This window comes from Uloborus diversus, chromosome 4 (assembly GCF_026930045.1).
Source record: "Uloborus diversus isolate 005 chromosome 4, Udiv.v.3.1, whole genome shotgun sequence".
NCBI lineage: Eukaryota > Metazoa > Arthropoda > Arachnida > Araneae > Uloboridae > Uloborus > Uloborus diversus.
This window is the reverse complement of record NC_072734.1, coordinates 92,492,460-92,564,548: the sequence shown is the minus strand read 5'-3', so window position 1 is coordinate 92,564,548 and position 72,089 is coordinate 92,492,460. Positions and strand designations below refer to the sequence as shown.

At 34.0% G+C, this 72,089-nt stretch overlaps 1 protein-coding gene and 1 non-coding gene across 2 annotated transcripts; both read right to left on the bottom strand.

The window, feature by feature from the left end:
* Nucleotides 1-32,284: 32,284 nt before the first annotated feature.
* Trnae-cuc (transfer RNA glutamic acid (anticodon CUC)) lies at nucleotides 32,285-32,356 on the bottom strand. The gene has a single exon. It is a non-coding gene; the product is annotated as a tRNA-Glu (tRNA).
* Nucleotides 32,357-37,880: 5,524 nt separating this feature from the next.
* Nucleotides 37,881-60,939, bottom strand: LOC129221510 (uncharacterized). Its single transcript, XM_054856001.1, has 3 exons — nucleotides 60,840-60,939; nucleotides 41,839-41,869; nucleotides 37,881-38,223 (listed from the first exon to the last, which is right to left on the bottom strand). The coding sequence occupies exons 1-3, from the start codon at nucleotides 60,867-60,869 to the stop codon at nucleotides 37,919-37,921; spliced, it is 366 nt and encodes a 121-aa protein (XP_054711976.1). The 5' UTR covers nucleotides 60,870-60,939; the 3' UTR covers nucleotides 37,881-37,918.
* Nucleotides 60,940-72,089: the final 11,150 nt, after the last annotated feature.

The window sequence follows — 72,089 nt, the reverse complement described above, 5'->3', positions numbered from 1 at the left end:
AGCCCTTAGTGGGTATAAGAACGGATTTTATTTTTGCGTCAACAGCTAAAAAGGGGGTAGCGCAATCACCCGTTCTTTTTTTTTCCATTTTGAGTGCCCTATCTCAAGAAGTAATGCTACGTTCTGGTTGAAATTTGGAATATATGTGAATCCATATGTAAACAGGCTTTGGTTCGATTTTGGCGCCGATCGCGCCAAGAGGTGCTGATTTATTTTTATTATCATTATTTTTTAGCGAATAAAAATAGCTTTATTAATGCAACAATAAGAAAGATAAATCGTAATAGATTATCGTCTGCGTATTTCTCGTGATTTTAATTGTATGGAAATGATAGGAAATATTATCTCAATGCATAGACTAATAATAAGAGTAGACCGAGCTTTCTCATTCTTGCTGATGAAGAAAATTGGTTCATAGATGTATCATGTGACTAGTGGAAGGGCTTGGCGAAGACTTTGGCAGCATGGTTGCTAGATGGCAGCATTATCTACAGTTTGGCTCTCGACATGTATTTTACGACAATGTGTTTTCATTAAAAAAAACTTCCAGGTGCAGAGATTGAATTGTTTTTCTTTTAGTTATGCATTATTTTGACATTAGTAATAGTTTTTGATCAGTTTTCGGTAACTTGTATTTCATTTGGAGCTGTCAGCGTTGGCGTGAACGAAATGGCGTAAACGTTTTGCGTTAACGCAAAAATGTACTAATCGGTATCTTAAATTGAAACTGTAAGTAAAAATCTTACCGTTTGCTGATTCTTCTTGGTCGCTTGCATCTTTTATTGCTTAGAGAGTTATTGAAATTGACTAAAGGAAATGCACAATACTATCTAAACGAAAAACTCACTATATTAACAAAATATTTACAACTTAGAATAACAAATTTACAAATCGGACTCCATAAACGATCATTCTTCCGTGTTCCATAAATTCTATTTATTTTATTTCGCGCTGGCGTTGATCGTCTGCTACGATTAACGCCCGCTGTTGCTAGGATATCCACCAGTCACATGGTTTGGTTCATGAGCAGCAAAAGGGTTGCCATAGCTCGGTCTACTCTTATTATTAGTCTATGTCTCAATGATTTAAAATTTTTAACTGTTGCCATCTTATGTTTGTTAACAAATAAAATATTTGTAATTAATTCAAGCAAGGCTTTTAAAATAACTTTCAATTTTCGCTGTTTGCTTTGCTTTTGCAATAATTCAGACATTGGGATAGTCGTCAAGTTTTTGCATGTGTAATTTTGTTTTTGTTGGGAATATTGCTTCCTCGTCAAGCATGGGGAGGGATCAGAAAAAAAAAGAAAAATATAGAAGAAAGTTTCGTGATGGCCACAACATACTAGTTTTACTTTCTTCTATATCTAATACATAGAAGAAAGTATTGGATTCGTGCAAATTTTCGAATTTCGAATTTTGACGGATTCGAACGTTTTAAGGTGTGCTGAGTCCATTTCGACCATTTTTGGAAAATTTCTGTCTGTGTGTGTGTGTGTGTGTGTGTGTATGTATGTGTGTGTGTGTGTATGTATGTATGTGTGTGTGTGTGTATGTATGTGTGTCACGTCTGTGTGTGACCAGTTTTTTGTGGCCGCTCTACAACAAAAACTACCGCATGAAATCGAACGAAATTTAGTACACATATGTGCCCCTATGTGAACTTGTGCCCATTAGTTTTTGGCGCGAATTCCTCCAAGGGGGGTGGAGCAATGGGACGTTTTTCGAGTTACGCGTACTTGCTATTCCTCAGGAAGTTACTGGCGGAATCAAACAAAATTTGGTCCATATGTTGGTATTAATAGGAACAGGTGCTTATTCAATTTTGGTGTCAATAACTCAAACGGGGGTTGAGCTATAGAACGTTTTTTGTCGTCAATTGTGACTGCTGTATCTCAAGAAATAATGAACGGAATGAAAGAAAAATTTATCGGCAAGTAGCCCTTAGTGGGTATAAGAACTGATTTTATTTTTGTGTCAACAGCTAAAAAGGGGGTAGCGCAATCGCCCGTTCTTTTTTTCCATTGTGAGTGCCCTATCTCAAGAAGTAATGCTACGTTCTGGTTGAAATTTGGAATATATGTGAATCCATATGTAAACAGGCTTTGGTTCAATTTTGACGCCGATCGCTCCAAGAGGTGTTGATTTTTTTTTTTTTTTGCGAATAAAAATAGTTTTATTAATGCAACAATAAGAAAGATAAATCGTAATAGATTGTCGTCTGCGTATTTCTCGTGATTTAAATTGTATTAAAATGATCGGAAATATTATCTCAATGATTTAAAATTTTTAACTGTTGCCATCTTATGTTTGTTAATAAATAAAATATTTGTAATTAATTCAAGTAAGGCTTTTAAAGTAACTTTCAATTTTCGCTCTTTGTTTTGTTTTTACAATAATTCAGACATTGGGATGGTCGTCAAGTTTTTGCATGTGTAATTTTGTTTTTGTTAGGAATATTGCTTCCTCGTCAAGCATGGGGAGGGATCAGAAAAAGGAAAAATATAGAAGAAAGTTTCGTGATGGCCACATTATACTAGTTACTTTCTTCTATATCTAATATATAGAAGAAAGTATTGGATTCGTGCAAATTTTCGAATTTCGAATTTTGACGGATTCGAACGTTTTGAGGTGTGCTGAGTCCATTTCGACCATTTTTGGAAAATGTCTGTCTGTCTGTGTGTGTCTGTGTATGTGTGTGTGTATGTATGTATGTGTGTGTGTATGTATGTGTGTCACGTCTGTGTGTGACCAGTTTTTTGTGGCCGCTCTACAACAAAAACTACCGCATGAAATCGAACGAAATTTAGTACACATATGTGCCCCTATGTGAACTTGTGCCCATTAGTTTTTGGCGCGAATACCTCCAAGGGGGGTGGAGCAATGGGACGTTTTTCGAGTTACGCGTGCTTGCTATTCCTCAGGAAGTTACTGGCGGAATCAAACAAAATTTGGTCCATATGTTGGTATTAACAGGAACAGGTGCTGATTCAATTTTGGTGTCAATAACTCAAACGGGGGTTGAGCTATAGAACGTTTTTTTGTTGTCAATTGTGACAGCTGTATCTCAAGAAATAATGAACGGAATGAAAGAAAAATTTATCGGCAAGTAGCCCTTAGTGGGTATAAGAACGGATTTTATTTTTGCGTCAACAGCTAAAAAGGGGGTAGCGCAATCACCCGTTCTTTTTTTTCCATTTTGAGTGCCCTATCTCAAGAAGTAATGCTACGTTCTGGTTGAAATTTGGAATATATGTGAATCCATATGTAAACAGGCTTTGGTTCTATTTTGACGCCGATCGCTCCAAGAGGTGTTGATTTTTTTTTTTTTTTTTTTTGCGAATAAAAATATTTTTATTAATGCACCAATAAGAAAGATAAATCGTAATAGATTGTCGTCTGCGTATTTCTCGTGATTTTAACTGTATGGATATGATTAGAAATATTATCTCAATGATTTAAAATTTTTAACTGTTGCCATCTTATGTTTGTTAACAAATAAAATATTTGTAATTCATTCAAGCAAGGCTTTTAAAATAACTTTCAATTTTCGTTCTCTGCTTTGCTTTTGCAATAATTCAGACATTGGGATAGTCGTCAAGTTTTTGCATGTGTCATTTTGTTTTCGTTGGGAATATTGCTTCCTCGTCAAGCATGGGGAGGGATCAGAAAAAAAAAATATATATATAGAAGAAAGTTTCGTGATGGCCACAACATACTAGTTTATTTATGACTCGGTTAATTTATTCAGCTGATTATGTCACATAATAATGAAGAAGTGAAATTGATTCAGCAAAATATTTTAACGAGTTTTCGCATATTATTTTAATGGTTCGTTTTTTATTTGGCGAAATATTTTACTTTGTTTTGATTAAAAATCCACGAAAAAGACAAAATAACATACTGTTTCGATAAATAAATAAATTAGATCATCGAAAGCATTTAAAGTTTTTTTTACATATAGTTTATCACCTATATATTTATTAAAAGTTTCAATAACCCTCCCAGTAAATGAAACCACCCACGAAACGACATTAAAAGTTTCAGTAAAATATAAAAAAAAAACCCGCTAAACAAACTATATTTGAGAACAATAAAAGTTTCATTTTATTGAAACCAAAAAAACAAATACGAGGCAACAAAATAATAATAATAATCTCCAAGATTTAAAATGCATCGTGAAGTACATATATGTAATTTTTTGGCGTCACAAAATTTGACAGCATTATATTTCTTGACATTTAATATTCACATTAAAATCATGGGGGAATTATCTCCTCGCGGAACATGTGAAATTGGCGGAAACTTTTTCTATTGCTAAAATTGTTGCCGCCAATGTTTGTTCTTCTGATACTTTGATGGAATTTTTATTGTTTTTTAATTAATTGATATATTTATTTGGCGAATTATTTTACACTTTGACCTTTGACTGGATTACAGTAACGGGTTGCTTATTAATACTGTTTAGTTTTAATTTGGCGGATTACTAAATAGCTTAATTTAAATTTTCCAATAAATTATTTTTTTCCATTTTAATGTCACCTTTTATGCATGTATTCTTTTTTTTTTTAATTTCATCTTTGGCAAAGAATTTAAAAGTTTGTGGAACATGTTCATGTTCTTTTTTTTTTTTTTGAGCAATCCCGATTGCTTATTGCTTTCATTTGACTGTTTTTGGCGTCCTATCATTTTATTTTCCCACCGCCACCCTCCGCACCATCACCGTCGACCGGCTCCTCCCGATGCTGCTCCTACAGCAAAAGCCGTCTCCAGGTTGCATCCATGTCCTACACACACGCGCATACATACACAACTACACACACACGCACACATACACACACACAAACACACACATACACACACGCATACATACAGACACCTACACATACACACACAAACACATACACATACATACACACAACTACACACACATTCATGCCTGCACACAGACACAAACACATATGCCTACACACACATACAACCCCCCCCCACACACACATTCATACACACAACTACCCACACACTTATGCCAGCACACAGACACAAACACACATGCCTACACACACATACACATACCTCCTACACACAACCACACATACCCCCACACACAAACACACACGCCTACATACACACACTCGTGATTGCGAAAAACATAATTTGAATTCAAGATGTCAAAATTCAAATTAATTTTTTTTTTGGGGGGGGCATAATTTATTTATGTGGCGAAATTTCTCCGCGTTAAATTTCCTCACAATGCGTAAGCATTTGAATACCATTTACCTTTTTAACAGGTTTGTTTTTAATTTTTTAATTGTCATTATTATTTTTATTTATTTATTTTTTCAACAAGCAAAAGTTTTGTTCTAAAAAAATTAGAAGGATTTTTTATTAATATTTTTTTTTAATGCTGAAATGTAGGTTTATAAAAATCTTTAAATGAAAAGCTGAAATCTTTTCCTTTTATGAAATTTTTATTGGCATGTTTTTCCTGATGAATTCATTATTATTTAAATGTACTTTTAAATGATTTAAATGTTTTGATATTTGACATACAACGTACGCCTTAATGATATAAACTGTAATGTATAATGATCGATACTAACGATCAGTTTCATGACAAAATAATTGTATCTCTATGCATTTTTTTGTACCTTTTATTAGTTCTCATTGTGAAAAAAATAAAGACATCAAATTGAGCCATTCACCATTTTCAGAATATATCTTAAAAAATGACTAATTTTGAATAAAACTTTAAAGTAAGAAAACAAATTACTAAAAGCTTTTTGAATGTATCCATAAATATATTTATCAACTTGTAAAAATATCCGGCGTTGCCTGGGTCAGTAATAATTATGAGAAACAATTGCTACTTTCATTTGTTTTCTGGTTTTAACTGATAAATATATTTATCAATTGTGCTTGATGAAGCATATGTAATTAATTTTTGCATAATAAAACGAAAAAAATATTTTTTCTTGATACAAATTATTGAGCAAATTGAGATCATATAATAGACAGTATGGTTTCGTCCATAAGATGTAATGTTTAATTTTATGATGTTACGCATAATTTCATTCAGAACCAAATTTCCAATATTTGTTTTTTATTATTTGGAAGCAGAAATCACCCCCACCCCCAAAAAAAAGGGAAAAAAACAGTATCTCCAAAACATTTTATTAACATACGTTTTCAAACAGAAAACTTCATTTTACGCTCGTTTGAAATTGTTATGTAATGTATAAATAGCAATAAATGCGAACCCCTATTTATATTTATTGAAGGTTTGCAGTTACATTAGATAAATAATTTTGAAAATGCTTTATTGCGAATAATTTATCAGAAAAAAATTTTTCATACACGGAATTTACATTCGTTTACTAGATAAACATCTTCCTCAGCTTATATTTATGTGATTTTGTTTCATAACTTAATTTTTCTTGAAAACAAAGCTTCATATTTTTTTCACTTTTTACCTAAAATATCTTTTCAAACACTTTTCTCCGGGAAGAAAAAATCCGCTTTTAAATTAACTCAAATACTTTTGAACTCAATTTTGAATACCTATTCACTTTAAAAATAAACTTATCTAATGTTTATATAGTTAAAAGTTGCCACAAAATCCAACAGATGTCGATGGATTCTGACCGGGTTTTTTGTTTGATTGACTGATTTCTTACTACTGTTTTTATTGAAATGACTGAGCCTGATAAGACGCGTATCAAGTGAAGCCTTGGTTTAACATGCAGGGAAAAGGCTTATTTATTGTAGCAAGGCTGAACTCGATCCGGTCACTTAACTGTTTTACTGGTAAGACTGTGTCATTTCAGGGGAATGAAGAAACGAAAGAATGGTCAACAATGAGCGCTACCTACTGGAGTTTAGGGTTAATCCACTGGAGTTAGGGTGGCAATTTCAATTTTCAAAATATCACCAAACAGGCAATGGCTTCGCTCAAATGTAAAAGAGTAGAAGCAATTTTCACCCGTCATACCTTGCCGGACGACTTTCTAGTAAAATAATTATAATAATAAAATGATAAGCAGGTGTGTATGAGTTTCTGTGAATTTTTCACGAACTCATTTTTTACGAACCCGCAAAACAGTTAGAAAATATCGCGGTCCATTTGCGCTTGTTATAAGCTAGTTCGATTGTATGACAGCGGAAAAATAACTATGAGTGCACTAAACAATTGCTTTTTATTATGTTCCATCAATGACAAAGCGAATAATCAATACTAAACAGGGCAGCGGAGTCGGAGGGAAAATAATCTACTCCCTACTCCGACTCCGTTAATTTTAGGGCCTTTGACTCCGACTCCGCAAGCACTGACAGAGTTGCGGACATAGAGGGGAAACAATCGACTCAGTCTCTCTTGAAAATTTTAACCTTAGACTCCCGACTGCGACTCCTTTACCCCAAAATCAGTTCGACTCCGACTCTGTACTCCCGATTCGAACGACACACGTGTTTGATAAAGAAGGTAGTGGAAGAAATGGTGTGAAAAATCCTTTATATGTACTATTTTTTAATGTCTTGTAAACAATCCGACGTAGTTTTATTTAAAAAAAAAAAAAGACTTGCCTATTACCCATTTTATATAATTAAAATTATTATTATGAAATTATTGTTTTTTCCCGAACACAAAACCTTTGCCCCCTCCCCCCCCTGGAAATTTTTAAATGTCGGGCCTGTTCCCAAGCGTACATTTTTAATTAAATTCTGGTAATCGTTGTAAAATATACACTACATTACGAGCGAAAAGAATGGCAATTGTCAACGTAAATTCCTATACCCCCCTCCCTCTAATCCTCATCAGGGGGTCAAAAGGGGCAATGAATGACCCTCTCAAGTTTTGAGAAATGAATGTATTTACAGATTGCGGAGCGTGTTTCTTTCTTTTTTTTTCGATGTAATTTATTGAGCAGAAAAAATTCGCATGTAAATGAGCATGTAAAATTAGAAATGAGGATTGCCTGTCATATATCATCAATCTCAGAACTGTTGTATCCAAAAAGGAAACCCCAAGGGATTTTCAATAAAAAATTTGAAAATTATTTGCAAAGGCTTTCAAAAAAAAAAGCGTTTGAAAAACTATACTAAGAATTACGCATTAATATCTAAAAACTAGTATGTTGTGGCCATCACGAAACTTTCTTCTATATTTTTCTTTTTTTTTTCTGATCCCTCCCCATGCTTGACGAGGAAGCAATATTCCCAACAAAAACAAAATTACACATGCAAAAACTTGACTACCATCCCAATGTCTGAATTATTTTAAAAGCAAAGCAAAAGAGCGAAAACTGAAAGTTATTTTAAAAGCCTTGCTTGAATGAATTACAAATATTTTATTTGTTAACAAACATAAGATGGCAACAGTTAAAAATTTTAAATCATTGAGATAATATTTCCTACCATTTCCATACAATTAAAATCACGAGAAATACGCAGACGACAATCTATTACGATTTATCTTTCTTATTGTTGCATTAATAAAAATATTTTTATTCGCAAAAAAAAAAAAAAAAATCAACACCTCTTGGAGCGATTGGCGTCAAAATAGAACCAAAGCCTGTTTACATATGGATTCACATATATTCCAAATTTCAACCAGAACGTAGCATTACTTCTTGAGATAGGGCACTCAAAATGGAAAAAAAGAACGGGTGATTGCGCTACCCCCTTTTTAGCTGTTGACACAAAAATAAAATCAGTTTTTATACCCACTAAGGGCTACTTGCCGATAAATTTTTCTTTCATTCCGTTCATTATTTCTTGAGATACAGCAGTCACAATTGACGACAAAAAACGTTCTATAGCTCAACCCCCGTTTGAGTTATTGACACCAAAATTGAATCAGCACCTGTTCCTGTTAGTACCAACATATGGACCAAATTTTGTGTGATTCCGCCAGTAACTTCCTGAGGAATAGCAAGCACGCGTAACTCGAAAAACGTCCCATTGCTCCACCCCCCTTGGAGGAATTCGCGCCAAAAACTAATGGGCACAAGTTCACATAGGGGCACATATGTGTACCAAATTTCGTTCGATTTCATGCGGTAGTTTTTGTTGTAGAGCGGCCACAAAAAACTGGTCACACACAGACGTGACACACATACATACACACACACACACACACACACACACACATACATACACACACACAGACAGACAGACATTTTCCAAAAATAGTCGAAATGGACTCAGCACACCTCAAAACGTTCGAATCCGTCAAAATTCGAAATTCGAAAATTTGCACGAATCCAATACTTTCTTCTATATATTAGATATAGAAGAAAGTAAAAATCATATGTTTTCTGTGTTTAGTTTAAATTTTTTATTACGCGCAATTTTGGATATGATATTAAAATAACAATAAGAAATGCTCTTCACATTTGTAATACAATGTTTATTCAGCACTTTTTCTCTTCATTCTTTCTTCTTTTGAAATTAAAATTTTCGTCAAATGACGTACGCCCGATAATAAGTCGAGAAATCACGTATTCACAGATGCCAATTCGCCAACGCTCACAATCACGCCAAGTGGAAACAAAAACAGGGGTAGCCAGTGGCGCCCTCTTTGTTGCCATGAGCTTCAGCAATTGCCACGGCCTTTAAGTATTCAGTGGGGCCATGCGTGAAGAAAACCATATTGAGATGAAAGACCTGTTGCCATTTTTTTTCTCGATTATGAACAAGTAAAATTCTTGTTTTTGTTTTAAAGGCTTTTCCTGTAATCGGAGGATTTAAAATGTTTGCTTTTTGGTCATTTCTCCGCAATCTGCCGCAAAATTTTACTGATTTTTTTTTTTTTTTTATTCAAGCCTGAGTGTTGAACTCGCGTCACTCGACATAACTTTTATTTCCGAGGTGGACCGTGCAAAGTCGGGCGACGCAGCTAGTATTATCCGAATTTTTGACTATGGAGTCTTTTTGTCCCAGTTAGTCCGGATAAACGAGATTGCGCTGTACTTTAAGGCAACATAATACTTTATAATCAATATTAAATGCAGTTAAATATTCAGTCTTAATCATAATGTGTTGTTTGTTTCTTCAAATGTACTGTTTTTCTTGGCAGTATTTAATAATTGATATGTGTAATTAATTGGGGTTATTTCTCCATCGATTAAAGTCGTACAAAAATGAGTCGGGGCTATCGATGATTCTCATAAAGTTTCAAATCTTTTGATATCTGGTTCCAACCTCAAATCGCTACCGTTCTCATAGAGCTCGAGAGATATACATTGGCAGATGCCGTGGTATTTTACTACAGCAGACTAAGTTTTCATAATTGGGGTGTGGTAATGATAGATAGAAATATAGTGATACAATTACTGTGGTGAGAGAGAGAGAAGGGAGTTGCTAGATGACATATGAAATTTACCGCAATAATCGATAGACATTTTGCAAGAATTCACTTTTCTGTGCAAGAAATATTGAAATATTCTAAAAGTAATTAACAGTTCGTTGTTTAATACATTTTGCAAGCGATGTCAGAAGTTCACTTAAAGATTTTTTTCTTTCATTTTGCCCATGTGTGAAGCAAAAGAGCAGTTTTCCATATTTACTTTGAACTACAAGTGGTTTTTTACAGAAAATGATGAACAACATTTGAAGAAAAATACTATTCTAATAAAAGTTGTGTTTTCTTTATGGCTGTTATTTAAAAAATTATTTCCAGCCTATAAAGGCTCTTGTGCCATTAAAATCAATGGAACCAACCAATTTTCAATTTAAAGAAATGCAATTTCGTTTAACCATGGTACTGTGTCCCACGTTTCTCTACTATTCTTAGCCTTTAAAAGCAATAAGTAAGTTTACATAAAAGCATAAATAAATTAATAAATAAAGTAAGTAAAAAAACATGAACATGTAACAACTGTTTTTTAAAAAGGTTGAAACACCTTTTACCGCAGGTAACTCTACACAAACTCCAGTGCAGTGCAGGCAAACGGCCAACATCGTACAACAGGTCGTTTCCTCATTGCTGTTCCAGAACTGGGACTTCAGCGCTTTTAGATTTAATTGTTCTTTCCTCTTGGAATGTGTTGCCCCAAATGATCAAGATAATGTCGGTAACTAGCACTTTGACAAAATGAGATCGGAGGATACGAGAGTGAACTTGAAACAATGTTTATGCTTTCTTTCGGAGATTCTGCCAAAGTTTTAAAACTAATGACTCACACTTACATATGCAGAGTAAAAAAAAAACCCTTCAGACGAACTCGCTTATAACAAGCACAAAGGGACCGCGATATTTGCTCGTTACAACCGAGTGCTCGTAAAAAGCGAGTTCCAGAAAAATGTCATAAAAATTCATCCTAGTTGCATTTGTTCTTCTTTTTACTTCCTTCTATATCTAATATATAGAAGAAAGTACTGGATTCGTGCAAATTTTCGAATTTCGAATTTTGACGGATTCGAACGTTTTGAGGTGTGCTGAGTCCATTTCGACTATTTTTGGAAAATGTCTGTCTGTCTGTGTGTGTGTGTGTGTGTGTGTGTGTGTATGTGTGTCACGTCTGTGTGTGATCAGTTTTTTGTGGCCGCTCTACAGCAAAAACTACCTCATGAAATCGAACGAAATTTGGTACGCATATGTGCCCCTATGTGAACTTGTGTCCATTGGTTTTTGGCGCAAATTCCTCCAAGGGGGGTGCAGCAATGGGACGTTTTTTGAGTTACGCGTGATTGCTATTCCTCAGGAAGTAACTGGCGGAATCGAACAAAATTTGGTCCATATGTTGCCAGTAACAGGAACAGGTGCTGATTCAATTTTGGTGTCAATAACTCAAACGGGGGTTGAGCTATAGAACGTTTTTTGTCGTCAATTGTGACTGATGTATCTCAAGAAATAATGAACGGAATGAAAGAAAAATTTATCGGCAAGTAGCCCTTAGTGGGTATAAAAGCTGATTTTATTTTGGTGTCAACAGCTAAAAAGGGGGTAGCGCAATCGCCCGTTCTTTTTTTCCATTGTGAGTGCCCTATCTCAAAAAGTAATGCTACGTTCTGGTTGAAATTTGGAATATATGTAAATCCATATGTAAACAGGCTTTGGTTCAATTTTGGCGCCAATCGCGCCAAGAGGTGCTGATTTATTTTTATTATCATTATTTTTTAGCGAATAAAAATAGCTTTATTAATGCAACAATAAGAAAGATAAATCGTAATAGATTATCGTCTGCTTATTTCTCGTGATTTTAATTGTATGGAAATGATCGGAAATATTATCTCAATGATTTAAAATTTTTAACTGTTGCCATCTTATGTTTGCTAACAAATAAAATATTTGTAATTAATTCAAGCAAGGCTTTTAAAATAACTTTCAATTTTCGCTCTTTGCTTTGCTTTTGCAATAATTCAGACATTGGGATGGTCGTCAAGTTTTTGCATGTGTCATTTTGTGTTTGTTGGGAATATTGCTTCCCCGTCAAGCATGGGGAGGGATCAGAAAAAAAAAGAAAAAGAAAAATATAGAAGAAAGTTTCGTGATGGCCACAACATACTAGTTAATCACTGTTCTCACTCTACACTCTTCTTTTTAATCACTGTATACGGCTTACCTAATAAATAAGTTGGGTACTTTGGATCGTCTGAATGTCTCTTTTTTATGTCATTGTTTGTGATATGTACATATGTATATGTGTAATCACACATATACATATGTACATATATCTTTACTAATAATAAAGCTGAAAGTCTCTCTGTCCGGATCTCTGTCTGTCAAGATCTCTGTGACGCGCATAGAGCCTAGACTGTTCGGCCGATTTTCATGAAATTTAGCACAAAGTTAGTTTGTAGCATATGGATGTGCACCTTGAAGGGATTTTTCGAAAATTTGATGCGGTTCTTTTTCTATTCCAATTTTAAGAACAAAAATATCATAAGATGAACGAGTAAATTACGAAATTATCATAACGTGGAACCGTAACATGGGCACAAGCCAATTGGCGAGAAAATTCACCCCACATTATTTGTAAATATACAGGCGAACCAAAAGACCTTTAATTTTTCTATTACGGGCAAAGCCGTGCGGGTACCACTAGTATTTTATAAATGTTTCATAACTCCACAAATTAAAAATAGTGCTGTCATCGCTTGTTCTCAGGATTTATGATTTATCACTAACTATGGTTGACTTAGGAAGGTTAAAGGAAATTTACCAACAAAAAAGGATGTGTCGAGCTGGAAGTCAATAGAAATTTTACGAATCACACAAAATATTGCTCGCTTTAAGCGGGGTTTGCTAGTTAAAAGCGAGTTATGCTCCCATATACTTAACATTGTACCAACCAAGTATTTATGATTCTCTCGCTAAATCCGGGTTCTCTTTAAATCAGGACTCATTATAAAGGAGTTTGACTGTACTTTAGCAAGAGGACAAAATAAAAAAACAATCAAGAAAAACACACACACACACACACACTTCTTATTTAAAATTAATTAGTATATTACCAGTGTTGAAAACGAACCACATTATTTTCCCAATGATGTTCGGGGTGCCACGGAGAGGGTCTTATCCTGATTAACAAGGATGCCCGCTTGGCACAATATTTTTCTACAGCATTCCCTTGGTTTTTGGTTTACCGAAGTTAACTAGGACTTAAGTTATTGAGAGGCCCTAAGTCAAGCAGTTTTTGTACAATCTTGCTTATTTTGTTTACGCTGAAAATGCAGCAAAAAAAAAAAAAAAAAAAACGATTTATTCAGCGTTATTCAGCGTTTCTCAACATTTTTTCCAACCTCTTTTCTTGTACAAAAATATTTAGAACCAATTTAAAATACAACAAAAGTATTAAATGTTTTTATTATTTTGTCATGCATTTTTAAGTTCTAGATCCGAAGGTTCTGTCAGTGAATCGATTATTTTAAATCGATTCGATTCACTGCTTATGATTCAAGATTCTTCATCGTTTATTATTATTATTATTATTATTATTATTATTATTATTATTATTATTATTATTATTATTATTATTATTATTTTAAAGATATTTTCTAAGTTTTAGCTTTGAAAGAAACACAAAGAGGAAAATAAACGCAACTAAAACAATCATTCCAGACGTTTTAAAATGTCATTCAACACCAATGTGCCATGACAAACACCTCGTATATTTTTCAGATTGTCTCTTTACGAAATATTTTGCTGATTCCTAACAACCTTAAACTGGTTCAAACCAGAACTTCCATAGCGCCAAGAATTTTCTATTTTCTTATCAAGTGAAAAATCGAGTCACCTGTCTGCTTGCATCAGCAAAAGTATTTCTCTGGTTCAGTTCCTTATATCTTGACAAAACATTCTGCGGACTTTGTACTTTAATCGCATATTTACTCGGATTTAAAAATTATTTACCCAGTCTAATGTGCTATTCTTTCGAAAACAAGAAGCCACGTTTTTAGAATAGTCATTAGCGAATGGTATCAGCTTTAGATAAGTCAGCTTGATAACTACGATGTCATGACCTTACGAAGGTATGAATAATGAATGGCATAATGTGATTTTATGGAAGATAATTAGTCTTATCTATACTTTTCCAGTTTTTGTTTCTAATCCTCACTTACAGCAGCGATCAACGCATATAGAATTTGGTACCAGCAAAGTTGGGGAATAACTTTTCCGTAATTCAGCCTTGCAGCAAGGGGGGACAAGGATCAAACCACAGTAACCTAATGCACAACTCCGTAGCGACAGTCACTACTGACCGCCATTGAACGTGCGAAACTGGAAGCAATCGGGCAAAAGCCTGCTTGGGCAAAAGCGTAGCCTACACGGATGCAACTCGGTTAGCATCCTATCAGGCTGCGGAAAAAGTTGTCTGTGCGCATGCGCTAAGCCGCATCTATGCGCTTTTCGGGAGCTTGCCCGTCTACTAGACGGTCTCAGTTGCCCATGAAACCAGTCTCGTTGAATATCTAGTTAATACTACATTTATGGATCAATCGTCACAAGAGCCTTTGATTTTAACAGATAATATCAATCCTAGTGTGATAGTTTTATGTGCAGATAAAGACTTTTATGATTGTCCGACATCCCGCAGAAAGTAATTTCTGGTTGCGCTAGTGCCCTAACTAAGGTCATAGGCATACTAAAAATCTCAAAACTAAAAATGATTGTAATTGGGCCAAGCATTTTTTTTCTCCCGAGTGTTGATAGCTTATATATGATATCATTTTCTCTAATATAATTATTCATTCACATTAAAAAAATTTAAAAAATACTGACAAAAAAAAATTAAATAAATCAAAATTATTTTAATAATTTTGAAAACCAAACGGAAAAATAATTTTAGCAAAACATAATCGGAAAAATAATTTTAACACTAAAAAAAGTTGTTTCTAGATTTTTTTGAAATTTTTTGCTTCATGTTGCCATCAAGAATTTTAATATCAAGCGGATATGTCGAAGACTGCTAGTTTTATCCATACTGTTCACGATTCTTCTGAAGATTTGCTCTTTAAGTTTGAAAACACCACAAACTGCGCAGAAAAAATATTTTACTGACTGCTTTATTTATTTATAATGTATTTTTATTGGTACTTTTAGGTTGCCAATCTACGGTCAGCGGGCTACATGCAGCCTATGAAGTATCCGTGTGTGGTTCCCTGTTTCGTTCAATGTTACAAATCGAAAACCATGATGTCACAAATGTCATATTTTTGGACAGGAATTGAAGTGTTTGCAGCAACAAAGTGTCAACTTCATATTTTGACCGTTTGGTTTAACAAGAAGTTATCTCATGTTGATAGTTCTCAAGTTCTTTAGAATGAGTTAGCTGCTTCATTCGCTTGCGGCAATATGGAGTTAACTCCAGGAGAATTCCCAACAATCAAAAAATGGAGTTAATTCTTTGTTGCTGCAAACCCTTCACTTGCTTTCCAGAAGGCAGATGCAATTGATAAAATATGCACCAAATAATGATGTCAATAATTCTTGCTCTGTAATTTTTTACCCCTTTTTCATGTTTTCCCTTGCAAGTTGGAAAATTTTCAAATGTTTCGAAAAATTTTATATGCTCTGGCCCGCAAGAATCATTTTAATATAAGGGGCCGCCCTTGAGTAAAAAAAGAAAGAAGAAAAAGGATTGGACATGATGCTTTAAACGTTTTACCACGCCAAAAAAAAAAAAAAAAAAAGGTGACGTACGAAGCTTGCCATGTGGACCGATGCCATCCTTACTCTATAACTTAAGGGTCGACAACAGTTTTGCATCGCCACACTGATTGGATTTTAAAATCACTAATGTAGAGAATAATTTTGAGTTTTGAATAAAATATTTTACTAAAATAACCGTGTTGCTAAACAAATTTTCCGTTGCAAAAAATCATAACAAAATCACGATGATATGAGGCAGTGAGAACCAAAGGGATGTAAGTGGACTCTTTTAAGTGAAATGCATTTAAAGTTCAGATCCTGGGTGATCTTTCATTGAAATTTTTTCAAAAATTATGCTATATAACAGCACCCAGCACCCACCACAAAAATACTATCTCTTGCCCTGAAACAGAATTAGTTCTCCTACCATTTGAACTGATTTTCTCTAAATTTTTAATTTTGGCACTTTCATCCCTTTGCTTCTCACTACCTCATATACTTTTACAGCTGTTTATTTACTATAGCAACCGTAAAAGTAAACCTAGAGGTGGGAAGTAGTGCCATAGGCGGATTTAAGCCGAAAGTTTTGGGGTGCAACAATAACGGGGTTCTGGAGAGGGGTGGGTATTCCCGGAATAACAAGGCAGTGGCGAAATCAGAAAGTAATTTTAAGGCGGAGTGCACTTTTAAGTTTAAAAAACGCGATGTAAACCATATTTAGTAACATTAGGGGATTGACAATTCTTAACACTTCAAACTGCAGAAAGTCTTCAACGAAAGTCGATGTTGTTCGAAGCAATGGATGAATCCAGCTTCTGGTTTGGAAGGGCATTCACTCCCCAGAAAAAAATTGCAATAGTAGTTTTGAAAACGCAGTTTTACATTTCTTGGTTATATTTTAGGTGCAAGAAAGGTCGTGGGGCTCCAAGGCTATTTTTAGAAATTTAAGTCTTATAAATGTGGTTATGGTCCATCTTTTATAGTTTGGGACTTATGGACTGTCTCCAATCGATTTTTTTGAAAAACAGATAGAAATACGCCCCTCCTCCCAACTACCTCTTTAATTTTTCATAATTGAAGTTCCAAAAACGCTATGGTGGACAAGTTTTGATGCTGTTACCAGACGGGGTGTTCTGGAGCTCTCCCCTGGAAAATTTTCGAAATTGAAGTCCTAAAAATGAAGTTCTTCTTATGCAATACTCCACGGTATTAAAAAAAGAATTCTCCCACTAAATATCACGAAATAGTAGTTTTCAAAACCAAAATATTAACAATATTTTAATTATATTAGAGAAAGGGGGTCGGAGGCCGTTGTTCGAATATATTCCAAAATTAAATTCTTAAACCATATTTGGTAACGTTAGGGACACTGCAGTTTTTCAAAACTGAAGCTCCAAAAAGGCAATTTAAATGATTTTCAATGTTTTTTGGTGATTAGAGGATCTTTCTTGGAAATTTTGCGAAAGTGAAGCCCAATAAACAAAATTTGAGATGCTCTGTAATAACTTTGGCTGGAGAGAGGCTTCGGAGAAGAAAAACTTTGAGGACTATTAGAAAAAATGAAAACAAAATAGAAAAAAATGAAAACGAAATTAAAAAAAAAAAAACTTTCGAATTTTCAAAGTTAATTTGAATTCTGAAATTTTGTATTCAAATTATGTTTTTCGCAATCACGAGCTGCGACAGGAATCTACTCATTGAAGGCTATTGTTTCTAGAAACGGCTCCTGTCCTCACAAGCCTGCCCCTCCTCCTAGGCGAATACGTTTGTGTTTGTGTGTAAGGACGTGTATGCGGGTAGGCGTGTGTGTATGTGTGCATGTAGGACATGGACGCCACCGCCCAGGAGGAGGTATTCCGGCGGACAGTGCTGCTAGTGGAGGCTAGGACAGAGGAGCAGCTTCGTCCTCCGGACGGTGTTGCTGCAGAGGCCCCTGATCCATTTTGAAAAAGGAACCGGACATCAAGGACGGTCGAATGAAAACAATAAGCAATCGTGATTGCTCTATAAAAAAAGGGAGGAGATATGAAAGAAAGAGGATTGTGCGAGGAGGGGGGGAGGCACACAATTCGTTTTAAGATTTTTTCCCAAAATTCTTTTTTTTTCTCTTAAAATAGCTGCGTTTTCCCAAAATGAGATCTTTTCTTCCATTCAATAATAAAGAATATTTTTTTTTAAATATCAACTCAGCATTTTGTGGGGAGGGTCTCCAGTCTTGTGCCCCCTTCCCCTGGATGCAGCACGGCAGGCAGGGCCTGATTACTGAATAGGCCAACTAGGCCGTGGCTTAGGGCCCTCAAATGGCTAAAATTACTTCAGTCTATGACTGAAATTTTTTCAGCAAATGGCTAAAGTTATGAAGTTTAAATACAGGGGGGCCCCAAAATGTATTTGGCATAGGGACCCTCGATGTCTTAATCGGGCCCTGATTGCAGCAAAATGTATGGGAGTCCACCTTCAAAAATTTTTGAAAATTACCTTCAAGATGTTGGTTTTTAGTTGATTTTGGATTAGATTTTATTGATAAAGTTTGTTGCAAGTCATGGTTTTTTTTTTTTTTTTGAACTTTATTAGCTATTGTTTCAAAATAGAAGAATTGGTATTGATATACGAATTAATACCCAATTACAGAACAGGCAATTATTCTATACAATAACACAGCACTGAAGAATAAATTGTTTGAGAAATTTCTTCATTTGCATAAAATTATTTATTAGGTTGTTTTTTTTAAATGGATAAAATTACTTTAATTCTTAATACTAGAACACAGTTATGTTTGTCTTGCATTAGCGAAGTGTGGTGATACACTGGATTCAAGTAAATTTACTAGTATAGCAGCTATGATTTTTTCCCCCAACTGCGTTTCAGGATAAAATATACTAAATTATTTTTTTCAAAACCCAACCAAAAATTTTTGGGGGTGCGGTGCACCTCCTGGCACCCCCGTAAATCCGCCTATGAGTAGTGCGCTACAAATAGCGACGCTACTGTAGTAGCTACATTTTTTAGTAGTTTGTAGTGTGTAACGCACTACTTAAAAAAAAAGTAGAGTAGCGAGTAGTTCGGAACAAAAAAAGCAGTTTGTAGCGATTTCTAGAAACTACTTTTAAATAAAGTAAAAAAAAAAAAAAAAATTAATTTGAATTTTGACACCTGGAATTCAAATTATGCGTTTCAGGATAAAATATACTAAATTATTTTTTTCAAAACCCAACCAAAAATTTTTGGGGGTGCGGTGCACCTCCTGGCACCCCCGTAAATCCGCCTATGAGTAGTGCGCTACAAATAGCGACGCTACTGTAGTAGCTACATTTTTTAGTAGTTTGTAGTGTGTAACGCACTACTTAAAAAAAAAGTAGAGTAGCGAGTAGTTCGGAACAAAAAAAGCAGTTTGTAGCGATTTCTAGAAACTACTTTTAAATAAAGTAAAAAAAAAAAAAAAAAATTAATTTGAATTTTGACACCTGGAATTCAAATTATGCGTTTCAGGATAAAATATACTAAATTATTTTTTTCAAAACCCAACCAAAAATTTTTGGGGGTGCGATGCACCTCCTGGCACCCCCGTAAATCCGCCTATGAGTAGTGCGCTACAAATAGCGACGCTACTGTAGTAGCTACATTTTTTAGTAGTTTGTAGTGTGTAACGCACTACTTAAAAAAAAAGTAGAGTAGCGAGTAGTTCGGAACAAAAAAAGCAGTTTGTAGCGATTTCTAGAAACTACTTTTAAATAAAGTAAAAAAAAATAAAAAAAAATTAATTTGAATTTTGACACCTGGAATTCAAATTATGTTTTTCGCAATCACGAGTGTGTGTGTGTGTTTGTGACTGTGTTCAGGCATGAGTGTGTGGTATGTGTGTGTGTAGGTAGTTGTGTATGTATGCCCGTGTGGGTAGAATATGGATGCAACCTGGAGACGGTTTTCGCTAGAGGAGCAGCATCGGGAGGGGCCGGTCGACGGTGGTGATGCAGAGGGAGGCGGGGAAAAAATAAAATCGGCGTAACGTTAAGGCCAGTCAAATGAGAACAATAAGCAATATGATTGTTCAAAAAAAAAAAAAAAAAAAACGAAATTTCAAACGAATCTAACTGATGCAAGTCTAACGCAAATAAAACTTGCACCTTTCAGATCCGTAAGACTCTGAAAAATATTAGCTGACCCTTACATTCTATTTGTTGACGCCGTTAGTTTGTTTGGTACTAAAATTTTCACATTTTCCCAATATTTGATATAATTCGATAACATAGATCATACCCCCCCCCCCCAATATTCGATAATATAGATCATAGCTTACAAAGAAAAGAATTTGCAATAACTGCCAATATATTGCGTTTGTGTTTTCTGGCAACAGAGAAAGTCCCGTTCATGAACATTTTAGATGTCAATGAGATTATCGTGCCAAAATACCCACCTGGCATGAAAGCTACTGTAAATGAAAAAAAGTGGACGATATTGAACTGCCCTGACCGGCTAACAATAAATGTTACACTGTTATAGAACTGTATGACAGCGGAAATTTTTCCGTTTCATGCAAACTTTGCCCGTTAAGCAAAAAAGTTTTCGGTATGAACGTCATCCTCACGTAAAGTCGAATCTCAACTTACGCGAGGGATGCGTTCGCTCGATCGTTGCGGCACACTGAACCAAATTTTATGCGTAGATATGGACAATACTTTCCTCATTCACTAGCAAGGAAGTCAAAGCAAGGAAAAGAAAAATAAATAACAATTTGAATTTGACATCTTGAATTCAAATTATGTTTTTCGCAATCACGAGTGTGTGTATGTAGGCGTGTGTGTTTGTGTGTGGGGGGTATGTGTGTTGTGTGTAGGGGCATGTGTATGTGTGTGTAGGAATGTGTGTTTGTGTCTGTGTGCAGGCATAAGTGTGTGAGTAGTTGTGTGTATGAATGTGTGTGTATGTGAGGGGGGGGTATGTGTATGAGTGTGTAGGCATATGTGTTTGTGTCTTTGTGTAGGCATGAATGTGTGTGTAGTAGTTTGTATGTGTGTGTGTATGTGTGTTTGTGTGTGTGTGCATGTGTAGGTGTCTGTATGTATTTGTGTGTGTATGTGTAGGTGTCTGTATGTATTTGTGTGTGTATGTGTAGGTGTCTGTATGTATTTGTGTGTGTATGTGTAGGTGTCTGTATGTATTTGTGTGTGTATGTGTAGGTGTCTGTATGTATTTGTGTGTGTATGTGTAGGTGTCTGTATGTATTTGTGTGTGTATGTGTTTGTGTGTATATGTGGGTGCGTGCGTGTGTGTGTGTGTAGGTGTATGTGTGTGTATGTGTTTGTGTGTGTAGGTGTATGTGTGTGTATGTGTTTGTGTGTGTAGGTGTAAGTGTGTGTATGTGTTTGTGTGTATATGTGCGTGCGTGCGTGTGTATGTGTGTGTGTGTAGTTGTGTATGTATGCGCGTGTGTGTAGTTGTGTATGTATGCGCGTGCGTGTAGGACATGGATGCAACCTGGAGACGGCTTTCGCTATAGGAGCAGCATCGTGATGAGCCGGTCGACGGTGATGGTGCAGAGGGTGGCGGTGGGAAAATAAAATCAAAGGACATCAAAACAGTCAAGTGAGAACAATAGGCAATCGTGATTGCTCAAAAATACTAGCCTTTTCATATGGATACTAGCTGTACCCGACGCGCGTTGCTACGCCAACAAAAAAAAAAAAAAAAAAAAAAACCATCATTATACTGATTTTCATGACATCGGTTGAACGGGGCAGAAGTTGCTACTCTGCAGTGTCACCTGGTGGCGAGTGGCTTCAATGAGCATATTATGCATCTTCTCCGTGGAAAAATACATATATATATATAGCAATTTTCATAATAATCGGTTTAGGTATCAAGTGAAGCCGTGACTGTACTCAAATTTTGTACTCACGCAGTTTGCAAGATCAATCAATCGCTAAAAATATCAAATAGAAAAAGTTTTAAATCCCTCGTTGCATGAAAAGCCATAAAACAATAAAGAAAGAATTTATTTGTTCAAACTCAAGAAAAATGGCAACAGCTAACTTCTTATCAATGAGATCTTTCACGCGAATTAATTTCTGCAGCCGATAATTTTATTCGTATTTATCCAATGGATTGTAACTTAAATTGGAATAAAAAAGGAACTATCGATCGGATTTTTTTCGAACTGGTCTATAAACATTTCCAGTACCAAAAATAACAAACGGTGAAAGTTTCAGCCAAATCTGCCAGGTAGTTTTTGAGTTCATGGATGACATACAGACGAACATTCATTTTCATATATAAATATATAGATAATTTATCTTTTAAATGTATTTGAAATCTTTTAAATGTTTCAGTTTCCTTAGAAGCTGAATTAAAGTTCATCATGAGTTTTAGTGCTTATTATGGTCAGCAAGTACCAAACTTTAAACACGACTGAGACACTTGTGCCTGTCTTGAGAGACAGCGGCCTTTTCATTCAACTCTACGTTGGGAAGAGCTACACGAAGTTTTTAAATCAAAGATCTAGACATGATATTTGTTGCTCTTGAAGAGAGACAATGCTAAAAATCCCGCGTCACAAACATATTTTGTTTAAAATGGTAAAAGTAACAGCTCATGAACAGAGTGATCAGAGATTTTTTACTCTTTATACTAACAGCCAATTTGCGCCCAAAGGCACTACACTGAAATCAAATTTCAAGGAGCGGTCGCTCCTGATGTATTTATCAACCGCTATTTTTTTAATGTCACCCGTCATATCATTAATTCCTTGACTGATAACATTGTCTGGAATTGGCACGCTGAGCACCTCATTTATTGCATCGGAATCTATCGTTCCCCGTACGATTTCCTTACACGCAGGTAAAATAAATGTTTCACCGTTGTCATGCAGTTTTGATTGCAATTTAGAAATCAATTAAAATAGCAACATTATACCTAAACCCTTGCGCAAGTAATATACAACTTTATTAAGCATTAAGTGACCGCCCCTAAGCCAGGGCTAAGGCAGAACTACATGATGAAATGACATCTACCTCCAGCTCAGTTATTCCACATTCCAAAATAATGAGTCCATAACAAGGACGAAACTGCTGCCTTTGGATGAGATAACCGTGCTGTTGATATATTGCACGTAAAATACACCTATTTTTTTATGCTTCCTACGACTCCGAAAATATCTTGGCACCTTGTCGTGGTACACCAGAGTGCCGAGGCACACTGGTGTGCCGCGACAAGCACTGCGTTAAAAGACTCCTCGCATAGGTTGAAATTTTGCGTTGTGGAAAAGGGTATCTATACGATTTTTTATGAACATACCAATTATTTTAGACACTTGCAAACACCTCTAAAACTGTTTCAACCAATCTCTTAACTTCATATTACCGAATTTAAACATAGAGATCTCATATTTTATTGTATTAAATAAAATAAAATAAAATAAATAAATAAATAAATAAATATAGCTGTGCTATTGAATAAAAATATCGGTAGGATGCACAAAATCAATGGAGGAGAATGGCAGAAAATGAAACAGTATGGTACGTATAGTATGTAGCAATAATAAAATGCAGAAATACAACAGTACTGTACAGTAGATACAGTAATATATTTGATGTACTTTTCAGTTGTTTATGCACATCGAAAATCTTTACATTTCTTTAGTTAGAAACTTTCCTTTTTTAATTCAATTTTACAACTTCAGATAATAGCCCGCTTATATGAAATTCTGTATCATCAACTTCATATTTAGAATGAAAAAGGTGTGGAGTGGTGTTTCATGCAATAACAAAGCGATATTTCGACTAGTACGATGTGGAGAACTTCCACTTTCAGTGATGGTAAAGGGAAAGTCCATTCACAAAACAAATATTCAGTACCCAATAAAGAAGATGCTACTTAAGCCCCTAAAATTTCGTGCTGCGAGAGAAGAAGTTAGCTCCAAAATTCGTTTCTCCGAGAAAAACTCACTATGTAGCCATTTCGCGTAAATCGAATCGCGTTGTAGTGCGAGTCCACTAAAATTGCTCATCGAAGTAAAGTAAGCACTCTTAGTTACGTTTCATACTTCGGATGTTTAATAATATTTGATTATAAATACTAGTACCGTTTGGGATATTTTCCCTATTTTTTTATTTTTTCTTTTTTACTAATTATGTGTTGATTTATTAACATAATAAAAGTTAATTATTAAATCTGGTAAGTTTTTGAGGTCATTCGGTAAAATTGAAAAATGCCTTTATTTCATTTTATCTGTGGCATAAAAGCAAGATGGCGGCCAGATCCGGACCCTTAACTTGAAGCTCAAAATCAATTAATTAGTTTATAAAAAATATTAATGCCTATAAAGTTAGTGCCTATAGAAAATGAAAATTAAAGTTTTTTCTTCTTTCGTTTAAAAAATGTTTTTCATCATCTAAATCAATTTTATGTACATGTCTATGTAAAATTTAAATCAAATTATGACTGCAACCATTTACATTTTCAAGTAGGCGAGTTGTACTTCCTGAATTAATTATTGACTGTCTGAAAAGGATTAAAAAATTGAAGGTTGAATTCTTTCATCTTTTAAATCATTTCTTGCAGCGAAAATTCACAAAAATCGTAAAAAAAATTTTGGAATGACAAATTGTGTGGCTCAGTGAAGGAAATAAAGAATAGGTAATTCTCAGCAATATTCCATGTTCAAATGAGCATATTTATTAATCTAAATTATTTCTTGATTTTTTTTCGTTAAATCCTCAGATGGTATGTATGTGTATGATTTTTATTTATTTATTTTTTAAAAAGTAGCGAAGTAGCGACTACATTTCAAAAGTAGTTTGCAGTTGCTACATTTTGAAAAAAGTAGTTGTAGTTAACTACATTTGCAGTAAAGTAGTTGTAGTTCACTACAAAAACAATATAGTTTCTCCAACCACTGAGTAAACCTGAACACATAATTGCTCATGAATAGTTAATATTGCATCATCCCAAACTGTTTACTCACAATATGCTTATCGTCATAGCTACTTCTTTGTCATTTGTCAGTAGAAATCATAGCCAAGACTTCAACATAAAAAACATTGTATCATTCTTTATCAACATTTTTACAAAAATATCTTTTCCTAATCAGTTTGATGGGAGAGTACACAAAAATAAATAAAGTAGTTATCGTTAAAAGCTTTAAGAAAATTCCGCATTTTGGAAAAACCCTGGTGATTTTTTTTTATCAAGCTGTCACGCGATAAGAATGTACTTAAACGGATGAAACTGATTTTTTTTTTTTTTTTTCATGATTGAGCATTAGCATATTAAGTGTACGCTTTTCTCCGAAGCAAGAACTGCTGAACCAAAACCTTTTTTTTTTTTTTGACATCTCTCTTTCAGGGGGAAAAAGCAAAAGCAACACTTCTAATTTTGGATGGGTTGCGTTATGCAATTTTTGGCAACTTTCTGACGATAATTCAACGCTCCCCCTCCCTCATACTTTTATCTTTTCCAGCTTCCTCAAGTTTCATCGCCGACAGGGGCGTCCCGAACTTAATGTTTTGGGCAGAAATTCTCAATTTGCGGAATGGAACTCCAAATTTTGTCTAATGATGTTATTGTCGTGTGCCAGCTGGGCTGGCAAGTTGGGGTGCGCTGCTTCACTTTTCCAACTGTACCGTAATTTGGTGTGAAATCCGACCTCCACAGTACCACATGCCATAAGGACCCGTTTATAGGGTAGGCAACCATTTATAGCGTAACAACACATTCACACAAAGAAGGACAAGGACAGGAGAGAGAAAGTACGTCCATGCCTGAGCCGGGATTGGAACCCGGACCTTCCTATCGCAGTCAGACTTCTCTACCACTAGACAAGGCAGGCGGCTTTGTAATGATGATAATTTTGCAGAATGGAACTCCAGATGTTGCCCATTAATCACAATTTGCTTGAGAGAGCTACAACTTTTTTGCCGGATCGTCAGACAAAATTTTGCGGAACAAGAAATTTTTTTGGAAGATCCCCGTGCCCTCCCATCGGGGAGCACGAGCGTCTATATCACATAAGAAAATGCTTTGCCCCCCCCCCTAAAAGGCTGATATCGGTATCTCAGGAATAAGTGCACTACTTTCCAAAAAGCAAAACGCTTTCAGTGCAATATTTTGCTATTTCATGAATAAGTTTTCGATTTGAAAAGTTGTACGTGGTTTTGAAAAATATATAGGGGGGAGGGGAATTATTACAAAGCAAAAATATTTTTTATCAAAAATTTAGCTAAGCTCTCTTTCGCGCTTTGTATTTAAAACAAACATTTAGCATCGAAGAAAATGAAAAAATAAAATCAATTGGAATTTTTAAAATATAACATTTGAATGCAATATGTCAAATATTTTAAGCGTTAAAAATCAAAATATATTACTCTTCTCTTTTTTCTCTGCCATATTCTATTCTTAATTTTTCAATTCAGTCATTTGGGGCAACTTTGATCCACACACAAAAAAAAAAAAAAAAAAAAACCCTCTATTTTGAAATCCTCCCTCCCAGTCTCGCATATTAAATTAGTTTTGTTGCATTTGTTGAAACAAAACGGAAGAACCACTCATGAAGTATTGTACACTTATCCAAAATTAAGAAATACTAACTATTATTTCTGTTTAAGTTGTACTGTGAGCAGGGCCTTATGTCTACACTCCCCCTTCCTCACACACACGAACAAAAAAGGAAGAGCCCTATAGATCCCACAACCTATTTTTAGGTGTAAACGGCTAGAATTTCGCCTGAACTTTGCATCGCGTTGAAAAGAAGTAGAGAGCAATTTTAACAACTGACTGCTGTAATCTGCAATTTGTGCTTTTTTGACGTTTTTTCTTACTTTAGTAACTTAAGTATTAAGCAGCAAGTTACAGAGTCTATAACATGGACGATGCTGCAGTCTCTGGTTGTGACAACCGGGCCGTCGGTATATTTTGTGCAGTCTGCCTTAGCCCTGGCTTAAGGGCGGTAACTTACTGCTTAACTTAACACCCTAGTTTTGCCCTCAATTTACGAGATGAATAGCACCATGGCTGCGGACTCTCGCTGGTGAGCTACATTTACTTTAGCTATCAGTTTGTTGACACTCTCAGCTTCATTGAGATGGCATTTGCCTCCAGCTCGGTTATTCAATATTCCAGACTGATGAGTCCATAACAAGGACGAAACGGTAGTCTCTGGATGTGATAACCGGACTGTCAGAAAATTATCTGTAATAACTTCAGTATTATTGGATCATGCAATTTTCAGTGTACAATATTGCCAACTTTTTTTCCCTTCCAAAACAAAGAGTTGAAAACTAATTTTACAACCGTGGCAGCAGAGTTGGATTTTCTAGTTTTTAAAAGTCAAATATACTTAAAAAATAAAGTTGCACAAAGCTGAGGGTTGCACAAAGTTAAGTTGCAGCCTTGCAGGAGTGCCCTAGGTCCAGGAACAGACTGGGCCGTTGAAATTGTTCGGAGGGTTTTCGATCTTGTCTGGGGATGGTGTCTCTGTAGCATTTGAGGGGGCGCGTCATTGCACTTTTACGGTTGGGTACCCCTGATCCACCCTCAAATTGCTCAAAATAACCCTAAATGAGGAAACAGATCAGACGGAATTTCATGTAAATATGCCCACTATCCACCAATCTCTTGTGGCAAATTTACTATGCATCAACTACGAGGGACCGCAAGAAGATCCAAGAGACATGAAAAATAATTCTGTTTATCTCTAATAAAGCCTCCAAAACCTGTTAATCCGCTTATTCCAGTGCCCTGTAGGGTTAAAATTTGGCATTTGGATATTTTCAAGTTAGCAAGCTAGCATTGCATTTTAAATACGCATTTCGAAGAATACAAGGACATTCTAAGTACATAAATCCCTCATATTCAAAGTCAAGATAAATAAACGCGACCATTTTTCTGCAGAAGAAAAAGGGTACTTAAATAGGAAAAAGAAAACGTTATCATTGTTGTAAAGAGGGCAAACACAACATGCTTCCGCCACATTTGTAATCAACAAACTGTAAACTACGCCCAAATTTGGTCGAATCCGGATCAAGCGGTGCCTAATATTGACATCCACGTAGGTCACGTCGCATTCGCATGTACGATAAATATAACAAGTCGTCCAAAATTATCTTCCTGCAAAGTGCACTCAACTCTCCAATCGCTGCCGTTCAGTCACGGTCGCAGCACGTGCAACTTTCGTAATCGAAGGCCGCGTTTTTCCTCAATGTCGGTGCGAACACGAACGTCATTCGCACGTGACATGAAGGGGGTGTATCGATGACGTCGGATTTCATCATGCGAACGAGCGCAGTCAAATCAAAGGCAGGATGATTGAAACAAAATATCTTTCCTGAAAACGTACTTGTTAAGGAGTTTTGTGCAAGTTGATTCGCTTCGGTAAAATAATTGCTTTTTTGCCTTTGAAATCGTAGTCGACAGCTTAATGATTTCATCCGGACGAGATCTTGTTTTGTTATTTAGTTCCATAAGCCATATCTTTGCAATACTTTTAACTCTAAACGTCTGAGTGCCAGAGTCATTATACAAGGAACTAAGCTTTCCCAAAATTTTCAGGGGAATGTCTAAAAATTTCCGTGAAGCATTGTGAAAACAAAAACATAAATTTGTATATTTTTCTGCACTGAAGTTCATTAAATGAAAAAAAGAATTGGAAAAAAAAAAAAAAAAAACACTCCAGGTTTCTGCAATTTTTAAAAGTGTCTCATTTATCACATCGATTGTCATTTAAGGACCAGAAAATTTGCAACAGGGAATTATTTAAAACAGTAAGCTATTAAATGGTGACAGAGATAACATGTATGTCAAGCAGGCTCGTCATTTTGAAAGCGGAGGTTAATTGCGTAAAAAGGTCTCATTTTTGAAAATGGATTGTGTTCAAAATATTAAGATTCTAATAGTATGAAAAAACAAATAATTTTAATTTGTATGTATTAGATAATTTGTAGAATAAATTTTGAACTTAGGGGACACTTATATGGTTATTGATAAAGAAGCTCGAGTTTCATGTCTTATAATTTGATGGTTTTATACAAAATAGACGATTATTTTAAATATCGTCTAAAAATTTCAGCTTCATTTACCTTTCATGCAACAAAAAATGGACATTTTGCAAACTCATTCAAACCAATTTAATATACAATATATTTACCATCAAAGCACATATTACTTAGACTTTATTATACGTGCAATTAACGCAACGAAATGTATCATAATTAACAGAATGAAAAAGGATTAATAATTTGTATATTTGTATTTTATTATAATGCATAAATGTCAATTCTATGAAATGTTTTTTTATTCTTCAGGACTCAATATTTTGTCTGCAAAAATTGAAATAAATTTTCGTAACTGAGTTCTTTTGTTTTGCGTACAAAATCATAACTGCTAGTAATTTAGGTTTCTAAGAGAGTTTGTCGGATCTTTCTCAGTTATCTAATGCTTTTTGAATTCTTAAATTAAAACAAATGACCTTCACATATTTTTTAAGCAACTGCCGATAAAATTTTGAGAAGGAAAAATCTTAATTAGTTGAGATTTACTAAAACTTAGCGCCAAATAATAGTTTGAGAGAATGAATTAGATATTGTTATTAGATTATTGTTTTATTTAATTTCAAAGAAATATTTCATTTTCAAAAAAATTGCGCTAACTGTAAAAAAGATATATCTGAAAATTAAGTAGGCTACGTCAGTGGAGATAGCTATGTTTCAGCTACGTATTTTATTAGTTGATGCACAAAATCGATGTTGTGAAGAGAAAATCGACTCGTTTAGTCCTGGACGAAATTCTTGATAAAATTGAATGACGTTTTCGTATTTTTAGTGGGGTGGGAGGAAATGCGTTTCCGAGTGTGCTTCAGCAACAGGAGATTTTCAATTCGCAACGAAGCCTTCCCGTGGGAAGTATATGTTGTTTTCTCCTTTACACTACACTGATAACACTGAAAACTGTTTTAACGGATCGCTATAGGTAAGAGTCAATAGAAGAAAAAAAAAAAAAACAGCGGCAGCGTGACGCTTCGATAATGTACGTCGAAGATTGTTCAAGAAGATTTTTTACCTATTTTTGGGATATAATAATCCACTGGTAGTATCATGTTGTAGCCCTTAACTTAGCTTCTCATTTTTTAAGCATTTCTCGGTGTTGATTTAGATTTTACGACTTATCTAATGAATCAGACCCGACATTTAGGGGGTCAGGGAGTCAATTGCTCTCCAACTTTGAAAAGTTTATGCTTTTACATATTAGTGAGCGTGGTTTTTGTTATTTTCTGATAGAATTTGCATTGAGTATCAACCTGGAAAAATTCGAAATGACAGGCCTGAATCTAATGTCGGCTTATCTTGCCGGCTATTTTGGGATAAAAAAATCCAAAATAGTCAATCAGCGTCGCAGACTGTAGAAAGAAATTCCGCTGCCGGTGTATTTAGTAGTATAGTGCAACAAATAAATAACATTTTGGAAACAATTAACTTAAACAAGTGTTTCCAAAACAATTTTGGCCATACCCCACATCTATCATGTCGTTTGTGAAAAACTCAAAATAAATAAATAAAATAAATAAAATAAATAAATAAATAAATAATAAAATAAAATAAAATAAAAATAAATAAATAAATAAAATAAATAAATAAATAAAATAAAGGAAAGGGAAAAAAAGAGCATCTTGTGTGTGTTATATTGTTATAATGAACAGAACCAGTGAAAACAGTTTTTTTGAATATGCGTACTTGTGAATATATGTTTCTAGTGTATATGCTTAAAGCTAGATCTTTTTTCTTTTAGAGTTGAGAGAAGATTTAAGAAAAGCTCGTGCTAAACAAAACGAGTCTACTTTTCCGTACTTTGATGTTGATTTTGCAACACACGCTCTATATTCTCTCCCTATAGATTATTTTAATAGTTAATTTTGCTAAGGGAGAAGGTGGTAATATGAACTACTTTTTATTTTTTAACAAAAAATACACTTTTTAATGGAATTTTTTCAACCATAAGTACTATAATTTGACAAAGTATCCTTCCACTGAACATTAAAAGTTATTAGAAGGTAAAACATAAACGATTTGAAGACCATTATTTTTTTTAAAGCATGTGCAAAATTAGCTGTCTTAGAAAGGGGGATGATAATATGGAACAGTAAAAAGTGAAACAAAAAAAATATTTTTTAGGTTATTTATTTCAGAAAACATTACTAAAAAAAAAGAAGAAAAGAAAACCTGAACATAAAAAGAAATTTATTGTAAAAAATACGCATTTTTTATTGAAAAGCATAAAGAGGAATTTTTCTTCCTGTAATATATTGCTTGTAAAAAAAAGCGGGAGAGAGCCTAAAGTTTAAATTAGTTATACTTAGGAACAAAAGTCACAAACATAAATGTCACCTTCACACCCACTGCATAAAACATATGCCCATTGTTGGCATACAACACATTTAATCCAAAGTTTTCCGGCTTTTGAACAGAAAATAGAAAAGGTGGTAGTATGGAATACGTTGTTCCATATTATCACCTATCGCCATTTTATGAACAATCCCATGCATTTTAAGCTTGAAAAATATTTATCCGCAGTTTAATCCTGCTGTTTTACTATCCAATCTTACAGTTAATAAAAATAGTATTAACAATATATTATATTTATCAATAAGGATGTAAAAAAAGATTCATGAAACTTATCTTGTGATTTTTTTAGAACTGTATAAACAAATGAGGCAGTGAGAAGCAAAGGGATGTAAGTGGCAAAATTAAAAATTTGGAGATAGCCAGTACACATGGTATGTGAACCTCTCCTTTGTCTTGGGGCAAGAGATGGTACTAGTAGTTCTGTTAGTTGCTGCTATACAGCATGATTTAGGGGAAAAAAAAAATTCAATGAAATCCGACCTAGGATGTTATCTTTAAACGCGTTTTACTCAAAACGTGAAAATGTCCACTTACATCCCTTTGCTTCTACAAGCGGTATATCAATTGTTATGATTCCCATTAAGTTTACTTTAGTAAACACAGATGGGGCCAGTAGATCAGCAGAAAAAACCTGTTTCATATTACCACTTTCTCCCATTTTCATTCAAAAAAAAAATATATATATATATATATATATATATATATATTGCTTTCTGTCGAAGAATTCTTCAAAAATTGTTTAAATTTTTGAAGAGCATGAAATATTCGCGGAGCAAGGATGGTTTTTTAAAAAGCGAAAAATTATTTTCCCACGCCGGGAATTGAACCCGGGCCTCCTGGGTGAGAGCCAGGTATCCTAACCACTAGACAACGTGGGATACGGTTGGGGCAGTCTTTATTGTTTACATAAGTGCTTGTTTGCTTCCTCGTATGATTTTTATTGGTTATCTCATTAGTTTATTTCCCGAAAGTTTATTTCCCGAAGTACTTAAACGTCTTTTTTTGAAATTATACCAAACACAATACGAGTAACTATTTTTGACATCTTAAATTTTTATTGAGCGTAATCTTTTCTTTTTTTGGTGGGAAGAAATCGAATCCCTTCGAAAAAGGGCGGACTAGCTCGGCGCCCTTCGTTTTTTTCTTTTTTTGTGTGCCTTCAAACATGTGCGGCTCCGCTTTTTTTTTTTTTTTTGTTCCTTCAAGCAAACTTATGTAACTTTGTTTTTTTTTTCTTTTTATCTTGCTTTTTTTTTTGCTCACTTGATTCTGTGCACCTGCGTTTGTTTTGTTTTACGCCCTCGAACTTTCTTTTTTGCGCCATCGGGGTTTTTTTGGTCCCTTGATCCTGAGCACCTTTATTTATTTATTTATTTATTTATTTTTTTTTTTTTTTTGCGCCTTGAAACCTGAGCGCCTTCGCTTTTTTTGTGCCCTCGAACCTGTGTGCCGGTTTTTGAAAGAAGAAAAAAATTGTGCCCTCGAACGTGGACACAAGACTTCCTTCGTCTTTTTCGTCCCTCAAACTTGTGCATTTTTTTTTTTTTTTTGGTTCTGCTTTACTCTCTCTCTTTTTTTTCACCCTGTGCGCCTCCGTTTTTTTTTCTTTTTGCTCCCTGAAAACTGTGCGACTTCGTTTTTTTTCTTTCTTTTTGCTCCCTTGAACACTAGCGTCTTCGCGATTTTTTTTTCTTTTTTCCCCTCTCCAACCTCTGTTCCGACTTTTTTTTCTTTCTCTTTTTTCGCTCTCAAAAACGGTTTTTTTTTCTCGTACCCTCAAGCCTGTGCCCCCCGAGCCTTCCCGGCTGCGAATCTTTTTTCTACATTCAATTTTATTTTACTTTATTTGTGTTCTCAAACGTGTGCGCCTTTTTGTTTTGCACTCTCAAACTTGTGCGTTTTTTTTGTTCTTTTTTTCAATTTTTTCGCCCTTTGGGGTTTAAGGTTGGCGCCCTCTTGGGGTACCCAGAACAGTGGAATCAGTAGTTTAGCTATTGGTGCTGCATTCTTTTGCTTTTTCTCTTTCCATTATATTTAATTGATTTTTCTTAATTGATTTAATTCATTTTTATTTATTTACAGCTGTACCCGCACGGCGATGCCCATGCTAAGTGTTGAAAGAAAGTCCCTTGAGTTAATGAAAATCTCTCTCTCCCCTCCCCTCTCCCAAGTTAAAAAAAGTCCTTTTGTTTGACATCTTTTAACTTAAGATCCATGCATATTCCAATTAGAATAACGACAGTTGTCCCTCAAATCCCTTACTCTCCAAAGAAAGAAAATTAAATTGAAAGATTCATTACAGTTAGAACAAAACAAAAATCTTCCCTCCGTAGAAAATAATAATAATAATGAGCATTGTAATTCAAACACGCTGACCAATGACCGTCTACGGTCAGGTGCTCAGTTAATTAAATTGAGCTTAACCTAGTACAATTTAATTATGTATCGAATTTTAAGACTGTAGGTACCATACATAGATTTTCTAGAATAAGGAAATGATGTCCTGGTCCTGGATGAAAAATGTGCCCGGGTCCACACTGTAAAAAAAATGTGTAAGGTTACCAGTATTAATGGGTGTAACGTTTCGCGAATTCAGAAGTGTGTAGCATCAATGTTTTAAAAACTAAAATTGTTGGAGGAACCCATTGAGAAGAGATAAAATGGAGGGAGTGAAGACTTTCATTCATGAAACCAATGCCCTGAGTCACGTGATAGATTTTAAGCAAAGCATTAGAAGAAACCAGGTTTCTTTCGCTTGGTTTAGCCAAAACGTCCCAACCATTCATCGTTGTTTAGTCACGTGACTTGGGAAATTTTTTGGTCAGTTTTTGCTAAGCCAATGATTGGACTTGCTCCCTCCATTTTAATTCCTGCTCTAAGGAGGAACCTTGTACTATGGTTTAGTTGAGTTCAAAGCGCATGCGTTAAGATTAGAATCGACGCAGAACAAGTAAACTCTTATTAACGAAACGAAAACCGTCCTTGGTGGCCGAAAGGTAAAAGCTCTCGCTCCGCGACCTGTCTGAGATTCGCGTTCTGACACTACTCAGGTCATTTCCTCTCTTTTAGTGCAATAAAAGTGTGTTGTTTGTATATTAAAAAAAAAAAATAATTGGTGTATATTGGTTGTTAAAAAACACTAACTTGATAAATCGTTCATGAAAGCCAGTCAGATAAAAGCTTAATTTTTGCTAATGTGTAACGTTTCAAGCAATATCTCTGCAAGCATACAGAAAATACTGGTGTAACTTTACGCAGAAGTTAGTGAGACGTGACACCATGGTAATGTAACGCTATAGTTACATTACCATGGTGTAACCTTCCACCAGGGCCGCCTCTAGTAGTTTTGCCACCCTAGGCGATGTTGACAAGTGCACCCCCCCCCCCCATTGCTTTTTCTAAAGTAAATTATTCAAATACAAATCAGTAATAAACAAAGAAATAAAATCCTGACTTATATCCCAGCCTTAAAACTGTTTTTCGGGATCAAATACTCAATATAGATTGGTACATTAAAGGCAATCATGTAGCTTCAAACTGTTGCGTTTCTCCCATTTGTCATTTAAAACTAGATAAATGAAAACCTATTATTTTTTTTTAAACAATGGCAGGACGGATTTGGAATCTCTAAACAAGTCGCATCAGTGGCATAAGACCTTTGTAAAACAAGGGGGATCAGGCAAGGACGCCCATATAGGGGGGGGGGGACTCAAGTCCCCTCCTTAGAAATTAGAACTTCCTTGCTTTTAGTACTTTTTTCTTTGCAAAAATGAAAAACCATTTCTTCTCCAGCCATTAATGAAAAATTTATAAAAATGTCAAACTTTAATCACTCTAATCTGTACTGAAATCGGTGTCTATGGGGAAAATATGATGCTAAACCACGGGGAAAATATCTGAGCTCCCCTTTAAAATTTTGCATATGGGCGCCCATGGGAGTAGGTCCTCAGAGGGGGAAGTGTCAGGGATCCAAGAGGCAGAAGCAATGGCTCAACCAGAAAATAATTTTAGGGGGAATCGGCAAAAGATTTTCTCATTTGAAATGAACGTCAATCTCTCTCTCTCTTTCCCAACAATTTTTTCAATCATATCCTATGTATACATTGTATATGGAGAGAATGAGGTGATAAAACTTCTGGTTTTGGAAAGGGGTCGGTCAGTACTCGAAGATGGAGCACGTAGAAATAGAGGGGTTCGGAGGTTCTCCGTGGGAAACATTTTCGAAATTCTACTCCTAAAAACGAAGTTTTAGACGATCTGTGGTAATGTTAAAGGGAGAAAAAGTTTGAATACTCTCCCTGGAAATTTTTTGGAATTGATGTCTTTAAAACCCGATTACTTACCATATTTGTGGCCGTTATGGAAAATGATATGACTCAGAGATTGTATTTGATGGATTTTTCGATTTGATTTATATCTCCCTTACACCATTTCGAAATTGAAGCTCCAGAAGCGCAATTGTAGACAATCTTCAGTGATGTCAGGGAAAAAGGAGATACTACTAGGGCTCTCCACTGGAAACTTTTCAAAATTGAAATCCTAGAGAGCGTTCTTACAGGACGGTATCGAAGGAGGTTCAGAGATTCCTTACCCCTAAATTTTTCGAAATTGTAGTGCTAAAAATTCAATTTCCATCGTTCGTTTGATGATATCAGAGACGTGTTTCGGGGATCGTTAGAAGACTTTCTTATTTTCTGAGAACTAGAGAAAGAGGAATAAATGAGAGAGGAGGGCAGAGAATCAGTACGCCTGAAATGTGTTTAAATGAAATGTTTGATGTTTACAGTCTTCAGATACATTTATTAAAAGTGCTTGATGGAAATTATAAAACATTGTTTATGCCTTTTTCTACAATAATCAGTAAAAAGTAACACTTTTAATCTTAAAAATGTATGTGAAAAAGTGTTTCCCGGAATCTCACAAACATTTTGTGAAGCAAAATGGCATTAAATGGCACTTTTTACCCGAAATAATGACCCGATTTTCTTGACTTAGGTCTCATTCGAAAGCCCACGAAAAACATCCCTCAAGTTGATACACTTCCTTTGAATTTCAAAAAAAAAAAAAGAAAAAACCAAGTCTGTATATCACCAGGAGAAGAGTTATAAGCATTTTTAAGCCTAATGGAGCATCCATATCAAGTTGGAAATTTATCGTTTGCCAACGAGTTCAGTTTAAGTTAACGTGAATAAAATCATTTTGGATCCGTTGCCATTTTTTTCTCGACTGTGAACAATCAAAATTCTTGCTTTTGCTTTGAGGTAAAAATTTCCCTTTTTGCATATTTTTGGGCTTTTTTTTTTTGTACTGTCAGCATAAGATAATCAAGGATTTTAGTTGCATTAATGGAGGGTTGCGTTTAATTTATTCAGGACTTAAAGATTAACCGTTAACAAAATTTAAGAATCATTTTTTGACGGGAAATTTTACAGTATATTTTTTCTTCTATTATTTGAGCCCAGTTGTTGAACACGCGTCACTTGACATAACTTTTATTTTCGAGGCAGACCGTGCAAAGCTGCTAGTAGATAAATAAATCAAGTAATTTGCCACCCTTAAATTAAAGTGAGTTTGTAGTTAAATTCCAAACTGGTTTTTGCATATCCGAACACTGATACATACTTTAAACTCTTTTTTAACATTAAAGTAGCGCATCTTGTGGCACTGAAACATGTATTAATATTTTCCAAAGACCTTCAAATCGCATAATTTGCCACCTCTCAAATTAAATTGAATTTCTAGTTGAATTCCGAACTATGTTTTGTATATTCAAACACTGGTACAAACTCTAAATTGTTATTATATTTTTAACATTAAAGTTGCGTATCTTATGGCACTGAAACAAATATTAAAAACTTTAAAAAAAAGTTTCAATTTCGAAATTTGCCGCCCCTAAAATCTGCCGCCCTACGCGGCCGCTTAGGTCGCCTACCCCTAGAGCCGGGCCTGCCTTCCACAAGCGATGTGTAATTTGACACCAGCTATATCAGTTAAGTTACTCCGGAACAGTGGAGACAGCTAGCTGCCATCGATTTTATGGGAAGTAAGGTTACACAAATGTTTTTACAGTGCATTCTTGAATTAGGAACACAAGTAGAATGATGATGTAATGTTACGTTTAATCGAAAGTGTTTGCGCTTGGGGGGAATATGCTGTTAAAACTTTGTTGACTTCCTCACAAACTGGGTGAACGCTTGAACCAGATGATAGCGAATTTCATAGTTTTGATCATCTTCAAATTGTTTAGTTGTAAAAATTGTTCACTGCAATCTGCAATATCCATTATATTTCACGAAATACATTCTAAGAAAAATTAGTTCAACATTCTACTCAGGCACAATTGTCATCTGTGCCTTAAGATCAACAAAATGAAGATGATAATTAGAAATGAAAAATACCATCCATACAAAAATATTTTTATTTTGAACAAAGCATGATTTCTATTCCTTTTTCTGTGATGACGAGGTGAATTGATCTATCATCTCAGCTACTCCATAAATGGCCAGACTTGTTATGGCCCCTGCACCCACCTTTTCTGCTGTCGAAAGATCAGTTGTACCTGTTCTTTGTAAACTGGAAAAAAGGCCTTCTTTTGGAGTTTCACCGCCGTAAGTTTTGCTTTGATATCTTGAAGCTGGTGAACCTTTTCGGATTCCATTTTCTTCAAATCCTAAAGAATTAATTAATTTTCCAGCCCCATATGTTAAAGCAGCGCCGCCAACAACTGCAGCCGCAGCTTTTATCCCTGAAAAGAAGAGGAAGAAAAAAAAAGTTAATGGGGTAAATTTTCCAAGTGAATAGAATAGATTTCAGTCAACGTCTCTCTCTCTCTCTCTATATATATATATATATATAGCGGAATGTGGGGCAAAGTGAAATAGTTAAGCTGACTAAGCTTTTTCAAAATGAAACAATTGAAAATTTGTTTTAAAAATTACAATGCATAAAGAAAAAATATAGTATTTCATAATAAACCTTGGATTGAAACATTATTTTTTATGTTTGGCGTTAAAATTGTGCTTTCAAAAAAAAAAAAAAAAAAAGTGGATTTTTTTTTTTTTTTTTCATGGGCAAAGTGAAAAATGAAATATTTTTTGAATGAAGTATTTTCTACTCGATTGTGAAAAAAAACTTTGAACAAATTAATGAGCACATAAAAGAATAATTGAGTAAATAAAAAGATAATGAAACAATAAACTAATAAATAAATTAATTGATACATGAGGAGAATAAATGAGTGAATAAAACAGTGTGAATGAATAAGAAAATAAGGAAATTATAAGTGAATTATTAAATGAAGAAATGAAAATTAATTAGCTAATAAATGAATAATTAAGTGATTTAGTAAATGGTTGAATGAGTAAACAAAATGAACTATTTCACTTTGCACCGCATGCACTTGACTAACTGTGAAAAATATTAAAAATACTAATAAGCCAACTATTAACTAAATAATTACTGCACCGAATTTTAGACGGTCTTAATTGATATTTAAAATGTTAATAACAAGAAGTTTATCATTCAATATTATCAAAATAATTTTTGATTTGCAACAAAATATAATTTGAGTGTCTATTTTAAAAAATTACTTGTATTATCATTTGCGAGGTTTTCAGAGGTATTTTTTTCTTCAGTGGAATAGACTACATACGTTACTAAAGCGGAGTAAATATTTCACCATTTCACTTTGTCCCGATACTTCACTTTGCCTCATATTCCCCTATTATATATATATATATATATATATATATATATATATATATATATATATATATATATATATATATATATATATATATATATATATATATATATATATATATATATATATATATATATATATATATATATATATATATATATATATATATGGGAGACTAGGGATACTTGATCCCTCAGCCAACAAATGTACCAAAATCACTAGGTAGAGTTTTGAAACCTGACGACAATTTTAAAGTTATACTTGTATATATAAACTTTCAACACTTTGTCTTTTTCAACCATTTTGTTTTAGCTTAAAAAATAATTGTCTGAATGTGTCAAGGGAAACTTTCCTTACGAAAAGCATTTTGAAATTTACATTATCTGTATACCAATTTAAAAAAAAATTGCGAAGTGTAATTTTAAAGTATATACAGCCGTTAATAGTTAAGACATATTTTTAGTAAACTGCCACTGATTGTTAATAATAGAACAAGTATGTTTGTAAAATTCTCATATTAGGGATACGTGATCCCTTTGGTTTCTGGGATACGTGATCCCAGGGATCAAGTACCTTTATAACAATATAAAAGCAATGAAAACAATATAACTGTAATTTACTTAGCTGATTTAAATTTTAAAAGTTCAAAGCCATGTTAACATAGTAAATTTTATCATAGTATAAGTGAAAGATATAAAAAATTGTAACCAAACTCAGGGTTTTTATTTACAGATAACACCTCAAACATATAAACATAAAATAACTCTTTCGATAAATTTTGTTCTGATCAGCCAAATGAGCTTGAACAAGTTGAAATTAAATATCCTTGTTTGAATTTAAAAAAAAAAAAAGATTTTGCTGTAGTTAGATTTACAACGAAAAAGAGAATTGCCCATTATGTAAATTAAATAGAATGAAAAGTTGGATTTTCCACAGTTTGAAATAAGTTTTTTAAAACGAAAAAGTAATATGCTTAATCAATCTATTGTTCCTATAGAATTGACAAAAGTGTAGCAGATGAGAATGAAAGTATTAGGATGCCACATCCAGTTAGGTTGAGCGGAACTTTAAGGACTACAACTGCTGTAATGTTAGCATTTGAGTTTTCAAGGTTTTGAAAACATTGCTAGGCTTTCTTTTCTTTTTCATAAGTATACAGATACTTCCTTTTTTCTTCTTTAAAAAAAAATAATTCAATTGAAAAACTCCTAACTTTATAATGGCAAGACAAGACGCAAATAAGTTGATTTTTGTAGTTATCATCGTATTTGTTCTTATTAGTTGTTTTAATTTTAGCTTCATTACACAACTTTTAAAAGAATTATTAGTTTTAATTATGAAATATATTGTTTACAACTGTATTGGAGTTGTAGTTATACTGGGATCTTTATCATTTATGCATTATTATGAATCTATTTTTTTAATAAACAACAGCATAGAAGCACTTAGATAGATTGATGACATCATCATTTTTAACAACAATGATTTTCACAATTTACATAAAGAAATTTACCCAAATGAAAACTGCTGAAACAAAGGAATAAGGATGAGTCAGTTAATTTCCTTGATCTCAACATTCAACTAAATAATAAAGATCCCAGTATAGCTTTGTATGATAAACGTTTTTATTTTAAAGTGTAACCTTTAATTCATTTTCACAGTTGTTTCAGTAGAAAAGTGTTCAAAAATATAATTATTTCACAAATTATTGGATATAAAAATATCTGCAATAATAAAACAAATCTGAAAACAGCGATTCAAATTTTAACTGCAACCCTAACTGAGAACCAATATCCGGAGCATCTTACAAAACATTTCATTTACAAGCTTGTGGAGGAATAGCGGTCGGTCAATTTTTCTGTTACTTGAATTTGATTGTCATACGTTCTTTCTTTTGATATTGAGTTCAATTGTGATTTTTGCTCTCTTGTAGTTTAAATATTGTTCTAGTTATCTTTATATAAAGCTGGTAATTTTGTTTTGTAAATGGTCATTGTTCTTATTTCTTGTCATGCTGATATTCTGGACTTTCAGTACCCCCAATAGCTTGTTTTGTGTTGGATGTCGGGGACTAGTGCTGCTTTTTTCAGGCAAATTTCGCCAGCAGCACTCACGAAACATCTCATGGTTATTTTCCTACCCTTGGGGAGTACCTCTCGATAAGGCCCCAGGGTATTTTGTGATTTTTCAATTTTTCGTTCTTTAAAAAAATTTTGTTCTTTCTTGTTCAATCCTTATATTGCTATCAAATTTGTCGTCTATCAGTATCATAGAGCTGCCTATGGCGCCTATTGATCTGAGTAGTGAAGTTCATTTTGGTTGAATTGTCCAGGTTACAAATACAGTATATGATAGCGTTTCATATATATATATATATATATATATATATATATATTCATAATTTTTACATACTGATATACATATATTTTGAGTACTATTTTAAAATTATGAAAGTTTTCTTGTTGCCTTAATATTTTTCCTAGCACTGCATATTCTATCACTACAAAAGTCCCTAAGGGATGTTGTTGAACTTTTTTGAATGAAAAAAAACTGCTCACCTTTGTTTAGAATAAAAATAATGACAACGGCAACAAAATTAATAAATACATATTTTGTTAAAGGCAATTAAAAATGAAAAGATATTACGCTTATACTCACAGAAATTACTTGAATCATCCTCAGTATTATCCTATGAAACAAAAGATAAGAAATTAGACATACGAAAATAGATATAAAGTTTAAATCTACTTGAAATTTTCTCATAACTGTATGAAAATAAAACTTGATAAATGACCAAGGGGATACAGTAGGGGAGTGTGGGGCAAAGGGAAATAGCGGGGCAAAGTGAAATGGGGAAATCTTTACTCCACTTTTAGTGCCAATTACGTAGCAATATTTTAACTATGTAGTAACATATGCAGTCTATTCCAGTCAATTAAAAATTACCTCTGAAAATTAAAGCATAGGACAAGCAATTTTAAAAAATTCATGCTCAAATTGTAACATTTTATTACAAGTAAAAAATATTTTGATATTTTTAAATGAATAAAGTTCTTGTTTTTAACATTTTAAAAATTAATTGGGACCTTCTAATATTCGGTGCAGTATTTACTTAGTTAATATTTAGCTTTTTTGTATTTTAATATTTTTCAGTCAAGTGTATGCGGGGCAAAGTGAAATAGTTCATTTCGTTTACTCATTCAATCATTTACTCAATGACGTGTTCATTTACTAACTAATTTACTTTCATTCCTTTATTTAATAATTCACTCATTAATTCATTCTTTCACTTATTTTCTTATTCATTCACTATTTTATTCACTCGTTTATTTTTCCTCATGCAAAAATTAATAAATTAATTAGTTAATTACTTTATTGCTTCATTATCTTTCCCTTTATAAATTATCTTTTTATTTGCTCATTATTTTTTTAATAATTTCAGACTCGAATAGAAAATATTTCATCTTTCACTTTGCTCCATAAAAAAAAAAGAGTGAAAAATGATTACTTTCTTTTTAAAGCAATTTTTCTGCCAAAAATAAAAAATAATGTTTCAATGTCAATTTTATTAGAAAATACTCTATGTTCTTTTTTTATACACTAATTTTCTAAACAAATTTCCAATTTGTTCAGTTTGAAAAAGCTCAATTAGCTCAATTATTTCACTTTGTCCCACATTCCCCTACATAAAAGTAAATGAAAAGATCGATTTTTTCAAATTTTTATTTAAAATGCGGCTTGGCAAGTTTAATTTAACGCGGAGATTTTTGAAACAATCTTATCAATATTAATATAATAAGAAATAGCTTTTTTAATTACTTCAACTGCAATTTTCCAAATAGTTTTGTGTTCGTCAAATCGAGTTTTCACCAGATAGGAATTTTTGAAAATCATAAGTATTTTACAGTGCTAAAACGTCAAGATGTATCCATCAAAGAACTTTTTTCGAAGACATTTTTTCTTTAGTTCAGCACAATCTGCTTAGCAGAATTTGGGACGGGTTTTTATCTGTTTCAAGGTTTTACTATAATTTGAAAAAAAAAAAAAAAAATGTTTGATGAAGAAATAGCTGAAATCATGTTTTTTTTTACAAGGCAGCCGAGTTGGAGAGAATCATCGACTCCTATCCGATTTCTAGATTTTTAAACGTCTAACTCGGGCTTTTTTAAAACTTTAAGCACGGATTGAAATTTCCTTTTATGAAAATTTTGCATCGTATTTCATAGCAAACTTAACATGCATACTTAAGAAATTCAATTTGAGAGTAACTTTCCAAACGATGCGATTTTGGAAGTGAAATTATTTGAAAATCGCGCGCGCGTCGCGTGTTTGAAAAAAAGGGGGGGGGAAAAGAAAAGAAAGAAATTGGATTAATTTGAGCCCTTTTTAATATTCAAGAAATGGATGTCCATCAAATCGGGTGTTTTCAATTTTCAAGAGCTGAAACTAGAGAAAAAAATTTCTTGCTAAGTTCCTCTGGTAAATTTTCTATCTTCATTAACTGTAACCGAAACTAAAAAAGGGGGAAAAGGGGGGTGGCATTCTTACGTAACCAGTGTAGTTATTTTAAATGTATAATGGTGACGTGAAATGTCCTACCTAATTTGAAATGGGTCTATAAACATACACTGCAGTTTTTATGCACGAAAAAAGTAGTAATAGATGTGACATTAAAAATAAACAAACATATAAAGCAGATTTATGTTTTCTTCAAATATAGTTAAATAGGTGCAACAAGATCAAAGAAACGAGGATTTTCTTTCTCCAGTAAAGTGAGAGGTATTTAATTTTACATTAAATCATCATTAAATTCATTAACAGGGGTGAAAACCAGGAGGGGGAGGGTAAATTAAAATCTCATTCGGGGGAGGGGGAGACTCTCGTTTTGAAGGGGGAGCGGATATTCTGCAGCATTTGAGGAGGGTGCGCCATCGCCCTTGGATGTGATAGGCCTCCCTGTCAATAATGACGTAGAATATTGTTTAAGAATTGTTAATACAATATGCAAATTTTCAGCTTCCCCAAAGTCAAATTCTGAGGATCAAGGACCACTGAAACAGGGCTGCGGAGTCGGAATGAAACTGACCGACTCCGACCCCAACTCCGACTCCTGGATTTTTGAAACGCCCGACTCCGACACCAAATTTATTTAATTTTTTTAAATTTTATTTTTTCAACTCCCTCTCTCCCTTCAGGGGAAGAGGGATAACCTCTAAACAAAGATTGAAATATTAATTCCTTTTTGTAACATTTTCGTATTTTGTTTTTTATTATGAACCCAAGACGCATACAACGTTAGAAATTCAATTAAAAAATCAAAGTTTCTAATAGTTACGATTAAAAAGTGAGATGACTTAAAAATCCCTTTTAAAAAAATTGAAAAGGATTCTCTGTAATTTGCCCCCCTTTAATGTTTAACAAATAGGTATTGATCAAATCCTGTGCTTTTAATTTTTGAAAATTGTAACTTGAGAGAAAAAAAAGTTTTTTATTCTAAATCCAAGTTCTTGAGAGGGGGTGGTTTGCCCCGGGTGACACTCATCTGGTAGATGACACTCAAAGTTAATTTCAGAGTTTATAAAAAATATAAATACTTTAATTCTGAAAATTTTCGCGAATATATTTTAAATTATATTTCATCAATAAAATTTCAACGAAAATAGGGCACATATACGTCAGGATCTAATTTTACAAAAATGCGGGGTATACAAATTTGTACGAATAGATTTTACCATACCTATATTTCTTCTTCGCTACATTTTTAATTTAAATTTTATTGGCTGCTTTAGAATTAACCTTAATATGAAGATTTTAAGATTAACTGCAATTATTGAGTGTTGTAATCAAGAAATCATTTACACTTATTTTGTTCCATACTTTTTAGTGAGAACCAAGCTTATAGAAATAGTCTTAATAAAGAAAAAGAAAAAAAACATTAGATTGTTTCATTGGATCTTTTGGATTGGTGTTTTCGTGCCAGAACATATTTGAATTTGCCGTTTACCCTCAAAAGTGTCCAACTGAGCTACGGGTCTCGACTTACTAAATTGTTATGTTCCTTTTACTATTTTATAACTGAGATTGAACAAAACACTATATTTCTATTTTTATTTGAAAGTGATTACTTCAAATTGTTAGGCAACAAAATCGTTTGCTGACAGTTGCTATTAGTTAAGTTAAAAAGCAAGCAAACTAGGGGACGGCTACAGAAAGTTCGGTAAGCACTCAAGCTAGCTGATTGCCATAATGGCAATTATTTTTTCATTGGTATCTTTTTATACATGTAATCGAAACAATTGGTAGTCAGTTTTTAAAAAATGCAAGGAGAGTCAGTGAAAAGGGAAGAAAAAAATAAACCCAGAGTCGGAGTCGGAGTTTGCATGTTTTCTAACAACTCCGACTCCGAGTCCTTTACCCCAAAATCAGTCCGACTCCGACTCTTTGACTCCGACTCCGACTCCACAGCCCTGCACTGAAATAATTGAATAAATAAAAGGCTCCAAAGTGGTGCAACAGCTTTGTGAAACGAATTGCCAAGTTAAGGCTAAGCTTACAGAAAAATGTATCACACTGGAGCCCTCAAAGGTTTGAAGCTTGATTAAGTTGTTAATACGTTCTAATACTTTTATAAAATTAAACTCATTAGAGCTGTCTAAAAAAGGATGTCATGCTTTGAGGGTGGAGAGAGGAGTCGTGAAGTTGTGACAAGAGGGAGGGAGGAAGTAACAAAAATGTGACATCACGCATTTTTATAAGAGCAGGTCAATAAAAATAGCGTGACATGGCAAAGGGAGGGGGAGGGGGTATGGTGAAGTGCGACCGTTTGTGACAAAGAGGGGAGGGGATCAAAATAGTTAAAAAGTGGGACATCATTTTTGAACAGCGTTTTAGTTTTTGTAGCACGCATATCTTGACAAAACGCGGTGGGGAAACGTCTTCCTTGAGTTTTGGAAGCCATAAATTCTAAACAAAAATAATTCAAAAACTCGTACTTTGCTACTTTATTGTCAAAATACTTGTTTTTGATGGGTTACAGTTGCAGAGCGCAAATATTAATTGAGTTTTGTGTTAAAGATACTGTCATCCAAAGTAGCATAATCAAAACCCTTCACATTAAAAATATACAGTTTTCAATGCGATCCACAGTAGCTAAAATTTATCACCTTCAGTTTTCTGTTTTTTTTTCAGAACAAGATAAATTTGCTTTTCAATCATATTTAATTTTTGAACTAATATTTTTATATGAAGAATAAAAAACTACTTCTGATTAATATAACAGCATTAAACCGCTGCAAATCCGTTCCCATGGCAATTACCATCCGTTATACATTGTAGAATGATCTTTTCTTGTGAACAATAGGCAGTTTTTCAAGCTCATTTTCTTCATCTTATCTGAAAAAATACCATCGAAAGAAAAAAAAAATCCGATGGGGAAAAATCGTTTTTTCTAATGGTGCTATCTTATAAAGGAAATTGAAGGTGGCAAATTTGAGCTACAGCGTGTTGAAAACAGGTTGGTTTTTTTATTTTATTAATTTTGAAGGATTTAGATAACTACTTTGCTTGACAATATCTTTTACAAACTTAGTTACAATAGAGTTAGCAACAATATCGGATAATGTTTATCCTTAACATTCTTACAGAAGTTGTTTTCATAATGAGGACCAACAACGTACCCCACGCTGGAAAACGTTGGCTCGCTCCATTCACAGAATTCAGTTAAAACATTAATATAAAAAATAAATGAATTGAACATTTAAAAAAAATCTGGGACACTGAGAACCATTTAATAAACTCATGGTATAAAATCGAACTGCTCATTTAATTATTGATGAGAGAGAGAGAAAAAAAAGATATGTAGAAAAGTGGATCAACTTGTCCCACCACCCCTAACAATCCATGTTAAGCTGTTTTTTTTTTTCTTTTTGACCGAAATGAAGGTGAAACGTTTACTATAAAAAATATTAACCAGTACCTTTCCTTGTTCAAAACACTAAAAATTACCCGAATTAATCAAATCACCAATCGACTATTAATTTTGAGTAAGATGTTGTTGTTACAAATTGTTTAATCAAATGTCTTGACAAATTTGATTTTCGTTCTTATTTATTTATTTATTTATTTATTATTATTATTATTATTATTTTATTTATTTATTTATTTTTTTGAGATTTTACTTTTTTTTTTTTTTTTTTTTTTTGAGTTTGTGACCACATTTTCTTGGGTGTTCCTTAAAAGTGAACTGAAAGTTTTACGGGGGACACCTGTTGGCCCAGGCCCGAGTTTGAAGGGCGCTCGAGAGTTTTAAAATGAGGGGGAACATTTATGTAGGGACGTAGGGGTAAACAATATGGCCCCAAAATTTCTGTGCACGCTCTAGTGGTATTCTCCCAGTTTAGTTTATGCCCTAAAATAAGACTTCCATAAAAATTTAAACTTGCAAAATGATTTTTAGGAGTCGCTAACAGGCTTCAAAAATTTTGAAAATTCAACATTTTCCCCATAATTTTTCGCCAAAGTGATAAATGCATAGTATTAATAAATACAAGAACGGTAGATTTTCCCCTTTTCAATGTCAACTCATATTCAGCTTTAATATTTAGATGTAAATTTTTATGATCAGGCTCGACGAGAGGCCTAGTTGGAAACTAAAGTCCAAGTCCTGGGGGAGGGGGGGGGGGCGGCGACACTGTCGTAAAAAAAGGAAAGAAAAAAAGAAAGAACGAAAAAAAAAAAGAAAGAAAAGGGGGGGGGAATCTCCGAATAAGCGAAAACGTACAGAAAAAAGTAAAATTTATTCTTTTAATATTCACTGTTGTGGCACTTAAAACAGAGTTAATTGTTTTCTAGTATGAGCAGTTTTACTTTTTCTTTTCTTTTTGCCGCTTTCGTTTTCTTTTAATTTTGCCCCTTTCTTTTTCTTTTCCTTTTGCCTCTTTCTTTTTTCATCTTCTTTCTTCTTTTTTTTCTTTTTTTTCTATTTTTTGGAGAGGGGTTGGAGCACGACGACATAACTGACAAGGGGCCCGCCTTGGCTCTCTGCGGCCCTGCTTATGATCGCAAGCTCAGAGCGTAAGCCTTCAGCAGCTATTATCTTGACAACATCACGTAAAAGCGTAGGGCGTGATCCAACAGATAAAATATAAACAATTTCCTTGATTTGGTGTCTCAGAATGAAAAGGAGTGAAAATAATGCTCAAGATTGTAAAAATAAATTCGCAGCTGATGTTCCTTTGACTTTAATGGAAAAGACGTCCAAAATGTCAATCAGAAATAGATGAAATCAGTTCAAAACAGTTTACAAAACAGTTAGATTCCTGGTAAAATGGCTCTCGTAACTTAATGCTTGATCTTGGACAAGATCATTTATGTTTGGGTTAAATGAAGAGAAACTTTTCGATTTGCGCAACATTAATAATGGTTATTGCAACTCATGCCGGCTTTTCTAACTCTCATTTTAACAAATGAATTCGTTTAGGCCTCAGCGGATTAGAAGTCAACTTATCAGGGCCAGACTGTAAACTAGTGACTAAATCAAATATCCGTGCTTTGACATAAACTTCATTTCTACAAGCCTATGAAAAGAGCTTGTGACCTTTCATAGAGGAAAAGATGAACGGAGCATTTCTCTGGATTGCTTGGCGTCATACTTTTTGGAAATTTTACTCAAACCAGATGTAGTTGAATCATCAGGACCCGAAATACTGATGTTTAAAAGTTTTAAAAATTTATAGAGCTTCACCGATCACGGTAGTTTTCATACTTTTCTCCACCTCAATCCTTAGCGTATAGCCTTAGGTTAATAATTTTCATAATGCTATGTCTGAAGTTTCAAATCATAACGAAAGTGATACGAAGTGCATCAGATATTGTCGAGTTCAACAAAAATCCATTTGAACAGTTCCAACTCCCCTGATATTTCTTTTAAAAAACATTCAGGGGAGGAATACGCTTCAGAGTTCTTGGGGGAATTACATCGAGTTCGGTGGATGGGAAAGAATCTTAACTCTCTCAAAATATATAAATTTAGATATCTTTTAAATTACCAAACAAGAAAAAGCTGAAATAGAATATATGTTACAAAATACGAGCTCGTTTGTTTCAGAACATTATGCGAAGGATTTCAAGGAGCAACTGCTTGTTTTCCTTCAAAGAAATGATAATCAGCTCTTACAAAGTATAAAGGAATGCGAAATAAATAAATACTGAGCTTGTCAGTGTCTAATTAGACAAATTTCTTGGACATTAGTGGTATTACCTCTCAGAGGAATCCTTTGCCTTACGTTTTTTGAAGATAATATTTTTCAAGAAACGAAAGGAACGCTTTAAAAACAGAGGGCGATAATAAGCCCTTGAAGGGATAACCCTTCAGATTTTAATATTTAAAAAAAAGAAAACCGTTGATACAATTGGGAAAGGCTATGAATTTCGCAATGCAGTTATTTGTTCATTAGGTTAGGTTGTAAGATTCAGTTTTTTTTTTTTTTTTTTTTTTTTTTTTTTTGGCGCAAGAGCCCTTATAGGCTATACTGCGCCAAACGATTGTTGAGTAGTGGAAAGAAGAGCCAGAAAAGTAATTTTTATTATGGAGCAAAGGACATAAAACTTCAAGAACTTTGAAAAACCATTAAGATATTGAGGTGCTCTCCAACAAGGCGTGGAGGGGGGGGGGGTTTCATGGATGGAAATGTTTTGCCAGGGTTGTTTTTCGGGATTTTTTTCATTTTTTGGGAGGAGGGGCGGCGTTTCCGCTCTTAGAGGACTCTGCAGTATTTGGGGTTTGGGGGGTCAGGATGGGGGCTTACATCATCGCTCTTAGAGGGACTTTCCTGAATAAGATCTGTAAATAATGTAGCAAAGCATAGACTGGCAGTGATGGAATAAACGTTGTACAAAAGAAGAAAAACAAAAGCTGTACTATAGCAAGGGAAAAAAAGTTTTTACGCATGCGTAATATAGACATTGTCGAAATTAAATTTAAGTGTCAGAGAATTAGTTTTAAGAATTCCAGGAAATTGTTCGAATTTACAAATTAAAATTTTTGCAAAATAAGACTGATTGGGGCATTTGCTAGAAAATATTTACCAGTGAAAATCGTGATTAGTTTATTAAAAAGTGATATCTAATGTGTTAATAAGTCATCTCGTATTTCATTTTGCTGGTGGATGATTTAAAAACTGTCGTGCAAATGAAAATATGGGCCCCACCAGCGAACTTACATTCATAGTTTGGATTTTTGCTCTCGGAAACCTAAACTCACGTTAGGATTTGACATCGGCAATGCGAGGAGAAAACGAGAAGAGAAGGGGGGGGGGGGGAATAGAGCAAACAAAATGCAGCAGGGCAACTCCATGAAACTAGGGACATCATAGTAAAAAAAAAAAAAAAACTTCAATGTATCAGTAATTTTTTTCTTTCATTTGAGGTAAAAAAAGACTATTTTTTATAAAAGTATGCTGAAAATGTTAGAAATACATTTTTTGTAAGTTTTATAGGCAAATTTTGACAACGCTACTTAGTGCTCAGGTGTCGCTGTATTAGCGGTTCTAAAAGTTAATCTTTTTTTCCCTTAGGAAATTAATTTGTATGTCTACAATCTTATTTTTTTTATTGAAATTTAGTTTATATAGGATTAGATTGGACTAACAAAGAAACTTTTAACGGTTATAATTGTGTTGTAAACATTTTTTTAAATACTTGGCCTCATATTAATGTAACTTCAGTCACAAAATTGTACAAAAGTTTATATTGCTTAAACAAACTCAAACCCAAGTTTATAAAAAGTCATATTCTCTTCATTCCGGATGATATCTTTAATACTTCTCCCTTAAATATTTAGAAACAATTGAATTCCAGAATTTAAAACGTTTTAAAAATACGTAACATCAGTCACTGTAACATCAGTCGACATTTTACTTTTCGTTAATACACCTTAAACAATTTGCATAAATGGAATTGATCGCTGCAGAAAGGCAAAAAAGGAGGCGAGATAAATTTAAAAATAAAGGAAAATATGAAGATTACCTAAAGGAAAACAAAGTACAAGCTAAAGAGAGCAGAGGATAAAAAATAAATAAAAGAATTAAAAAAAAAAAACTTGCTAAATTACTAAAGTTAGTTAAGAATACAGCTAAAAAGAGAAATTAGGTGAATAAGTAGAATAAAGGTAGAAAACATTTAAAGCATTGAATTCCTAGGTTTCAATTAGCAGCTGCATTACCCCTCTTTAAAATAGTGAAACTTTGGTAAAATCTGTAAGTCATTGAAAGTGCTCTTGTAATATCTTTACAAAAGGAACAGCAATTGTAAAAAACAAGCAAACATGAAATTAATCAAACAGATACTCTTAATCCTCCATGAATTACATTTGAATAAAAGTGCTACATCACCTGTCGGTGAATCACCGACACAGAAATATTTCTAAATGTCACAACTTCATACAAATTTCATAGCTATCACCATCCGATTTGCAGTTGTGTTACAAAGAGTTATATTTGAGTAAGACTTTTTTTCAAATTCAGAAAGCTGTAGCAGGTGTTTAGCAGCAACACTTTTTAACAGTAAAGAAGGGACTCACTTTCAGCTTAACATGTTCCAAAATTGTTGGCTGCAACTGGAGAAGGGGTTCTTGTAGAATATGACAAACAATACTATCACAAGAAGTTAGAGGCATTGAAAACTAGGAGTATTTAGTAAGTATCAAGATTCAAGCAGAAAAAACATTAGAAATAGCCTGAGAATGTGGATGAAATTTATTATTTACATGAGAAAGTAATAAATTCCTTAGTGCACTAGATTGTAGCAAATGCAAGAGGACTTTTTATTTCATGAAAAACATTAAAAATACTATAACTTTTAAAACTTTATAAATGTACTTTTCTTGTAATTTAAATCGGGGTTCGTAGATTTAAATCAGCTTGATTTGAAGCATGATTAAAATCATGATTTAAATCAAGTGGTTTAAAAAAAAATATTGATTTAAATCAATTGATTTGAATTAAGTGATTTTTTTCAACAAAATCATTAATTAAAATCAGTTGATTTTACTTTTATAAATTAATTTTGTATTTTTAGAATGTATTGCTCTAAATTTAACTACACTGCATTGTACTATCTTAACTTCAACAGGCAAAGCTACATAGATCCCTCTTTTTGCGTGTGTAACAGACAGGGGCGGATTCAGGGGAGGGTCAAAGGGTCATCTGACCAGCTGTGACAAGAATTTTACAGGGATAATTTTTAAAATTCAATTTTTTAAATTCGAAAAAATAGTACATGGAATCAATGTTAATCATTTTTTTTTTAACTTGGTTCTGCAAAGCAAGGCATTTCTTCTCAGCGCGTCATAATTCAAAGAATTGACTAGGTTCGTTTAGTGTCCTACTGCTATTTTGAGTTTTTTGTTCCTTTTCCAAATAATAATCGTCTCCAATGAGCTTAACGTTTTTCAGAGCACTATTTCATCTCAAACCATACATATGTGTGTGTGCGCCTGCTTTTTCCAACGTGACCAACCTGTCTGCCTAAAGAAATGTAACTTTTTACGAAAATTTGAGGGAATGTGATCCATGGTGCAGGTTACGTCATTGGAAGTTTTAGGGGGAGAGGGGTGGCAATTTGAAAGGGGTTTTGTCTTATTTGGGATGGGGAGTGCTCCGTAGCATTTGAGGAGAGCTCCATCACCCTTGGAAGTATGTGCACACCTGCTTAACTGATACTTTTTTAAGATGGAGGTCTACCTATTGAAATTTGACCCCCCCCTTACAAACATTTCTGGATCCGCCCCTGGTAACAGATTTTCACTCTATTGCTTTTACTCCAAACTTACAGTTTAGAACAAAATAAAAATTTGGAGTTTTTTCTTATACACGACTAATATAGTTCAGAAAAGTAATTGTTCAACATATTACTTTACACTAAAAACGTACATGATAATGGAAACCTTTTCTTTAAACAAAGCATAAAAAAAATCACATCTTATCTAAACAATTTATTGTTAACTAACAATTATCTAAACACATTATAATGTATTCATAAATCTTAAAATATCATTGAACAGTTTGAGAACTTATCTTAATTTTAAAAGTAAGTTGAATGGATTCATCTATTGTATGAAATATATTATGTTTATAAATGTAAAGTAATTAATATCAACAAATTTTTGAAAATTTTAAAAAATATATAAAAAAAATCTGATTTAAATAAAAAAATCCGATTTAAATAAAAAAAATCCGACTGTTTTGATTTAAGAAAAGAATAAAAAAAATCACGAACCCTGATTTAAATGTAATTTTACAATTAAAAAAAAAACATTTGCTAGTTTTATTTTCAAGGAGAAATAATTTATAATTGCAGCAATTTGTTGCAAATGTAACATCAGTCACAAAATCTTTGTAAAAGCAGTCACGGGTATGAAATAATTTCAATACTTTCAATTTTAAACTTTTTTCAGTAAAACAAAGTGATTTCATCATCCAAAATCTCTACTGTAAGAGAAAGAAGTCTTTTTAGATTTTATGTTATTAGTTTGAAGAGAATTTCAAACTATGTATAAGTCACTTTTCTCAATGTATCTTCTGCGTTCCATCAGTCGTATTATTTTTTTATTTCTCTTAATTCCATACAATTTTTTTGTTTTCCTCATGTCTGAACACAAGTGTGGTTGCAGTGATGTACGAGTACCATATCGTGATATTTTAGATCAATTTCAAAAAATACAAAATTTAATTTCAAGACAGTGCTGATTTAATAAATTAAAAATAATAGTTTAAAAAACTAAAAAAAACACGCTTTTGTAGCAAAATGAACTAAAAAGTGAAAAATAATCTTTGGATGATAGTAGTTGACCAATCACTTAATTTTAATGTAATACAAAAAAGCGTGGGGTGCTGTCTATTTACATTTTTGCTTGGACAACAAATGGAAGAAATTCAAGACAACTGATAAGAAAGCCCTCCACGCTTTGTTGTATTACATTAAAATTAAGTGATTGGTCAACTAACTATCATCCAAAGATAATTTTTCACTTCTTAGTTCATTTTTGCTACAAAAGCGTGTTTTTTTTAGTTTTTTAAACTATTATTTTATTTTTCTGTTTTTTAGTCTTATGTTGGAGAATTATCAGGCGACGAAATAACAACGAATTTATAAAACGAATGCGAGGTAATATCTTAAAGTTAAGACAAGGACACCCCGGTGGGAAGCTACTGTGAGTCATCGATGTATGTTTGCGGAAATCAGGCGCGGATCCAAAGGGGGGGGGGCAATGGGGGGCAATTGCCCCTCCCTGGAAAAATCAGGGGCGCTAGTGGGAATGGGGCGCCGAAGGCGCCCCTTGACGAAAATTTAAATACCAAAGAGAAATAACGGAAGATAGTTGGAAAATTTATTAGTCTCATTCACCAGTTCTCAACCTGTGTGGAGTGGGGTGCTTCCATTGGCCCCTCTAGGGGGTGCAATATCCGCAAGTTATGAGCCTTCTTTCTGAATTTGGTAGGAAAATTTTTGGAAAGGGTACAAAAGAAAGACATTTGAAAAATTTAATTGGTTCATTCACCAGTTGTCAATGTGCTGGGAGTAGGGCGCTTCCCCTAGGGGCGAAATATCCGCAACTAATGAGTTTTTTTTCTCTAAATATAGAGGGTGGGGGGAATTTTGGAATAAGGTACAAAAGAAAGATACTCAGAAAATTTATTTGTCCCGTTTACCAGTTCTAAACCAATAGCAAGTAGGGCGCTTCCACGCTCCTCTTAAGGGCGCAATATTCGCAACTTATATATTTTCCATATAAATTTAGGTGGAAAGTTTTCAAATTGGGTAAAGAAAAAAGACATTCAGAAAAGTTATTTGGTTCATTCACCAGCTCTCAATGTGTGGGGAGTGGGGCGCGTTCCCCTAGGGAGCGAAATATCCGTAACTTATATGAGTTTTCCTTTGAAATTTAGGGAAGAAGTTTTAAAATTAAGTACAAAAGAAAGAAAGATACTTGGAAAATTTATTTGCCTCATTCACCGATTCTAAACCTGTGGGAAATGGGCCGCTTCCGCGCCCCTCTAGGGGCGCAATATTTGCAACTTATAAGTTTTCGCTCTAAATTTAGGGGAAAAGTTTTAGAATTTCGTACAAAAGAAAAAAAGACATTCGGAAAATTTATTTGGTTCATTTACCGATTCTCAATATGTGGGGCGCCCGCGCCCCCTAGGGGGTGCAATATCTGCATCTTATGATTGTCCCTCTAAATTTTGGGGAAGTTTTGAAACTGAGTGCAAAAAAAAGACATTTTAATTTCTTTTGCTTGCTCACTTCTCCAGTGAGGAGAGGGGCGCGTCTGCGTCTCCCTAGGGGCGCAATATCATGAGAATTGCTCGTTCTCAACAGCAGATACAGAAATTTTTCAAGCGAGGAGCAATTGATTTTAGTCATTCAGCCTTTACTACGTATTCTGGTTACACATGTTAATAACAAAGGTTTAGGTCTTCAATTCTGAAACATTTCCGTATGAGAACTTTGACGCCCCCCACCCCCCTTTTCCCTTACTAATACCGAAGATCATCTAAAATTGAGTTTTTTAACATTCAGTAATTAAATTGCATTTTTCTGACTTCAATTTCGAAAAATTTCCGGGAGAGAGTGTCAGAATTTTATTTCTTCATCTGTCGTTAAAGCTAGCTTGCGATTGTATTTTTATTTATGATTTTAGTTTTTAAAAATGTCCGAGGGAACGGGGCGAACCTCTCCCCTTTCTGCCATCACCGAAGATCGTGAAAAATTGCGTTTTTGAAACTTCAATTTCGAAAAATGTTCGGGAGAAACTTCCAAATCCAAACCCTTCCACTAACGCCTAACGTCATCAAAGAGATCTACAATTACGTCTTTAGAATTTAATTTCGACAAAATTTCCAAGGGAGAGCCTCCTAACCTCTCTTTGCAAAGCATCTTCGAAGATCGTCAGAAATTGCGTTCATGAAACTTTTTCAAAAAAATACGCATAAATCTCATTCCTTTTTTCAACATTACGAAAGATAGTTCACAATAGCGTTTTTATGACGTAAGTTTTGAAAAATATCTGGAAGTAGGCCGCCGAATAGCTCAGGAGGAGTCTACAAGGATTCGTACCTATCCCAGAATGCTGAGTTGATTATTTTTCTTCAGAAGCATTCTTTTTGAAAGGAACAAATAAACATATCTTAGGGAACGAAAAGTTGTTTTAAACAAGGAAAAGGAATGTTAGGAAAAAAAGTTAATTATTTTTAAAAGAAATCTTTAACAGTTGCAGATTCTTGTCAGCTAATTTGTCCCGCCTCCCTTCGGAAAATAAGAATGCTGTGCGCGAAGCCCCACCCCCATCGAAAATTATTACAGATAGTCTCAAATTTTTGTCTCTTGGTGTGTAATTTCGTAGAGATTATTCAGGAGGAAGAGCCCCCGAACACCCCGCCATCTAACAACACCGAAGATAGTCTAAGTAGCAATTTTGAATCTTCAATTTCGAAAAATTACCAGGCCTTTAACTTTATCAAATATAGCCTACAACCGCATTTTTAAGAGTTAAATTTCGAAAAATTCACGGGGAGGGGCCCTCGAAATCCGTCCCTCTAATATCAATAAAATAATGAAAATTGTGTTTTTAAAGCTACAATTTTGCTAGTTTTAATGGGATGAACCATTGAATTTTTCTCTCTAACATCATTCAAGAAAGTCAAACCGTTGTTTTAAGGACTTCATATTCGAAAAACTTCCAGAGGAGAGTCCCCCCTCCCCCGGAACTCCCCTCTCCTTAAAATCTTCAGATTGTCAAAAATTTCGTTTTTGGAGCTTTAATTTTTAAATATTGGGTGGGGGTGGTAAATCGACTCAAAAACTCGGTATTCCAGTAGTTCAAAAGTTCTTGGTATTCTGGTGATTTTTTTACCGTTTGATAATAGTCTATTTGCCTCGGTGACATTTTCTGAACCCCAGTTCTTTCTTTAACGTCACAAATGCAGTCTATAATCACGTTTTTAAGATATAAATTTCAAAAAAATTCTGGGAAGGGCCCCGAACATTTGCCTTCTTTAACATTACCAAAAATCATCTCCCAGTTTTAACCTTCCAACGGTCCTGTCCTGTTAGTTTTTCTAAATGTGTGTACATAATAAATATACTATTTGTCTGAGGGAATATTTTTAAAAGTTCTCTCCCCCCCCCCCATTTCCCACTTTTATTTTATCGAAAAAAAACTATTTTCAAGTTGTGCACCTGCTCTTCTTGGAACTTCAACTTTCGGGAGAGAGTTCTTAACCCTATACTTTTCCTTACGTCAATAAAGATAGAATGCAATAGCGTTTTTAAGAATACAATTTCGAAACATTTTCGAAGAATCCCCATATCCCTTACGCTAAATTCATCTAAGATTACTGAAATTGCGTTAATGGCGTGTGGACATTCCCTCAAAGGATCACCCCAATGCATTTTGTTATTAAGGCTATACTAAAACAGTTGTTTACACTGAAAACGTTAAGCGCATCAATTACTTTTATTGCAATAATAAATCCCAACACCTTGTTCTACGTTTTTTTTTTTTGGCTGAAGCGAGTGGGAGGGGGGCACCACACATTAACGTCCTTAGTGTCTCCTGTTCTGGGAACTTCACTATAAAATCACATTATGTCCTACATTATTTTATTTAAATTATTTTTCGCTTCCAGTAGCAATGCATTTTTACTTAATTTTTTTTCCCAAACGGAAAAACAGCTGAATGTATAAAAGTTAACCCGATGTAGATAGCAAACAAAAATGTGATTTTTCCTCTTTATGAATTCATTGGCGTTGTGGAGGGGGGGCGCTTGGTGGGGGGGGGGGCACCGAAATTGAAAAAAAAAAAACGTGCCCCCTCCAGAGCCGAATCCTGGATCCGCGCCTGGCGGAAATCATATTTATACTACTTTGAAAATTTGAGATGCATTTGAATAAAAGTTTGTTCAACAATGGTCTGATCAGCAATGAATTTCCAATTGAAGGCTCACCTAAATTTTGGCATGAAATTAGTTAAAAACAATTATATTTCATGTTCTAATTACCTTGGAACATTGGAACAAATTTTGTCTGATGCAGAAAATTAACGGTTTTTGTAGATATTTTTAAATAATTTTTGCGAGCATTTTTTAGTGTATTTTTTTAAATTTTTCCTTTTTTACATTGTTGGATTTATGCCAAAATATTGATTAAAATTGGAGGAAACTAACAATTAAAAGAGTTAATTAATTAATTAATTTGATTATAGAATATTGCATTCTCATCGGGTCTGAGATCGCGTGCCAAATTTTAAAAGAATCCGATCGCAGGAAGTGGGCGAAATTTTAGCTGTAAGATTCCGTTACAAGATACATACATACATACAGGTGAAGCTAATAAAAGCGTGTTAAATAAAATAATAGTTTAAAAACTAAAAAAACACGCTTTCGTAACAAACTGAACTAAAAAGGGAAAAATAATCTTTGAATTATAGTAGTTGACCAATCACTTAATTTTAAAGTAATACAAAAAAAAGCGTGGGGTGCTGTCTATTTACATTTTTGCTTGGACAACAAATGGAAGAAATTCAAGACAACTGATAAAAAAAAACCCACGCTTTTTTATATTCCATTAAAATTAAGTGATTGGTCAACTACTATAATTCAAAGATTATTTTTTTCTTTTTAGTTCATTTTGCTACGAAAGCGTGTTTTTTTAGTTTTTAAACTATTATTTTATTTTTCTATTTTTTAGTCTTATGTTGGAGAATTATCAGGCGACGAAATTATTTATAAAACGAGTGCGAGGTAATATCTTAAAGTTAAGACAAGGGCACCCCGATGGGAAGCTACTGTGAGTCATTAATATATGTTTGCGGAAATCATAGTTATATTACTTTGAAAATTTGAGATGCATTTGAATAAAAGTTTTGTTTAACAATGGTCTGATCAGCAATGAATTTCCAATTGAAGGCTCACCTAGATTTTGGCATGAAATTAGTTAAAAACAATTGTATTTCATGTTCTAATTACCTTGGAACATTGGAACAAATTTTGTCTGATGCAGAAAAATGAAAGGTTTTTGTAGATATTTTAAAATAATTTTTGCGAGCATTTTTTAATGTATTTTTAATAAATTTTTCCTTTTCACATTGTTGGATTTATGCCAAAATATTGATTAAAATTGGAGGAAACTAACAATTAAAAGAGTTAATTAATTAATTAGATTATAGAATATTGCATTGTCATCGGGTCTGAGGTCGCGTGCCAAATTTCAAAAGAATCCGATTGCAGGAAGTGGGCGAAATTTGAGCTGCAAGATTCCGTTACAAAATACATACATACATACATGCATACATACACACATACAGGTGAAGCTAATAAAAGCGTGTTAAAAAAAATAGAGTCAAATTGTAACGTCAGTCACCGTGGAATGGCCAAGCAAGTTATTTTAAGGCAAGCAACAAAAATGTTGTTTACTTCTGTAAGTTTTGCACAGCAGAAAATTTTAGATTCGTCCACCGAACCACACTTCGGCAGAATCGACAATTGGTGCTTGCGTGGAACTCATTCGGAGAGAATTAATTGCTTTTGTGGGGAAAGGTGTTATTTTTGATGCAAAATTTGCACTAATAATGCATTAGGTGAGAAAGGAATGAAGCAAATATACACAGGACGAAAAGCTAAAAATTAGGACAAAATATTTTTTTATCAGGAAAATCTACAAAGATCTCTGAATTTAGTTAATAATGCAGAAACAGCAATTGGGATCTTTTTCGACTCCGTGCGAGCACTTTCGACACAAAAATATACAAAAGAGTTCTCAGGGTTTAAATTTCTACACTTCACTGGTAACATAACATCAGTCACAAAATTGTACAAAAGTTTATATTGCTTAAACAAACTCAAACCCAAGTTTGTAAAAAGTCATATTCTCTTCGTTCATGATGATATCTTTAATATTCCTCCCTTACATATTTAGAAACAGTTGAATTTAAGTATTTAAAACCTTTTAAAATATGTAACATTAGCCACATTTTACTTTTCGTTAATACACCTTAAACAAATTGCATAAATGGTGCAGAACGGCAAAAAAGGAGACGCGATAAATTAAAAAATAAGGGAAAATATGAAGACTACATAAAGGAAAACGAAGTATGAGCGAAAGGGGGAGTGGACAAAATTTGCTCGTGCCTAATGTCCTCAAAAGTCATAATCAGGTCTTGCGTGTCAATGATGCGCAAACAAAGAAATATTTTGCCATATGCTCCTTTGTTACCTTGGATTAGGATCATCCAAAAACACTGTTGATGAAAAGAAAAGAAAGTTGAAGCTGACCGCACTGAAAGTTTCAAAAACAGTTCTTCTGACATTTCGAAGAGAAATTAAGTATTTTTCCCCCTTTTATAATATGAAGTGAGGTGGTGTTTTAGTATGAATGAGAAAATCTTAAAGCACAATACTATTATAAAAAAAAGAAAAAAAAAATCTACGGAATGCAAATAACCTCTTTTCTAAAATTTTATTTCATTTAGCACTGATTTTATCTTTTTTTCAACACAAAGGTAAACATTTCATTTCTTAGCATATTTATAAATCCAGAATATTACGATTAAATATTGAAAAAGGAAACAGAAAATAGAAGTACAAATTAAAAAAAAAAATTACTTTTTGAGGTGTTTTGCGTTGATCCGACATGACAATGACACGCAGAGCTGTTTTGACTTGCTGTGTTTACAAAAGATGAGCACGGATGCGGACGGAGTAAATACAGGCAGAAAGAACAAACGGAACCGGTTTTACAAAAAGCTCATAGATGCAACAGAGAAAAGAGGGATTTCCCCTTCCTAAACACTGAGCTATATAGCTAACTGTAATTTCCTGGAAATTCAAACTTTTTTTTTTTTGGAAGAACATGGAATTTCACATTTTATTATTTTTTATTTTGATTTTTAAAAACTGATCTTAGCCTTTCTGTTTATTTATTTATTTATTTTTTTAAGTTCATGTCTTAGCATTTACCTGTTTCATTTTGGCCGTTTTGTGATTAAATTGGTACAGCCATTCTGGGTAACTTTGATGCAATTTTTTTTTTCTATTTGAAACTGCCAGACTCTCATTTCAACCGTGCTCTATTGTTTGGCTTACCCTCTATTTCCTTGGGGTTCAACTTCGGACATATTTCTGATGATGGACTCGTTACTACTGAACTTCTGATTTTTTTCAATCTCGTACTGGTGCTTTTCGAATTTTTTCAGGGAGGGCGGCAGAGGGAATTATTTGTTTTAATTATGTGTAGGCGATGCATTCATTGTATATTACACTAAACAAACAGCAAAAACCACGCTCACCTACATATAAGTAGATTGATTCCCCGAAGTCCCCCCCCCCAGGGGAGGGAAAGTGCAATGGACTCCGCAGACCTCCCTCCCTCCTAAATGACGAGTCTGCCTATAAGCCTTAGCATTTTTTGCTGATACATAATATAAACTCAAAAAGCTATGTCATGTGACTGTAACTCAGTTTTACGACTTTTCATAACATGATTTTTTAAGAACAGGATTATTTGCTTTAATAATTCATCAAAAAACTCTCAACATGAAAGCTACGAATAAAATTAACATTTAATAAACGTTAAACTACAGGAACCAAAAGTCTACTTCTTTCTGCAGTCCAAGTGTTCCGCATATTTGAAAAAACCATGTCAATTATTTTGAGTAAACACGTTACTAACTCAATTATTTAAGAAATGTTGATACTCCAAGCTCCAAGTACTGATTTTTTGGAACACCGTAAGAATTACTTACCAGTTCTCTCAATAGTATCTGCTACTCAAGGTGACTATACAGTACGTACTGTATAGTCACCTTAATTATATTATTTATTAAGCACTATTATATTATTAATTAAGCACTTTTATTATACTTGGCCTGACTGTCACGGAAAAATCTGAGGCCTGCTGTTGCTTATATGTCATTAACTAGACCACTTGGAGACTTCGGGAGTTCACTAAATGATTTGAGGTACAACCTAACGCTGAAAAATTAAAATTCTAAAATAAAATTATTATTTCGGTTAGGACGGAAAACAGCAAATTTCATGTAATTTCCCCATTTAATGTTCAAATATAAAACCCATTGTTACCAGTTTTGTTACCTTGCTACAGTAATGTTAAAAGCAATTATGATTGAAATTTTTAATCAAGACTTCTCTGAAGCAAGCATGAAATGGATTCCCCATCATTGCTCTCATCAATGCCAATAGTCGTTAACGGGGCTAAGTAAAGAGGCATATTACAATCTTTATCACGAGTAACTTGTATGTTTTGAAACATAAATTAGTTTGGGAAATCTTTAATATTTAAATGGTTTTAGTTAAATTTAGCAAACAAAAGTTCTAGAGAGGAATAAGGATTAATTTTTAGTGCCAACTGCTTAAAGTTGGCACATATATATATGGTACTTTTAGTACCGAGTATTGATATGAAAAGATAAGGTGAAGTTTCTTGATGGGAAAATTATTCTGTTTCTGAAATACATTCACACTAAAAAGATTAAAAAAAAACAGAATTTAAAATAAAACACTAAGCACTTTTCATAATGCACTCAAAAGGACAAAAAAACTTTTATGGGTCGGAAAGGACAATTTAAGAATTCCTGTAGTTTTCAAAAATTCCAAGAAAATGACACCACAAATGAAGAAAGGTGCGGTTCTAGTCATTTCAAACCAAACTTTCTCAATAAGAAAAGTATGCATGTTTCAACACTCAAAGTTATGATTGAAAACTAGATAAAAAAAACGAAGTTCGAATTTTTCAAGTCGCACACCCTTTTATATTTTCCCATTTAGGTCAAAACAAAAAAAGTTTCATGTAATTTGAACAACGGCAACTCGTGCGGACTTTAGCCTGAAAGTGTAAAACAGCATTGTATACTAGGCCGAATCGAAAATTTTTTTTCTCTCAGAAGTTTGAAATTTCACATGTTGATAAAACGTTGTCCCTATAGCCCACATGTATCATAAAAATATTTATCCAAATTAAAAAATATTTAGGTGTCCAGCAGGTGGCCGAAAATTTGTAATTTTCTTCAAAAAAAAAAAAAAAAAAAAAAAAAAGATCTTTTTCTATATACATTTTTTTAAAAAGTAATTTTAAATTTTAGGAAGTTATCAAGCTGAAAAATATAAACAGTAAAGTCGGTATTTAGCGTACAAATAGAAGTTTTTGCCCTCTTGCAATATTTAAGTCTCCCACATAGTACTCAATATATGGATATTTTCAAGATTAACTTAAATTTTTCATTTTAAATACATTTTTTTTTTTTTTTGAGCAATCACGATTGCTTACTGTTCTCACTTGACTGTTTTGATGTGCTATCATTTTATTTTCCCGCCAGCACCCTCTGCAGCATCACCGTCGACCGGCTCCTCACGATGTTGCTTCTATAGCAAAAACCGTCTCCAGGTTGCATCCATATGCTACACACACCGCATACATACACAACTACACACACACGCGCGCACACACAAATACATACACTTACACACACATACACAAGCACATACACCTACACACAAACACACACCTACACATACACACAACTGCCCACATACACATACCCCCACCCCCCACACAAACACTCATAACTACCCACACACGCACAAACACACATGCCTACACACATACACATACCCCCCCCCCACATACAAAGATACCCCCCACACACACAAACACACACTCGTGATTGCGAAAAACATAATTTGAATTCAAAATGTCAAAATTCAAATTAATTTTTATTTATTTATTTATTTATTTATTTATTTTATTTATTTATTTATTTATTTTTTGTTATTCGTTTGCAAATGTTGATTTGAATATGTGTCCGCTAATGATTTTTGAACTTAATATTATATAGAAATGTGTATGTAATTGTTTGAAAGATAAATCGAAAAGAAGCAATTGTTTGAAGAAAATTATGAACTTTAGGCCTCCTAATGGACACTTAAATATTTTTTAATTTGGATTGTTATTTTGTGGTGCACGTGGTACAAAAGGGTCAACGTTTTATTAACATGAAATTTCGAACTTCAAAAAAAAAAAAAAAAAAAACGAGCTGATGTGTGCATCACATGACTTCCTTTTACACCAATTTAATGCTATTTCCCTATTATTGCAATTTTAATGGGATTCTCTCTCTAACTCTTTAAATATCACGAGCAATGGCCACATTGAAAGCAGATTTAAAAAAAAAAAAAAAAAAAAAATCGCCAAATTTTTCGCCAAGTTGGCGACAAAACTTGGCAACCAAAAGACTGGCGATATATCGCCAAGTGACCGCCAAATTATAACACCACTTGAGTTTGCATCGAAATTAACAATGATTTCCCCCCAAAAAGGTGCAAAAGACCCCTTTAGAAACACCCGAATGCAACCAAAATAGGAGGTGCACAACTAGACCCCACTACGAGTCTATGTACCAAATTTCAACTTTCTAGGACATACCATTTTTTAGTTATGCGAGATACATACGCACATACGCACATACGCACATACACACATACGCACATACATACAGACGTCACGAGAAAAGTCGTTGTAATTACCTCGGTGATGGTCAAAATGGATATTTCGCGTGTCTATACATTCTTAGGCACTTTTCCGCATGTGGTCGAATCGAAAAAAAAAACTCAACATTCATTTGGGGGTGAGCAAAATGGAAATTAAGGGCGATTTTTGAGTGAAAATTTTTTCGCGAATACAATACTTCCTTTTTTGTAAAAGGAAGTAAAAAAAAAAAAAAAAAATATATATATATATATATATATATACATACAGTGAAACCTCCCTTAACGGACACTCCGAATAACGGACAGTTATTTCACAAAAAAATTTCCCTTGCGGTCGTAGCACTTCCGTTTTTTTTTCTTTTCACAGAATATCTTAGTAACTGCTTGCCTTACTAAGCTTTTCATCCTCCACAACTGATATTCCCCCCTCCCCCGTCATTTCCTTATCACTGTTTCTTGGAATTAAAAGGGTGGTAATGGGCAGAGGCAGCGATTGGGGCTTAAAAGTTGGGGGAAGAAAAAAAAAGAACTAAAAGGCATAGTACTTTTTGCGGGTAGCAAAAAATGAAAAAGAAAATAAGTCATAATTTTGTAACGGCTAGTTTTGAGAGTATTGAAGCAGATAAGTGAAAACTGATGTCAGCCTAACAACTAACGTACGTTTTTCTTAAGATTTTAATGAATTTTATACACAATAACTATTCAAAAGTTAAGATAAAAAAGAGGAAACTGGGCACTTTTTCTAACTGGGGGGCTCTCGGGAGATGCAATTGAGCAGACCGGCGCCGTGGTTTCGTTGAGTTGTTTAATTTTTAGACATGAAAAAGATTTGCCCATATTCAAGGTCATATTGCCAACTGTCAATCATGCAATAGTGATACTCGAGATAAAACAAATAAATTAACCATAAAAAGTGGAGGAGGGAGGGGGGTTGCTCCGCCGAATCGCCGCGTTGGTAATGCAAAAAAGAGTTGTCAAACTGTTTTAATTGATTACTTTAATTGATTAAATGCTTTTTAAGACAAGTGTGTGCTGCCAGTATACCTTTATAAGGAAAAAACAGATTAATTACGCTTGACGTAAAATGTAGTAAACCTTTCCCAATTGTTTCGATTGTGTTCTACAAAGAGAACTACAGCCCATTTTGAAAAAGGTAAATTAAGTAGTTCCTCCTAATAGCGGACACCTCCCAATAACGGACAAAACTTCTGGTCATTTGACTGTCCGCTATTCGGAGGTTTCACTGTATATATATACTAGCTCTTACCCGCGGCTTCGCTCACGTTGATGCAGTTTTTTTCAATTGATTTAAGTTAATGGTCATTACAGGCAGAGGTCAAATAGTTGCCAAAAAATTGTTTGTCTCTAGTTTCGCCGACATTTCAAATTGTCTGTCCCCTTAAATGTATAAAAAGGTATGATTAAAACTGAAAATTATGGGGAAGGGGAGTAAATGAAATGTCGGCAAAACTGAGAAGACACCCAAGAATCACAAAAAATAAATCACGAAAACGTTCAGGAGTTGTAAAGAAGTCATGGGTAATTCCCAAAAAATCCTATTCGAGTGAGGTCAACCATTCTTAAATAAAGTGAAACAGTTCCCTTATAATCCCGATCTCCATCAAATGCATAGTATCCAGCGCTACACCGGCAATCTAAATTATTGTATAATGTATAACTTCTTACTGTAGAAATCGTCCCAAAATGGGATCAGCAATGATGCACCCGAAATGTTTCCAATAAACAGTAAAAATTTGGCAATTGTTTGAAATTGTGTGCAAAGACAAAGTAATGGAAGTTTTTGCGCTGTTTATGAATTTGCGAATTAGTTGGCGAATTATTTTACGTGTTAACAAATTTAAAGAAAGAAATATTAAAGAAATGGCGATATTAGGTTACATGGTGAAAACCGAGAAACATAGTACTGCGTAGTCTTTATCTTCAAAAACAGCGACAGTTCAAAAAAAAAATGCCAAATGCCTTAGTTATTGAAATGATTCCACAAAAAAAGTTTGGCTAGATTCCAGCTGATCGATTAAATACCCAGTCAATAAAAATAAATAAAATAAAATAATAGTTTAAAAAACTAAAAAAACACGCTTTCGTAGCAAAATGAACTAAAAAGTGAAAAATAATCTTTGGATGATAGTAGTTGACCAATCACTTAATTTTAATGTAATACAAAGAAGCGTGGGGTGCTGTCTATTTACATTTTTGCTGGACAACACATGGAAGAAATTCAAGACAACTAATAAGAAGCCCCCCACGGTTTTTTGTATTACATTAAAATTAAGTGATTTGTCAACTACTATCATCCAAAGATTATTTTTCACTTTTTAGTTCATTTTGCTACGAAAGCGTGTTTTTTTAGTTTTTTAAACTATTATTTTATTTTTCTGTTTTTTAGTCTTATGTTGGAGAATTATGAGGCGACGAAATTATTCATAACACGAGTGCGAGGTAATATCTTAAAGTTAAAACAAGGGCACCCCGATGGGAAGCTACTGAGTCATCGATGTAGTTTGCGGAAATCCTATTTATATTACTTTGAAAATTTGAGATGCATTTGAATAAAAGTTTTGTTCAACAATGGTCTGATCAGCAATGAATTTCCCAATTGAAGGCTCACCTAAATTTTGGCATGAAATTAGTTAAAAACAATTATATTTCATGTTCTAATTACCTTGGAACATTGGAACAAATTTTGTCTGATGCAGAAAAATTAAAGGTTTTTGTAGATATTTTTAAATAATTTTTGCGAGCATTTTTTAATGCTTTTTTTTTAATTTTTCCTTTTTCATTGTTGGATTTATGCCAAAATATTGATTAAAATTGGAGGAAACTAACAATTAAAAGAGTTAATTAATTAATTTGATTATGGAATATTGCATTGTCATCGGGTCTGAGGTCGCGTGCCAAATTTCAAAAGAATTCGATCGCAGGAAGTGGCCGAAATTTGAGCTGCAAGATTCCGTTACAAGATACATACATACATACAGGTGAAGCTAATAAAAGCGTGTTAAAAAAACATTAATTGCCTCAAAGTTGCATTAAAATGGAAAAAAAATCAGCCAAATCCATGTATTATTTGCCAATCTTGTGCAAAAATCTTACTTCAAGATTTGACTTGAGAAAAGCCTTGAACAGTCACGAAAAGCAAAGATAGTCAACAATACAATAGTCGCTATCGTCAGGGAGTTGAGATGATACACTAAATATTGTATTCAGTTAAGGAAAGCCTTCGAACATGGAACTAAAAAGCCCATAACTCGTTTTTTATTCTACTTAGAAATTTCGAACAGTTGCCATCTTCACCAGAAAAATCAGAGCTTTCGATGGACATATAATGTCAATATGTGCAAGTATTTTTTCATCCCCATATTAGAGAATTTATACTAAAATTGTGTTTTATTGCCCCCCTAAGGGGGTTTTGCCCCCATAATGGGACGAAAACTACCCTATGTGTTATTCTGATGCATAAGCTATATTATTGTAAAGTTTCATCAAAATCCATTCAGTAGTTTTTGCGTGAAAGAGTAGCAAACATCCATACATCCATACAGACAAACTTTCGCATATATAATAGTAGTAAGATAAGCGGCCGAGTACACAGGGCTGGTGTTGGTGTACACTTTCAGGTGAAGTCAGCACGCGAGTTGCCGTTGTTTAAATTGTATGAAACTTTGTTTACAGTTGTTTTGACCTAAAAGGAAAAATATTAGCGGGTGTGCGACTTAGAAAACCGACTTTCGTTTTTTCTTTCTTTTTTTTGGGGGGGGGGGGGGGCACGACCCTAGTATGCACGTATGTTTCTCGAACTTCTCGAGAACTCCAGAGGATCGACGATTGAACCAGGTTCCAAAAATTAAAAATTTTGCGAATATCATGTTTGGCTAAGTTGCAAAGCTTTAATAAGCAGAGATATTAATTAAAAACGTCGGTTCTGTGAGGTTACTCCTTTCTTGGCGAACGGAACGTTCACCGCTGTTGACATGTTGGCGATAACTCTTTTACTCTGCTTGGTTTACTTTTATTTTAATGATAAAAAGGAGTTTATTTTCATACTTTTATTTTAATGAGAAATAATTTATCGGACTGCCAAAAGAAACAGGGCAGACAATCCAGTATGAGGGGAGAAGCCCAAAGGGGATGTAAAATCAAGAGAAAACTAAGAAGGTTGCATTATTTGTCCCGTCTCGGGCGACATTTTAACAAAATTCGCCTCTAACAGTACATATTATGTTGCTCGAGTAGTTGCTTTTAGTAAACAGGTAACTGACACAAAAGACAAGCGAAATATTTCTCATCCTTTCAGACATAAAAATACGAACTGAAATAATACATTCATGCAAGAAAACTGATGATTAGTTGTACAACGCAAGTTATCATTATCTTTTTTTGTTTTGTATTGCTTGTACAATTTGTGGTATATTTGTATGTTGAGTTTGTATCTGTATCGAATTCAAACACTAGAGGAAAGAAATTGGCTCGCTTAACTTGTTTCTTATCAAGCTGGAAGTACGATGAAGTGTCAATAATGTCGAACACGTTGCTCTCGAATTAATCAAGAATCGAAGCAAAATTGTATCCAAAATAAAATAAATAAATGTATAGTTTTTAAAAAAGTCATTCTGTCTTGATTTTTGATTATTTCATGCATTAAAATAAAACTATATAAATTTTTAAATATTAATACTTGAATCACTTTATAAAATACCATAAAACCACAGAAAGACAATAACACGTTATGTGTGCTATTAAAACAATGACTTTCAAAATTAATAAAATTGTTGGATAAAAATTAAATTTCAAATTGTCGGTTAAAAAATAAAAAAAAAACAAGAAAAGGTGGATTATATTTGTCAGCGATTTGTTCAGTACATTAAACAGATTGCTTTCTTCTATGGGCATATCGGGGGTAGGTTTTGGTGGGTCAATACCAGAACTAGGTTTTAACACATACAGTGATCTCTCGCTTATACGCGACCTCTGTTTTATACGCGTTTTTCTCACGGGCCCCGCCAGCGATATAGGAAAACAATGTTAACTCTTGTTCATTTATACGCGAAACCTAAAATACACCTTTCACTTATGCGCGATAAAAAATTTTCAAGTTTTAATTAAATCGCCTATTCACGCTTTGCTTATCGGAAGATTTGTACCCTTCTTGATGTCTCTTGAAATGCTTTCACACACCTTTATTCCAATGTTCAAAACGTTTCCAAGAACGCGTTGTTTTCGCGCAAGTGTGCGATTGGGGGTGCAGTTAGTCTTGTGATTGACATCGAGAGGGGAGAACTGGTTACATGCGAAAAGGTTGACCTTCCTAAAAGTCGTGGTCGTACTGAAGCTGAAAGCATTGACACAGCCTATCGAGGATCTTTTGTATCCTCACAGACTATGACACTGATCACGCGACAGTTTTTAGGTTTTGTGGAATTCGCTCACATACTGCACAGTGTATAAAAAATGACAAAACGTACAACTTCAAATTTTACATTTTTGTTAAATTACAGTGCATAAATGGAAATTATGTGCGTATTTATTCATTAGTATCAGTAGTGTACTATTAGTGTTACTATAACTGTTGTTAACTTACTGCATTTAAGCTTATTTTTGGGGTTTTTCACTTATGTGCGAATCTCACTTGTGCGCGAAAATTTCGTTGTCCCTTTTAGTCGCGTATAAGTGAGAGGTCACTGTATTGCCAATCCTAATAGGGTAGTTTATGTACAAGGAATGTCATGACCAATCCAGGACATATACAGCTTGTCCTAAAAGTAATAAGACTTTTTTCAAAAAAAAAAAAAAAATAGTTTTATTGATCAAACATGTAATAAAACTTAATACTCTTCAAGGTAGTCTCCTCTTGCATCCATACACCTTTGCCCATGTGTTAACCATGCATCGATGGTCTTCTGGAACTCGTATTTGGGAATGCTGTATGCTGTTAAGGCACCTCGTCGTGGTCTTTTGAATGTTGCTCAGGGTCTCCAGATGCTTTCCTTTCAGCTCCCTTTTCACCTTTGGGAGCAAGAAGTCTTCCGGTGCTATAGGGGGTCTGCGGTCTGTGGCACCGTTGAAATACCGATCCGGGTCAGATAGGAGTTGACAACGAAGGTGATCGAGTCGAGGAAGACTTTTGGCATTAGTTTCGCGAAAATCTTACGCACGGCCATGTCTTCCGTAACAATTCGATCAACATCTGTTTTCGGCAAATTTGATTGTTCTGGCATCAAACGAACACTCATTCGGCGGTCTTTGTTCAGCTCATCTCGCATGCTAGGGATGTCGTCCGTCCGGACAACCGTTCGCAATGATGATGGACGCTCATAAGGAGCTTCATCCTTCCGGCCGTCTCTGAACAACTTGTGCCACTTTTTGACCTGCTAGTGCGACAAGCAATCATCCTTGAAAACATGAATGAACTAATCAAACGTTTTCATTCCCGTCTTTTGGAGTTGGATGCAAAATTTTAATCGCATAGCATTGCTCCAAAGTTCTGTCCATGACTACGGCTCTGAGCGGTGGTTCACTAAAATTGACCTCCCACTGCTCCAAGAGCTCGTAGACAACTGAACCTGGTGTCTCTGGAAAACTTAGAGTCCCCCCTACCACTTCCAACCGGTCGCGCAGGTGTGAGCAATATAGTCTCGTGGCAAACAAAAATCAGTCTTATTACTTTTGGGACAAACCTTATAGGCGGTTGGTGCACCAAAAAAATGGGAGGAAGGGGGGGGGGAATCAAGAGAAGTGTAGAGGTTAGGTGGCATGGCTCCTGAAACTGGTTTTTATTTTAAAATAAAACTGGGCTACATTACTGGCTTTTAATATTACTGATTTAATAACTTCTAAAAATCAGGAGGAATGGCTCTTCCATTTTCAAGTTTCATTCTTACGAAATAAGAAGAGAAGTTAATTCATTTGGAGTTTTCACCTTCGTGAAATGAATCAATCAACCCTATAAAAAATCATTTTTCAATCGATCATTTATTTTTAACTCTGCAAAGTGAGGGGGCAAGGCCCCTTCACTTTTGAAGTGAGGACCCATTATGATCCAGGATGTAATTCTGGTGAAGAAATTCAAAACCAAACAAGTCAAAAAGCTGCCACTTAGCTCCTTTCTTGGAATGCAGGACTTGATAGTTTTCCTTTAAAAAACTTAACAGAAAAAAGGATTGATTCTATTTAGTTTCTTTCTATGGCATTTCTCACAGTTCAAAAGAGACCTTAAAATAATTCCAGAAAAAAATAATGAAATATTCTCGATAGTTAATACGGTGGGTTATTCCCTTCAGTGAGAAGTACTTTTTTTAATCACCGAAATTGATAGAACGAGCAAAAAAAAAA

What these genes read in the sequence shown, in the direction of transcription:
- LOC129221510 (XM_054856001.1), bottom strand. Translation starts at nt 60,869, where the DNA reads ATGTCGGATCAACGCAAAACACCTCAAAAA. An exon ending in AACGCAAAACACCTCAAAAA is followed by an intron (nt 41,870 to 60,839) that starts GTAATTTTTTTT and finishes TTTGTTTCATAG; the next exon opens with GATAATACTGAGGATGATTC. An exon ending in GGATGATTCAAGTAATTTCT is followed by an intron (nt 38,224 to 41,838) that starts GTGAGTATAAGC and finishes TCTTCTTTTCAG; the next exon opens with GGATAAAAGCTGCGGCTGCA.